Raw genomic sequence first — 71,148 nt, forward strand, 5'->3', positions numbered from 1 at the left:
AAAGATGAGAAAAGTTTAAAAACTAAAACCAAAAACCCAGGATTAAACTAATTTCCATGATATGAGTTAAATGTGCCTTTATGTTCAGTTAGAGTTGTTTCATGTTGTTGAACATTTTTCTATGTGGATATTTCTGTTGCAGGTCATCACTTAAAAATCTGAGTTTTAACTTCTTTCTAAACTGAAGCTGAAAGAGAAAATCAGCAGATTAAGATCTTATTTTACACAGTGACACTACAGATCATCATCATTCTGATACTGAATGACATGAAATCTGTCTTTAAACATTTGTTTGACATTAAGGGAAGTTGTGTCCTGAAGGATGGAAGACATTTGGATCAAGTTGTTACTTTATGTCCACTGAGAAGAAAAGTTGGACTGAGAGCAAAAAAGGCTGTGTGAACAGAGGATCAGATCTGGTGATTATCAACAGCCAAGAGGAACAGGTGAGTGTGTGTGTGTGTGTGTGTGTGTGTGTGTGTGTGTGTGTGTGTGTGTGTGTGTGTGTGTGTGTGTGTGTGTGTGTGTGTGTGTGATCTTTGATGAATCTGTTCCTTGTGTTTCTGACCTGCTGTCAGTTTTTATAGACAATGAAAAGTCACATGAATATGGGAGAATTTTGATTAACTATAACCAGGAGCCCTGATCTCAGTTAAATGAACGAAAGAAAAAGATGTGAATGATTCAAAAAGTTACTAGAACAGAAAAACTGAATGATGAAAGAAGAACTGATTACTGACTTTCTGTTAGGACTTTGTCACCGAGCTGAATCAGCATGAAGAGTCCTGGATTGGTCTGTGGACACAATGGTCACAGACACAGCAAGAATATCAATGGGAATTGTTGGATGGATCACAGCCGACAGAAACGTGAGACAGATTTTCTTTCTAATACAGTGACATCAGAGTCATTTTTAAGAGCTAATAGGATCATGTGTTAAAATGTAGGACAGTGACAAAATGATCCAAATCTCTTTGGAAAAATCTTTCTATGAACTCTCTTCATCTCCAGTCTGTGATGAGCTGCAGTAACAATGAGTCAGGATTGAAACATGGTTCAAAGCTCTGGTCACAGTTCAGAGGATTGAATGTGAGTGCTGCTCTCTGTATCCTCACACAGAGCAAACATGGTGGAAGAAAAACTAGCTTCAACATTTAGAGTCAAACTTTCTTGAACTTGATCTCAGCATGAAGGAGCAGCTGCCTCTTCTCTGCTCTTTAGAAAGTGAAGAACAGATGAAGGAAAAAGCTGAATATGATCATTAATCCCAGGGATGGATTCAGAGAGCAGCTTTCCAACCACTTTTTCCTCAGAGACAAAGCTGAAAGTGATGTGAGGAAACCTGTTGACAAAGTGAAAAGTCTAACAGACAGTGACTGGGCTCAGAGAGAGAAACACTACTGAACATGTGCAGTGGCTTTAAAAAGCAGGAATCAGAGCAGGAAGACACTAAATGCTGCTGGAGTCTGAGCAGAGTCACTAACTTTGATTGGAATGAATGGAGGGGGTCTCTGAGTCCTGGGCTGTGTCTGAAATCACCCCCTACTCCCTATATAATGGACACTAAGTAGTTTACTTAACACTGAGGAGTCAATTGACATTTCAGACACTTAACTGTCATTGTCACCTTTCGTCATCATTAACGGATGTTTAAAACTAGGAGCACTGCATGGGTTCATGCTATGTACTATACTTTGAGTTTTGCATTGTGGGATACTTTGACTGTAGTATATAGTAGACATATGTACACACTATACATTCAAGCGTAAGTACAAAATGGCAAACACATGTAGCACACTTGACAAAAGCACACAGACAGGATCTGGTGGATTATATCTTTACTAACAAAGCTGCAAAAATACAGACAAAGCAGTTCACTGCTTTTAGCATAGTTGTGTCTTGTGTCTCGTCTCAGCACTATAGGACAGTGTGTTACAGTGTGTTACACTCCCTCGTGTGGTGAACATCAGTAACAACACTTAATCAAAGCTCACTATGCCGTCTGTGTGCAGATATCTCAAAAGAATGTAACCCAGTAAATCAATTGTTCCAAAAGAACAGTGTAGAATATGAACTTAAATTACAACGAGGTTAAATAAACAATATGTGTTTGGGCCCTGAGCTGTTTTAATTTACTGCCCTCACACACACTATATACTGTAATGTTCTATATAGTGAGTAGGGAGGGAATTCAGACACAGCCCTGGATTCAGGTTTCAGTTTTGGGATTATACCCATAATCCTTTGGATTCTTTTTGTGTTTAGACTAATTTATATCTCACTTTGAATATATTAAATGCTTTCTAATAATGTAGATATAATTACTTAAGACAGCTCAGAGCACAGAGTTTCAAATGAAAATGATTTTTTATTCGTCTCAAAGGTTCTGGGCAACAAATCAGGAGAATCCTACAGGCTGGTTTGTAGCAGCGTGTTGTGATCAACAAGGAAGATGGACAACACATGAATATAATCATGGTACAAAAAACTGGATCTGTGAGAAGTAGATTTGCTGCTTCCTCTGATGACAGAGAGGTGTGTAGTGTTGGGATGAAGCTGTTTGTCAAACTCTGAAATGTTCTTCCTGATCCTCAGAGTCATCTCACATTTGTTGACTTGTTCATTCTGTGTCACATGTTCAATCCTCTTTATTCCATAGATATTGTCCCTCTGTGCTCTATGGTGCAGACAGAGTAGTGGGGTTGGAAGTCGTCCACACAACAACTACATGTGGACTTACTAACTCTGTAGTCCCACTAAACTGCTGCAGTCACAGGAAACTCTTCATGTTCATCTTCCAGTGAAAACCTTCATCAGGACGCTGAGAGGTTTAGTTTGGAAAATAAAAGTTTTTTCTTCATTGTTCTGACAAATAAATATGTTTTAATCCATGTTTCTATTGTTAATGTTTACCCGAGAAATATTACACAAAGAAATGTTGTCGACTTAGATGTGAATTAGTTTCCACAGAATCAGACTGATATTTACGACCAAATACAGTCTAATAATTAGTCCCTCTTGATTTTAATCTGCAGTCAGTAAAAACAAACATTGGCCACAGGAATAAGAAAATGAAAATACATCAACATTAGGAATTTAAGATGTTTCTAAAAGATCACATCTATATATAGATATAAATATGAGTCAGGATGTAAGAACATGAATCCACAGCACAAACAGAAACACAATGAGATGTGTTCAACCAAATGATTGTGAAAACCAGGCTGGTTTCTATGCAGAGGAGCTGATGAGGGAAGTGGGAACAGGTGTGTAGGAAGGAGGGGACACAGGTGGATCTGGGAGGAGAGTCAGGTGACTGAAGGGATGGAAGTCTGAGGACATCTGGTGGACAGATGGAGAATAGCAGGAGAAAGTAGAAGAAACAGAATGTTTTGAATTTAAATTTTCATTCATTACAAACTTCACCACCTTAACTTGAGTCAAGTATTGAAATATATACTTTTACTCATATTGCAGTATTTGTTTTAGCTTCCCTTATTTTCCATGTTGAAAATAAAAAATATACAAATAAAGAAACAATGAACAAGAACAACCCCCTTTAGTTGTTTCTCATTATTTGATTGATGGGGATGGAACAAGTTATTGGTGCGTATCTCAGGCAGCAGTTCCTGTTGACAGACCTCAACAACAAGTCATATTGCTGGGGTTCAGGCAGCATTGACCAGGACAGGAAGAGACTGAATAGGTTGCTAAGCAGGGCCAGCTCTGTCCTGGGTTGTCCACTGGACTCTGTGGAGTGGGTGGGTTTGCCAAGCTGACAATACCTGTGGATGGATGGACAATACCTCTCACCCGCTGACTCAGACGGTGGAGACTCAGCAGCAGACTGATACACCCTCAGTGTAGGAAGCAGCGTTAACGCAGGTCTTTCATTCCCACCGCTGTAAGACTGTACGACGCAACGCTTCAGCTGAACATTTCTGATCATGCTTGAATACTGCAAATTCTCTCGGCTGTGTCTTAGTTTATACGTGTTTGTGGATATGCATTTTATATTTTACTTTGCAATTATTGTAAATATTTTAAAAATGCTTTTTGCACTTTATACCATTTCCGTGAGCTGCTGAATGAGTGAATTGATGTGGGATCAGTAAAGGTTCATCTTATATTTGTCATATTGGTATTTTCATCATGAAAAGACCAAAAAGCCCTCAGGTTTGGTTTTCGTGAGGTTTCAGGTATCATCATGATACCATAGATGCATTTGCTGTTATGGTTTTAGCACTACTTCCTGCTCCGGCTTTTATTTTGACGTCAGGACTTCCCGTGTTCACCGCTCTCAATATTTTTAGTTTTACCTCAAAAATTAACATCATTGCTTTCACCTGTATGTTCCCTCTCCTATTTAAGCAGCCCTTTCTTCCTGCTACCTTGTCAGATTGTCTGACTGCTTTGCATTGACTCTCCAGCTTGCACTTGCTTTACTTATACTGAACCTGATTTGACTCCTTTTCAGCCCACCGGACCTGCCTCAGCCTCCCCCCTTTTGGAAACCGCTTTCGGATTCTCTGGATTTGGACTTGGCTTGGACCTCGGATAGGCTTTAGGATCACTGGACTTGTCTTCCCTTCACCCACCCTGGCACCAGACACCCCTTCTTGGTAGACTTCCGTTACTTTGCACCAGCGGGTTCTGCAGTTTTCTCCTACCTCACAGTATGTCCTTACTCTAGTATGCATATACCCACTGCGCCTGTCTGCCACTAACTTTCTTCTCCTGTCTTCCCAGAGAACCCTGTTGAGCGTTAACGACGTCTGAAGCCCATCCACACTTCCTGGATCACTTCCCTTAATAAATAAATATTTTAACTTATTTCGGAGTCCTGGTTTTCTAATTGGGTCCCACAATTTATTTGGTGTGTTTACGCTCACCCTCACATTTGCAGCAAGGAAGTCCAGACTTTGGATAAAACTTTAGTGCTACAGTAGTTTTATGTGTTCTTATTTGCACATCCTGCTTCTATTAAGGTCATTGTTTACAAGGCCTATTGTTACTAAATACAAGTACAAAGTCTTCACTGACCATAGCACCATTTCCATTTATGTTGTAGAAAAAAAAGTAATAAAAATTTACTGTCACTGCGACTGAGTTTGAATTAAACCCACACAGCTACTTTTGTTTTTCTGTTTTTATATTATATTGCACTGATTTGTATTGTTTGAACATATCACAGTTTTAGTGTCCATACTGTGGGAGTTCTTCAGCAAATGAAGAGTCTTAATTTGTCTTAATTCTGCTTAAGACGCCTCTTGGCAATGAAGGCAAAACCATCAGATCTGCAGAGGGTCATGGCAAAGCTGCCACAGTGTTGTACACAGGGAGGCTGTCAACAATCTGGCAGAAGAATTCAAAGTCAAATTCCCAGTAAAAATTGATATGTAAAATAACAGCTTGTAAACTACATGAAGATGAGACTGTTGATGATTATCTGCAGCACCTGCCAAAGGAGTTTGATACTCACTGTGGTATTAAACACCCAAATGACTTGGGTGATTCTCCTGGGTCATGAGAAACCCACCTCCTAAATCACTTTGAGAGAACTTTCACCTGATATGAAGGAGTCAGATTGGAAGACATCAGAAGACGTGTCACACATGCTCAGACTCAGTCTCACAAGAATAAGAAATGCAGAGGGAGAAGAGTCAAAGAGAACTCAACCTGGCAGCCGCTAGTGTTAGTGAGCAAAGACTATGGTGAAACATCATGGGAGCTGGAGAAGCAGAGGGCGAGGAGCTAAGGATGAGTGACATAATTGTGGACAGAGAGGACATTTAGCCAGACAGTGTCCATTTGGGAATGTGGAGTGTCCTTATTGCCATTCAAGAGGACACAGATCCAGAGATTGTCCTGAGAAGCCAACGCAAGCGGCAAACTGACAGGAGGAGGAAAAGCTGGTTTTCCAGGGACAGTTGCAGGGTTCAGTCAAAAGGAGGGAGGTGAAGCACACACACACACACACACACACACACAGATTTGTCGCTAACTGCAATGAAGAAATGCTTGTGCAGACATAAAGCTCACACATGCTGAAGTAGATATAGAATTGATTGAGAAATGTGTCCAACATCTGGAAGCTAAATTTAAATCCCATGTGAAAAACTTTTTTCAGTTTGCTGAGGGAAAGTGTAAATTAAATTATAAGTAAATGGTCAAGAGGTGACATTTGTGGTGGACAGTGGAACAAGTAGGTCAGTAATAAAAGCACCTGAACTTCAAACACCTCCAAAGACGAGTGGTAACTATGTGTATAGTGTAGGTGTTTGTGGAAAACCACAGAAACAGCATTTGACTCAGCCAATGTCTTGTGCTGATTCTCAAGATCAATCTTTCAAAATTGTGCCCCGTCAATTTATTAGGACGTGATTAAGGATGAAACTTGGGATTTGTTTGATGTCGACATCAGAAGGAAAACAAGTGTGTAGTAATTTGGATTTGCAGACACACACCATGGTGAAGTACAGTCCTGATTCTTTCTTACATGTGTATGAATGGAAGCTGCAGCTGTCTGTCTGGTCTGTAGAGTTACTCTCACGTGCACGTTCTCTGGTTTCCCCACTGTGCACAGATTTGATGTCAGAAGGTGATTTACATTGTACAGAGCATGTTTCACATGGCCCTGATGTTCCTCATGAACAAAGATGGGAGTCAGTGAAGTCAGATCACAGATGTGTCTGTGTCTCTGAATGAGGAACAAACCTGTTTCTATCATGTTCCAAATGCTGTTCCACACATTTCATTAGCTAAGTCAGAATCAGATCAATGGGCAACTTTAGGCTGTTTTATTAAAAAGTGTTCTTCTGTGCCTGATGGAAACAACTTGAAACGGACTCAGCTGTGATGTTTTCACCGTCTCTGATCACAGAGTCTTTCATTTCTGTCCTGCTGCATCTGAGCAAAACACACTCACACACATCCTCCTTCTTATCAGGAACAGAGGCAGCAACTATACCAGCATTGAGAAGTGAGCCTGACTCCTTGAGGGCAAAACACAAATATGATGTAGGTTTAATAAAAAATTGGGAACCAGTTTTGATAACAACAACAAAAAGACAATGTCTTTTTTGTCAGTTTTGTAGCCAGGTTGTTCTACTTTAAATAGTTTCATAACATCACAGTTTCCTGATTGGAGTAATTTACACAACAAACTGCAGCTACAAGTTATTTTTTATCAAACATTCAAATGAATAAAAAGGTGTGAACACATTTGTTTTACTTCCTCAATTTTCTGTGAAGCAGACAGAAGGTTGAACCCTGACAGCAGCATCAGTAAAGTAGATCATGTTACTGCATTTCTCTCTGCCACAGCTAGTAGTTTATACTACAGTAGAAAACAGTCAGTGAAGTTCAGCTACTGTCCGTCTGTCTCAGTCGTCTCAAGATGTCTTCAGATATTTACACCAAACCAGATTTTTCCAAGAAGGTGAGATGCAACAGAAAGGTGGAGGAAGATGGAGGAGAGTGGGAGGAAAGAGAGGTGGATATCTACGAGAACACGTATGATATCAGAGATGATGGCTCTGATATTCAGTCACAGGAAGAAGGTAAGTGATTGGACACAGGTGTAAATCTGCTTTGTTGCTCTGTTCTGTCCACACAGCATCTACTGCACATCTGTTCATCTTGTTGCTCTTCCTGAACTTTCTTTCTTTTATTCTCCATTAAAGGTTTTTTAATGGGCAGTAACTTATTTTCTTATATGATTTGAGCATCTAAGGTTAAAGGATGTTGATGCAAATTATCTCTTTAAATTTTTGATTGAAATAAAACTTTATTCAAGCTGAGGTGAAAAAAGAAACATCATGTTCTGCTGACAAACTGCTGACTACATGTAAACTAACACAGGTTTCTGTAGAAAACTCATATTCAGGGGTTTTGTTGCTGAATGTGTTCAGTTTTTGGCTTCAGTCCTACTGGTCACAGTTTAACAGTGAATCAGTTGTCAGATCTGTAGAAGCATCAGCTCTGGTACAGAGTTTTACCACAGAGTGCAACAAACACACAACAGGAAGAAGTGGGAGGTGTAAAGTGACTGTGAGTCAGTTGGACACTTCTGTGGACATTTTGAACAGATGCCAACACAACCACAGACCTGAACCACGATGCTTGTGGTTAAACCACCATGATTAAAGCTGATGATCAGTAACAACCAGCTGCCATGTTGTTCTGTCTCTGTAGGACCACAGACTCAGAATCATCCTCCAGTCCACAGAAAGTCTTTCAGAGGAGCTGCTCTGTGTCTAGCAGTGCTGTGTCTTCTGATGGCGGCTGGGATCATCGTCCTGTCCACATATCGTAAGATAAACTGCTCTGATTGGTTATATGACATATGGACACATCAGTCCCACATTATTTAAAGCCACTGCTCACTGTCATTATTCCACCTCTTCACACTGTCTGTTAACTGAAGCCTTTCTAACAAAACTCCACCGTCAGAAAACAACTGTGTGCAAATGCATCATGAAGCTCAGCTGATGACATGAGATGACTTCACTTTTCTGTGATTTCATCTCAGTCACTATGAGATTGACTTTGATGTGGACTGAAATATTCTCTGAGCAAAGAATAAACTTAAATTTGTTGATAAATAACATGTAAACATAGAAATGTGATATTTGCTGTTTATTTCATAATTTCCCACATTTTGTTCATCAGCTGTTTCACTTCCTTTTTTAACAGAAGTCACAGTTTTGACCTCAGACAAACGAGGAAACTGTATGAAAATATTCCTGTAGCGTGAAGCAAGATCCTGTTCTATTTGCCTGTATCATGAAAGAACCTGCAGAGACAAACTAAGAGCAGAGTCCATGCAGACAGACAGAGGAAGTCAGTGATTTAAAGAAAAGACAAAAAGGTTCATGAATGATGGAGGTAGAAGCTTCTTACAGTTAAAATACACTGAATATCATTTTTATTAAGCATTGCTGAGGGATGATTCTGAACTGTGGAGCCTCTTTTCACCTAATTATCTTCATCTGCTTGGTGAGAACAAAGACTTTCAAACTCCAGTGGAACCAAATGACATCAAGCGATAACGAGTCAGACAAGTTCATCGTGTCACAGGAAGTGGAATAGACCATGATGTCATTTGTTTTTTGAGGTAAAAGTTGTTCAAATTCCCACATATTAACACCAAACATCAGCTCATTGTGATCCAGCATCATCTCCATCCTCTAACATCTCCACCTCTCTCTCTTCTTCGGTATTTTTCACCTTCAGAGTTTCAGCTTTAGCAGTTAAATTGGTTAAACATCACAAAATCAGAAGCTGTTGAAGTAACGATATTTCCTCTATAAGAGAAATCATAAACACATTCTGTGACAGATTCCTCTGTTTCTGACATCAACTAAAATACCAAGCAGTAGCTGGGTCACGTGACCAATCAGGTCAGTGCACATGTTTAACAACAGAAATTGTTGAATGTGTGACAGGACAGTGAACTAACCACGTAGAAAAAGGCTCCGACCAGAGCAGGAAGCATTTAGTTTGTAAAAATGTGTGATGCTGAGCAGACAGACGAGTGATGAGATAATGAAGCCTCATTCAGCTGTTGAGGCTTCACAGCCAGTAGTTTCATGTCATGAAGCCTCATTGAAGAGCTCATTATATCCTAGTGACATCTAGTGGTTGATTTATTGCAGCAAACAGATCCTGACGTCACAAACTCCACAAAGCACAGCACAGTTATTCTGATGCTGTAGCAGCAGGTGGTGATGCTGACATCACTGAGTTACAATGAACTTACACGCAGGTGTGATAGTGTGGGGGAAGAAAGTAAATTTAGTCATATGGTTAGATAATTAGCAAACAATCAACCAAGATGAGCTATTGAAGAGGTCACAAAGAGGACAAGAGATCATAGGCTGGGTCGTGTTTGGAGGAATGTTTGAGATTACAGCAGGCACTTTGTTGTTACAAGGCCCAAAGCAATGTAGCAGATAGTGAGTCCTGGGGTCGCAAGATCTAAAAGAGGGTAATAAAAGGGTTTTATTGACTTTGTTACTGATATCTTCAGATAATCTAGAAAAGGACAAGAGTGATGACTGTCAACTGCATGCACCTGGTTTCTTCATTTATGTTTTGTGAGTGTGGTTCCTTTCTTGGGTTTAAGTATAAATAGAAGGGGTTTGAGAGATACAAGTCAGAAACAACACTCAACATCCATGTGTTCTTCTCCATGCCGGCATGTATTAAAGTGAGATGGTTCATCACGCTGATTTCTGTCTACAATTCTTCCAAGAGGAAAAATTTCTATTACAATAGACACACACAGTTCTGCTAGTGAAGCTTATATCGTAGCATGAAGACGTGATGCTCTCTGCTAAAAGCTGCCTGACTCAGTGAAGACTGCTCACAAAGAAGTTCACTTAGTTTGAATTTGTTTCGACGTGTTGATGGACTAAAGAGCTAAAAACTGAGTCTGATCTGAGGGTGAAATATATCAGAGGAGAGAGAGAGAACATGGAGGTGGAGATGATGGAGGATGGAGATCAGCGTGATGATGTTGGATCACAAGAAGCTGGTGAGTTTTAGTGATAAGTATTACAACAAATGACATTAGCATCCACCACAGTTTGTAACTGCACAGCAAACATGCTGATCTCGTCTGAGTCATCATGACGTCACTTTTTGGTGAAGAGGTGAAAAGCAGATGAAAATAATCAGGGGAAATCGTCCCGAATGAAAAGGTTTCTCTCTCTGTAGAACCACACAGTGAGAAGAAGCTTCCAGCTGTCACAAACAGCAGCTTCAGATCATTTACAGTGTCTCTGTCTGTGAGGAGCTTTATTCTAAACCTTTGGACGTCCTGTTATCTTAATTAAAGCCTCTTTAAACCACAAAATCTGTTAGAAATCACGGAAACTGCAACAGCAAACACATTTTAACACTGTTGTTAACCTGATTCCTGATTCACTCCAGGAATCACCTGACTGGGAAACACTGGACCTGGCTGGTGCTGCTGCTCTCCAAGCACCAACCATGTGTTCAGTAGCTTTATTCTGGGGCTCTATTGATATAGTTAGATGTTCAATGCCAAAGCTGTTTTTTCCTGATACTGGCCTTTATGCAGTCTCTCTTCTTCAGTGTGAAATGGTTCGTTTGTCTCTGTAGGCTCCACACTTCACCATGAATTCAGTCAGTTAGTCAAATAAACTGTTGCTTTCAGGGATTTGAATCATGGGATTATTTTGGCTGCACTTTCATTTTTGTCTTCATTTGGCACAAAATGTCTTGTTAAAGCAAAAACTTCTTGTTACCTGCTAGTTGAGCTACTATGACTCCATGTGAGAGGTCATCACCCAGCAGGTTAAAGGACAACAGCATTCATTTAAATTCCATTGATTCATATTTGAACATGCTTAAATCATAATCACGATGCTGTTTTGTTATTAAGAAGAGTGTTTTGATCTGTTTGTGGTTTGGTTGTTTCCCACCAGATGTTATAGTCACTTCAGAAAAGAAGCAACTGGAGAAGAAACTCAACAACCTGAACAACACGTGTGGCAAGTTACAGAATAAAGTGAAAAAGCTCCAGGACAAACTTTGACGTATGAAATGTTTTATAAAATGTTTGAAAATCACCAAGCAAAAGATTCAGCTTCACCTGCACTTTAACACATGACACGTTTGATATAGTTGGTTTTCTCCAGACTCATAGTCAGTGAGTTACAGGGTGAAATAAAGCAGCTGAAAAAGTTGATAAATGTAAAAAACAGACACTAAACACCAGAAATGTTCTAATGTGTTATGACATAAACATGTCTTTACTTTTTCATATAGTTGTTTCATTTTGTTGCTGACTTTACTTCTAATTATTACAGCATTAAAAACCTCAGAGGGACAATGTTAACAAGGAAATGTATCATTTTGCTAATGATGATGCTTTTTTTGAACAATTGTTTCACATTAAGACAAACTGTGTTCTCAAGAATGGACACGATTTGGAAGCAGTTGTTACTTTAAATCATCTGAGAAGAAAACTTGGTCTAACAGCCAAACAGACTGTGAGAAGAGAGAATCAAATCTGGTGATTATCAACAGCAAAGAGGAACAGGTGAGTGTGTGTGTGTGTGTGTGTGTGTGTGTTTGTGTGTGTGTGTGACCTGCTTCCTGTCTGGACACTGGTGGTTTATCTTCCTGGTTTAACAGTTTTCAGGCTGTAGAATTTGAAACCTGTTCATTGATCATTGATTCTAGTAAAGTGACTGTAACTCAACCTGATCTGTGTGTGTGGACTGGATCAGTGTTCAGATCCACTGCTGCTCATGTACATTCATCATGTTCGGGGGTTTGAACAGGTGGAGATAATGTTCTTTTTCTCTTTTTCTTTTTAAGACTCTGTAGTTTATTTCATCGTTTTATTACTGACATTTACAGCAGAACAGAAAAGTCGTTTATACAAATGTAGTAAAATGTGTTTTAGTGATAAAGAAGAATTTCAAATTAGTTTGATTAACAGAGGAAGAAATGACCAAGTTGCACATTTAAAAAAAGAGCTGTTTATATTCTCTTGATTAGAAATTTAGTTAAATAAAAGGTAAAATTGGGTGATAGAAACCATCATAACCAGGACGAAAACACATTTTTTTACTGAAACTGAAAATAAAATTGAGAAATCAAATCAACCTTTCATTGATTCAAATACTACTCAGTGGATAAAAAGCCAAAAGCTTCAGAATTTAGAGGAAAACAATAAATTCTGATCAGTCAAAATATTGAAAAGGAGCTGATTTTCATCTGTTTTTGGACTTTGTGTGATTTACACCCTGTGTTGACACAGATTCAGTGCAGAAATGATTATTGCCTTTTCTCAACTATTAGGACTTTGTCACCAAGCTGAACATGAATGAAGAGTCCTGGATCGGTTTAAAGACCAAATGGTCATCAGGAAAATATCAGTGGAATTGGGTTGATGGATCCACACAGACAAAAACGTGAGACCAGTTTGGTTTTTATTACATTTTCATCACAGAATTGAACCATGTGTTATGAGGCAGGACAGTGAACATGTTAAAAATCATTTTATGCTTGTTAGTTGTTGTATTGAATCAAAGTTTGGAAAAAATTTACAGCAAAAGTCTTTAATCAGATAAACGGGTTTAGCTGGATTCTCTTCAGCCCCTTTCAGGATGTGTGAACGCAAACACACAGTTCTTCACCTTCAGTTATTTGTATTTGGCCGGTTTTGCGACAGTCGCAGGAAGTGGACGTCATCAACACGCCCACTCACTCACGGTGAATCCTCTGGAGTTTTACCTCCTCTATTCACAAATGAGCTCGGGTGGAGATAATCGGGACTTTGCATCAGGGAGCTGGCTGGTAAAATGTGGGTAATGTCAGGGCCAACAGACTTGGGTGTTTGCGTTCACACAGACACACAGATAAAGTCTGAGAAATGTCTGAATTCCAGTGCATGTCTGAAAGGGGCTCAGGGTTTGTTGGGTTTTCTCTACATATCTGTACAGTCTTGATTTCTGTAAAGAGCCTTGAGACGACCATGTTGTGAATTGGTGACATATAAATAAAGTTGAGATGAAAATTCAATTGAATTTACAGACTGTGTAGTATAACAACACACTACGTGGTGAGTAGGGGATGATTTCATTACACATCTGGGATCAGACCTTTACCCATAATCCTTTGTGTTTTCAGGTTTCTAAAAATTCCCATAGATTGAATTACTAAAAATGTTGGACATATTCAAAGTGAGAGTTAAGTTTATTTAAAGGTGAAAATAATCAGGAGTCTCACAGAAAACCAAATGTTGTCCCACAGGTTCTGGGCAACGAGTCCAGTGGACAATCCCACAGTCTGGACTGCTGCAGTTGGCTGTGATCAACAGGGACAATGGACAACACAGGGATATAATCATGTTAGAAAGTGGATCTGTGAGAAGTAGATTTGCTGCTTCCTCTGATGACAGAGACGTGTGTAGTGTTGGGATGAAGCTGTTTGTCAAACTCTGAAATGTTCTTCCTGATCCTCAGAGTCATCTCACATTTGTTGACTTGTTCATTCTGTGTCACATGTTCATGTTACTTGGTCTAGTTCACCTCAGAATGATGCTCACTGGATCAGTTCTGCAGTAACAAAGTCTAATTCAGTTTGAATGCAGACGTGTGTCTACACATCATGCTGCTTTCTTTAAATGGGAAAATCTTCTCTCTCCTGTTGTTCTCTAATTAGCCATAAACTGTCTACTAGGGACAAACAGTGACGTTGATGCACTTTGTCCTGAATAGTTAAAACAAATGCTAAACCACCTTTTCCTTCAGGCGTCCACCTGTCTGTCCAACACACAGCGTCAGATAATGAGGCTTCTTTACATCCGTTTGCGTTTCGTATTGACACCACAGGTACAATGTGACGTCTCTGTTGGAGGCTCCACGACCTGGAACAACTTTATGTTCACACTAAACTGTGTTAAGTACAAAAGTTCAGGGTAGATCAAGTTATAAGAATAATTAGATGAAAACAAAACGTTACACACAGTGACATCATCACACACAGTGACATCATCACACGCAGTGACATCATCACACACATACTTTCTTACTATAGGAACCACTTGCATCACGCTGTGTAACGATTATTACAGAGCACAACATCACTCACTAGAGTCAAACTCTGGTCTCCTGTGATCAAGTTCTTCTTGTACCATCTTTCAAATTATTAGTGTCTGGGTTTGTATTGTACTTACTGAAAACCTGGACTGGACTAAGCAGCACTTTGATGCCATAGGAGTCAGAACAGGCTGCTCTGTCATTTGACACACAACCACCACTTTGACTGGATAACAAAGCAAACATCTTAGCAGCCTTTGGATCAGACACTGTTGTCAGGACAAAACACTGTTCACACACTGGCTACATTTTCATGGATTTGTGAAGAACCAGACCAACTCACAGAAGGCCCACAGTGCACCTCTCACCTCTCACCTCTTACCTCTCATCTGTGATCCCAGACGTCAATACTTCAATACCCCAATGCTGTACCACTCAAATACTAAACACACTTTATAAAATTACGAACAACCTCATGCAGACAACACAGTGAACTGCATGAGAATGTGTTGGTTTCCTCTACATATCTGCATAGTCTTGACCTTGAGATGACTATGATGAGAATTGATGCTATATAGAGCTGAATTTAAATATTGAAGAGACCATCTGATCAAATACTGTTTAAAATACAGTGGAGTCCTGTACTACTGTACTTTCAGTACATTTCAGAGCATGTACTTGGTTCTTTAGCTGGAGTAAATGATTTGAAGCTAAACTTGGAGTGAAGTACTTTTTTTTTTATAAAGGAAATATTTGCGTTTTTACTTGTAAATTACTATTTTGTACTTCTACCACCTCTGGAAATAAAACACACTGTGTTGGAGTATTTGTGCTGTTCTTAGAGTCTGAACAGTAATGAAACTTAAAACAGTTTGTCAAACATGAAAAGTTCAGGAAGCTACTTTGTGAGTATTATACAGTTTATGTATATTTGGCCTGATGGTTGCAGTAGTGGAAACATCACACTCTGACCACAGTCGTCATGGTGACCTGTCTAACAGCAGTAAAACTATGTTGCAAGAGATGAAGTTTCAGTTCTTTAACAAGAAAGAAGTATTTCCTGTTTAATTCTGTCTTGTTAATCCTGTGTGTGAACATCTGCACACATTGATATTTCTGACAAAAACCTTCATGTTTTTAAACTTGTGATCAAAATGACGTTGTCTTCAGTCTTGCTGCCACAGTTTTGTATCAGGTTCAAATCTAAAAACTGGACAACACAGTCTCTTAGTTGAAGTAAAGAAAACCACAAACTGCAGCTACAAGTTATTTTTATCCCACAGTCTCATGAATAAAAAAAAATGTGTCTGTGGTTTTTTTGTTACTTCCTTGATTTTCTCTAAAGACAAATGGTTGGACATAAAACCCTTACAGCAAGAGAAAAGTAGATTTTATTATTGTATTTACAGCTTCAATAGCAGCGTATGTGAAGTTCAGCCACTGTTCTGTCTCAGTCTCAAGATGTCGTCAGCTATTTACGCCAATCCAGATTTTTCCAAGAAGGTGAGATACAACAGTAAGGTGGAGGAAGGTGGAACAGCTTGGGTGGAAAATGAGGTGGATATTTATGATAATCCAGACAGTATTGAAGAGGAGCAGACTGATTTTCAGCCACAGGAAGGAGGTAAGTGGGAAATCATCACTAATAAATAGAATAAACAGCCACTGTCTCTGGAAAACGTTTTTATGATAATACAACATCTCAGTACTTGTTAGAACACAACAGTGTAATCAGTGTAATATTTCTTAAACTGCTTTTTAAATCAGTATTAGTTATTAAATGTTCCGTATCTGACGACAAACCACTGCTCGTTTTCATTTCCTTGTTGTCTTGCTTTAGTTTCTGAAGTTTGCTTCAGTCGTTGGCAGCTGTCAAGGACGTGTTCAAAGAGTAAATGATACAGACAATGTAACAATGTCAATTACAATGTGTTCAGTTTGAGTAGGACTGTGTCCAGTGTGTACAGTAGAGTGTGGATAGCAGCAATGTAGAAAGAGATGAGGTCAGATGTAAATGGATGTGATGGCCTGAGGAAAGAAACTGTTCTGGTGTCTGGTGGTTTTAGCAGACAGGGCTCAATATGTGCTTTGTATTACATTTATTTCCATAATTACTATGTTATGATGCTACAGAACATTTGGTTTTAGTAAATGACATGTTTCTTAGGAGACAATCCAGGAAAAACACATCCTGTCCTTTACCAGTGCACAACCTGAAGCTTTGTGTGTTCTGATAATGTCACTTCTTCTCTTACCATTTAACTGTATCCTGGACTAATTGTACTTTTTGAAAATATTTGAAAACGTCACCAAACTCCTGCACAGTCATCATAATAGGTCTCTCATGACCATAACACTTTGTTCTGTCTGCTTCAGCCACTTCTCTCTGTGGTCGTTTGGTTTCTTCTACCTGGTCAATAGACGCTGTCTCTGCCCAGACAATTAACTGTGACTTTAAATCCAAATTATAAATTATTCTTGGATGGATGGATTTTTTGGATTCAGTGTCTTGTCCAGGGAAACTTCAACAGGTGCAAACCTCCGACCCTATGGTTGGTAGGTGGCCACTCTACTGACTGAGCTACTGCCGCCACTTTTTGCTAAAATAGATTATTACTACAACTAAAACTAATGAAAAAAGGCAGGTGTTGGTTCATCTTTCATCATCTTTAGAAAGTCAAACGTCAGTGGTAAAGTCTATACGACCATATCCAAGCATTTTGATGTTCCTGTGGTTGAGCTGCAAATATCACACTCCTCTTCAAACCTAAGACAGCTGGACAAAACAGGGTCACGCTACCTGTTGGCAGGTGCAGAGGGATTATATCATTAAACTGTTGGAAGAAAAATCTTAATATTTGAAGAAATCAGTCATCTTTGTCAGTTCCTGTTCCACATAATACAATTACAAATCAAGTTTATCCAAAATGACGTACAAGTGAGGTAGAAGTCGAGGTGAAAACATCAGAGCAAAGTTCTATGAGAAGAAGTGTTTGTGTTTCATAAGATGCAAGTGCAAGGAAGAACAGACAGGAAGTATTTTTAAATATTTCACTGCTTGTTGGAGAAGAGTTCTGTGTTCAGCATTTTTTGAATATTGGGAATGAGGCTGCTGAGCGAGTGTGTGTGTGTGTGTCTGTGTGTCGGTGGAGAGTCTTTCTTCATACACCCCAACCATATCCAACCATATTGTCACACTAGATGGCATAAGTCTGGCCTCCAGTACTACTGCAAGGAACCTTGGAGTTATTTTTGATCAGGATCTATCCTTTACCTCACATATAAAACAAATCTCTAGAACAGCCTTCTTCCACCTACGGAACATTGCCAAAATTAGGAGCATCCTGTCTCAAAGTGATGCCGAAAAACTGGTCCATGCATTTGTTACCTCTAGGTTGGACTACTGTAATTCCCTACTTTCAGGATGCCCCAGTAACTAAAGAGCCTGCAATTAATCCAAAATGCTGCAGCAAGAGTGCTGACTGGAACTAGCAAGAGAGATCATATTTCACCTTCACTAGCTTCTCTCCATTGGCTTCCCATTAAATGTAGAATAGAATTTAAAACCCTGCTTCTTACATATAAAGCTCTGAATGGTCAGACTCCATCATATATAGAAGACCTCATAGCACCATATCATCCCAGTAGACCACTTCGCTCTCAGAATGCAGGCCTACTTGTGGTTCCCAGAATTTCCAAAAGTAGAATGGGAGGTAGAGCCTTTAGCTATCAAGCTCCTCTCCTGTGGAACCAGCTCCCAGTTCAGATTCGGGAAGCAGACACCCTCTCTACTTTTAAGTCCAGGCTTAAAACCTTCCTCTTTAATAAAACATATAGTTAGTTATAGTTATGCTGCCATAGGCTTAGACTGCTGGGGGACCCACCCCCCCGATGCACTGAGCTCCTTTCCTCCTCTTGACCATCTCTCCTCTCCTCTCATCCCGCAATTGTCACCACTGTATGTCATTAACTCTGTGTGTTCTCTCCCGTAGTTGACTTTGTCCTTCTCTGTACCCCTCTCTCTGTCCCTTTCTGCAGGTGTTGAAGCTGTGTGTCTTCCAGCGTGAAGCTACTGGTCCTACCAATCTGCCCGATGTTTTGTTGTTGCTTTTTGTTGCTCTGTTCTTTTCTCTCTCCCCTTTCCACTCACCCCAACCGGTCGAGGCAGATGGCCGTCCACCCTGAGCCTGGTTCTGCTGGAGGTTTCTTCCGTTAAAGGGAGTTTTTCCTCTCCACTGTTGCCTATGGCTTGTTCAAGGGGGAATTGTTGGGTTCTCTCTATACATCTTTATTATCTTGACTTTATTCTGTAAAGTGCCCTGAGATGACTTTGTTGTGAATTGGCGCTATATAAATAAAGTTGAATTGAGTTGAATATAACCCCAGGTGTCAGCAGCCATTTGGATTTGGAGTTTAAGTTATACATCCTGGTATTTATTTTTGAATGTGTTCGGTTTGATTAAGTAACGTTGGGTTTGTGCTACAATTCTTGTTTGGTGTTTCGGACACTGCTCACATCCGAGGCAAAGAAAATTGCTACCACTTGGTTTTGGAACACTTGGTCTGGTTTATGCTTGGGAATGGAAAGAGTGGTGGAGCACATCGTGTTATGTCTAGATTCCCCTAAACCAAGGACATAACACCAGACACTGTCCCCTGGCAGACTGCAGTGGATGGGAGGGATTTTTCCCCCATGAATGAGGGAGTTCAGGTAGGCAGTAGACCACTTTGTAGGCAAGAGACAAAGATTTGAACCTAATGCAGGCAGCTACAGGAAGCCAGTGCAGCGATCTGAAGAGTGGTGTGACATTAGTCCTTTTTGGCTGATTATTAATGAGGCGAGCTGCTGTAGTTTTGGATCATCAGTGCATTACAGTAATTGATTTCATCTTGGTTTCCCTTTGGGGACCTTTGCTTTTCTAATAACAGGTTTTGTGATCATTTACAGGAGCATTTATCAAAGTCTGGTCTATGCAGAGATGGGAGAAATACCCAAACTCAGCACTTAGTACCACTTCAAATCCTTTACTCAGGGTGAAGTATTAAGTACTGTACAGACTGTAGATCACAGCAGGGGGTTGGTCAGAGTCTCCTGAGGACCATGGCTGTAGGGAAAACACCCATTTGAAGAGAGTCATTGACTACAGTTCAAACTTTGTCCGACATGAATTAAAAATCTTTTAACAAAGGAGGTGGGAATTGGGTCGAGGGCACAGGTGAAAGACTTCAGTTTTGATACCACCTTCCTGAGTGTTTCAGCATCAACCACAACCAAACAGTAAAATGATGACAGCTGAGACTGATGGTTTTCTTGTCTTCTGTAGGACCACACAGTCTGAATCGTCCTCCAGTCCAAAACAAGTCTTTCAGATCTGCTGCTCTGTGTCTGGCAGTGCTGTGTCTTCTGCTGATGGTCGGGATCATCACTCTGTCCACACGATGTAAGAATGAACAGCTCTGAATATTTTTCACAATGTGACAGTAACATGATGCATTTTATGACAAACTGGATCAACTCCTGTGTGTCTATAGGACAATGTTACACTCTTACACCAAATCTGAAGTCATTGGTCAGTTTATTTATTCGTCCTCTCTGCACATTAAATAAATACTTTCCACTAAACTCCACTGTGAGAAACAGGGAACAGTGTTTACAGTTCTCATGCATTAGAAACCACAACTAAGGTCAGTGTGAAACTTCAGCAGACTGAGAGACACATGAACGTTGGTTCATTTCTTGAGTTGTGATGCAGCAGCAAACCAACATGTGACTTACAGGATGTACAAATGTCAGAAACTGTTCTTATACCAACAAGCACAGGAGTAGATGATCAACTGAACTGCAGCAGTGAAACTCACCAAATGTCTCAGACAGCAGGGACTAGTTCATCACAGACAATCTGAGTCTATGATCTGTGGTTCATCAACAGATCTTTCTTCTTTTCCTTTGGACTGTTTCCTTCCCGTGGTCTCCACAGTGAATCATGTGCCTCCATCTAACCCTGTCCTCTGCATCCTCTTCTCTCACACCAACTAACTTCATGTCCTCTCTCACTACATCCATAAATCTCCTCTTTGGTCTTCCTCTAGACCTCCTGCCTGGCAGCTCCAAGCTCAGCATCCTTCTACCGATATAGTCACAGTTTCTCCTCTGAACATGTCCAAACCACCTCAATCTGTCCTCTCTGACTTTATCTCCAAAACATCTAACATGAGCTGTCCCTCTGATGTACTCATTCCTGATCCTGTCCATCCTCGTCACTCCCAAAGAGAACCTCAACATCTTAAGCTCTGCTACCTCCAGCTCTGCCTCCTGTCTTTTCTTCAGTGCAACAGTCTCTAAGCCAAACAACATTTCTGGTCTCACCACCGTCTTGAACATCTTTCCTTTCATTCTCGCTGATACTCTTTTATCACACAACACACCTGACACTTTTCTCCACCTGTTCCAACCTGCTTGCACTCACCTCTTCACCTCTTTTCCACACTCTCCGTTGCTCTGAACAGTTGACCCTAAGTACTTAACTTACTTACTTACTCTCTCACCTCTGGAGATGCTCTGAATCACTTCATCTAACTCACTCCAGAATTTCTCCTTCTCTTCTAACTCACATCCTACCTGTGGGACATAACCACTAACAACATTGAACATCACATCTTCAACTTCCAGCTTCATCAACCTGTCTGATACTCTTTTCACCTCCAGAACATTCCTCACAAACTCCTCTTTCAGTATAACTCCTACTCCATTTCTCTTCCTATCTGATCCATGATAGAACAACTTGAACCCTGTTCCTAAGCTTCTAGCCTTGCTACCTTTCCACCTGGTCTTCTGGACACACAGTATGTCCACCTTCCTTCTCTGCATCATGTCAACCAACTCTCTTCCCTGTCATAGTCCCAACATTTAAAGTCGCTATTGTCAGTCCTACATTCTTAGCTTCCCTCTTCTCTCTCTACCTGTGAACACACCTTCCTCCTCTTCTTCTTCGACCAACGGTAGTCCCTTCCTGATATCATGGCAAAAACTGTAAGGCAAGTTAGGAGGCAAAAGGCAACAAGTGAATGATAATGGTGAATTTAATCAGCAAAACACAGAAACATGCAGAGAACAGAACTAGACTCTAGAGTGAGTCAAATCAGATTTGACCCAGATGTGTAGGTTGTTCAGCCTTTTATACATTTAACTCAACAGCTGGGTTCACACAAAGAACAAAGGGATGAGTCAATGCAAATCAACCTTCATACAATGTCTTCAGGAGTCTAATTAGGAAGTTCATGTTGTCCTTTTGTCTTCTATGTCTTTTAAGTCCTTGAGACTGATCATCTGTACTGGTTTCCTTCTAGGAAGTAAATGTTCAGATATAGGAAGTCTTATGGTTGATATCTAGCTAACACACTTCTTTGTGTGGCCAGAGACAGAGTCTTGCTGGGGAGCAAAAGGTGAGGAAGCACTGGTGTAACCAGGTTTGATACTGGGTCTGTGAGAAGTGTGAAAACAGTGAAACATGTTACAGAGACTATGAAATTTCTCTTACACCTGACACAACCCTCTGCATTTAACCAGACTTGGGACTGACACAAGAAGACACTGGCTTGTGTCCCCTTGCGGTTGCATTCGGAATAAATAAAGTTGTGTTTTATTGTGTTTGTTAGAGAGTAGGTACATTTCTCAGATTCTTGACCGTTGTGAGTCGTTGCACCACTTGCTCTGTCCATGTTTTAAGCTGTAATTTTTACATTTATTTAAAACGTAATTCTGTTCAAAGTCCACAAACCTAAAGGTCAAACTGTGACAGCAGCTCACTCATCACATTTCCTGTCAGAAACACTTAGTTTGATCTGAGACAGGAAGTCAGCTTTTTACACATATAATTATATGCTAATGATATGCAGGCACACACACTTCTGCTAATGAACCTTCTAGCTTAGCACGATGACCAGGAAACATTTAAAAATAAGTTAGCATGAGCTGTGTTTCTCAATATTATTACAAGTTTTCCAGATATAATGCAGAAATAGTCATTCAATTACATTCACTACACAAACATAAAAATATTTTTCAGAGAAACACAAATGTATTTAAAGTGTCTGTGGTTGTGGTTTGTTCTGCTGCTACTTCCTTGATACTCTCTGTTTAAACCTGCCTGACTCAGACAGAAACAGACAGTGAAGACTGGTCAAAAAGAAGTTCACTTAGTTTTTAGCTCTTTAGTTCATCAACATGTCGACAGAAATTCAAACTGAGTCTGATCTGAGGGTGAAATATATCAGAGGAGAGGGAGAGAACATGGAGGTGGAGATGATGGAGGATGGAGATCAGTATGATGATGTTGGTAAGTATAAAAATAATGAATAGTAGAAAAGAGTGTGAGGAAGTTTTAGGTTCAAACAACCTCTTCACTTTTCCTGCTGTTAAAAACAAAGATGGTGATTAGTGTAGTAAAAGTAGATTATTAGGTCACTTGGTGTCATTTGGTTCCATTGGAGTTTAAATCTCTTTGTTTTCCACAAGAAGCTCAACTTAAAGGAAAAACAGCTTTGAAACAGCTTCAACAGCCATTTTGTTCACCTTCACACATGGCAGCAGGCCAGTAGGTCCCTTTCAGGAGATATTAGATGTCACTGTGTCCTTCACTTTAGCTACAAAAACTACACGCTTATGGTTAGAAACACAAATGAGAAGGATGTGGACTGAGAAAAAGAGTTTGGGCTAAAATTATTAGCGGAGCAGGGGGGGCGGCTTCTGGAGCTTAAGCCTCGAATCATTTCTCTAAATTACTTCAGCTCTGTGTCTCATTTCCCTCAGTCCTTCTGAGCAAGCTGATAAAAAAACCTGTGGCCGCGATCATCCATGATCCATTTTGTGTCCAAAGGGATTTAGGTTAGTAGCCTAAGTCCATCACAGACAGAACATTTGTTTAGTTGTAGAAAATGTGCAGCGCTCAATTTGGATCATATTGATCCTGCTGAATGACAAGTACAGAGACTTGTTCCAGTCAAAGAAAAGGACCCACAGTCTCCTGTATGTTGGCTTGGTCAGGGTGAGACAGGGTCTGAAAGCTGATGTTCAAGACAGTGTCACAGGAAACAGGACACAAACTGCTGTCTCTGGTTTCAAAGCCCTGTGTTTTGTTGCCTTCATATCCACCCCGACCTTCTCTACAAAGACTGACTACGGCCACTAGATGTCAGCATTTCCCCTCACATCTTGATCATAACAACTGTGCCATTAGGTAGTAGGTGACCTACTAAAGCATAACTGTGGCTGTGACAATGACTGATAACCATGCATTCAATAGCATGAGAACACTGGAACACTGCTGTCAAGAAAGGGCCAACAATTCTGAAATAAATGTGTCTGTGGATTTTGTCTCTGTAGAACCACAAAGTGAGAAGAAGCTTCCAGCTGGGAGAAACAGCGGTTTCAGAGTTTTTACAGTGTCTCTGGGAGTTCTGTATCTTCTGATTCTGGCTGGGATCATCACACGCTGTGAGGACTTTTATTCCCTAGTTGTGGATCTTATTTTCACAGCCCTGTTTTTGTTTTGGTCCTTTTCATTTCTCGATTTTCCAGCCACTGTAGACAATATGTGATATCATATGTGTGACATTTGTTGTCCTGGTTAAAATGAACAAGTAGCAAAAACTGGATTAGAGTTAAACACAAAAATGACGATATGAAGAGACAGAGTTTAGACCTGCACACAGACATTGTCAGACTCCTCCACAACCAACATGGACTTGAACAGTGACAATAAAGCACAGAATAGCAGCCATGATGATGCAGAAAACATGTACTGTCCATAAGACACAATAATGACAGTTGACGGGCAAAATCAGTTAAATTAGCCTGAAAAGGCATCGTGATATTCAACCATTCACAGGAGGTAAATTAAAAATGAATATTGATTAAAAGATTTTGCCCCTTTCTTGCTTTTTGGCTTCTCACCAGATATTTTTGACACTTCTGAAAAATACAACCTGCAGAACAGAGTCAACAACCTCAGCATCATCAACAATCAGTCAAAGAATTTAATCCAGCAGCTCCAGGATCAGATTGCAGGTAAATGCTTATAACTGATGAATTCCAGTCAGTTACAGGTCAGTTAGAAAACACTGAGTAAAAACCACAGGATGAAATAAAGCAGCTAAGAGAGAAAAACTGAAGGTGAGAAGATTTGAGACAGTAACAACAAACAGCTTTGATGATGTGATTTAGCTGTGTCTTTGAATTCTAATGACACTGGGAGCGATATAGTTTTTACTGTGTGAAGAAGCTGAAAGAAACATCGAAACCTGCACAATGACATTACAAGTCTTATGAATCTAATACTGAATCTGCAGCTTTATAAAAATCTAGAACCATTTAACGACCTGAGAACATCAGACAAACAGTGACAGTGACACTTATTATTGCACAGCAAGTGAATTCATTCAGCATTTTTAAAGCAGAATTATGTTGATTATGTTGTTTCTTACCAGATGTTTTACTGACATTTGAAAAACACAAGCTCCAAGACCAAATTGCAGCTAAGAAATACTTATGAACAACCAAGCAAATACTTTAATAATTCACACTGTCTACGTTATAGTTTTAGTTTGAATCTTTAGGTTTTATTTACAATCACAGCCAGTTACAGGATGAAGTAAAACAGCTGAAAGTTTGAGAACTTTTAAATTTGTAATGTATTTTTTATCAAATAAAAACAAATCAATAACTTAACTGTCTTTACGTCAAGTTATAATTATTTAATGATGATGTTTTGCTATGTATCACTTAAAAATCAGTGCCATAAAGTTTAGTTTAAAGATCTTGACTTATACAGTGAAACACTGAATAACATCCAATGTGTGTTTAAAAACTGGACATTAAGGGAAGTTGTGTCCTGAAGAATGGATGAGGTTTGGATGCAGCTGTTACTTTATGTCCACTGAGAAGAAAAGTTGGTCTGAGAGCAGAACAGACTGTGTGAACAGAGGATCAGATCTGGTGATTATCAACAGCAAAGAGGAACAGGTGAGTGTGTGTGTAGGTGTGTGTGTGTGTGTGTGTGTGTGTGCGTGCATGCGCGTGTCTAAATGTCTTTACAACTGAAACACAATTAAATGTTTGTCTCTTGTCATTTATTAGAAAATGGTCAGTGAGCTCACTAAGAATGGAGCATCCTGGATTTTTCTGCGGACAGAACAGCAACACTCAGGGGGAACATATCAAGGGAAATGGGTGGACGGATCAACACTGACACAAGAGTGAGACAGGTTTTGTTTCTACTACACTTTCATTGATGTCATTGGTAGAAACTAACATCTGTGTTAAAAGATAATAACATGTTCACATATCTAATGTCAGTTTTAGTTGTTTGAATGAACAACTGCTGTACAAACCTCTGTAACACATCAACCTCTAGTTCCCTGAAACAAGGTGCAGCCTGAATGCAGGCCACAGCTCACAGGGTGAAGGAGTTATGGACATATCCAACAATCTTTTCTGCAATTTCAGTGATAGTTGGAGCATGAAGGGTGCAGCCAGGCCCTACGTGGTGACAGGTGGAATACATCAGTGTTAGCAGGAATGCAGTATGAGCATGATGCTAATAGAAATCTCCATAAATATGCTTACAGAGATCAACACCCATGATGCAGCTCGAGACTCACTGTGAGGACAGTTGTATTACTCCATAGAATTATAGCTTCAGAATCTGGGAATAGAATCTTTCCTGTTGCAGTTACTGCACCTGGATACAGGGTGATTCTGTGACTGTCTACACACCAATTATACTGCATCTAGCTACAACAGGGGGTCTGAGTAGGTTTGAGCTCAAATGCTGAGTTAGTCCAAAATTGTTGTGCAGCATCTAATCAGCATAAACACGTGAAGCTGCACCTGTTCTCCCTCAACAACAGAATGAAGTTCTGCCTGCAGAAAAACTGCATAACAGCTGCATTTGAATGAACGCTGGCATTGTACCTGCAGGAAAAGAGACCAAATCATTTTCCTTATAGACAAAGCTGAAAGTGATGTGAGGAAACCTGTTGACAAAGTGAAAAGTCTAACAGACAGTGACTGGGCTCAGAGAGAGAAACACTACTGAACATGTGCAGTGGCTTTAAAAAGCAGGAATCAGAGCAGGAAGACACTAAATGCTGCTGGAGTCTGAGCAGAGTCACTAACTTTGATTGGAATGAATGGAGGAGATCTCAGAGTCCTGGATCCAGGTTTCAGTTCACATCTGGGATCAGACTTATCCCCATGATTCTTGTGGTGTCAGCAAATCCCCTACATAGTTACTAAAATTACACTATTTCAAATCATTAAAATGAGATTTAACTTTATTTGAAAGTGAAAATAATCATGATAAATTCATGAGTCAAAAACAAGGTTTGATTTTTTTCCACAGGTTCTGGGCGACAGGAGAACCACAATACACTTGGTCTTCATATGCAGCATACTGTGATCAACAAGGAAGATGGAGAAGTGAACAATATTATGATTATCATTCTAAAAACTGGATCTGTGAGAAGTAGATTTGCTGCTTCCTCTGATGACAGAGAGGTGTGTAGTGTTGGGATGAAGCTGTTTGTCAAACTCTGAAATGTTCTTCCTGATCCTCAGAGTCATATCACATTTGTTGACTTGTTCATTCTGTGTCACATGTTCAATCCTCTTTATTCTGTAGATATTGTCCCTCTGTGCTCTATGGAAGTCTGAGGACATCTGGTGGACAGATGGAGAACAGCAGGAGACAGGCAGGAAGCAAGAAAAACACAAACAGGACTTGAGAGACATTTTGTGTCAGATGACTTTGTTTTTAATCTGTGCACATTTAACTCTTCTCTTATCTGTAATACTCTGGGCTCAAAACTCAGGCTGAAGCCACTGATCAAAAAGTAAAGTAACTAGTAAGAAAAGTGTTGGATTGCTTTGGTTTTAACCTGCACTTTTGAGTAACTGTCCTGCTGATCGGACTGTTGGCCTCCAACTAAAAAATTGTATTGAAGCCGTTATCATCTTTAAATACTGTCTACTGGTCCTGGACTGTGCCAAGTTCCCCATTTGATGCAGGGAGGGGAAATAATGGGACAATGTTTCTTTATAGGTTATTAATTATTACAGGTTATTAGTACCTTTGTATTTATAAAAAATTGTATCATGTTACTAACTGTTTGTCTAGTGTGTGGATATAATCTGCTTAGTTACAGTAATGTCCCTTGTGTGTCATATTGGTTTGTGTCACTCAGGTTAGGTCAGTTTTGTGTCCGTTTGTGGTTTGAACTTGTGTTGTTGTTTCAGTTTTTACCTCTTTTAAGGCCCAATTTTGTTAGTCTTTCAAATTTCTTTGTATATGTTACATATGAGTAAATAAATAATAATTGCTGGAACAAATTAAGAAATGCTTTGGTGTAAAAATGAAACTTATCCCTAAATAAGTGCCAGACGTCTACTCGTGACCAACAGTTTGTTCTGTCTAATTTGGCTCTTATACCTGTTCAATACACACTTTTAAACACACCGTTAACTGTGGCGTGAGTTTAAATCTACGGTTTAATCAGAATCGAAATGTTTTGTTAAACTGTAACTGACAAATGACAGAATAAAGAAAACTCTGACTTGAGCGTTGTGATGTTCCTGTGGTTACAGCTGCAAATATTATTGAGACATTTAAGGTCCATGGGACTGGAGCAAATCTCCCCTTCAAACATGAGACAGTCGGAGCATTTTGCTCAACAAAATAGCATCAAACTCCCTGTTGGTAAGTGCAGAAGTCTCACAGAGACAGAAATAACTGGCCTGCAGTGATTCGCTCTGAAGCTTGTTCAACAGAATATTAGGTTAAGGACACTGTCAGTTTTCTATTTTTTCATAACTTGTATTATGTAACATTCAAAAGCAAATATTCTTTCTTCATCTCTTTATTCTCTTACTACTTTTGTCAGTTTCAAGTGGTTTCAGAGGAAATTCTTTCTAATAAAAGGGATTTTTTTCTTCCTTCTTTTCCTTTCAGCTGTTTCCTTTGTTTCGGCCTCTTTCAGATGTCACCACAGTGAATCATGTGCCTCCATCTAACTCTGTCCTCTGCATCCTCTTCTATCACACCAACTAACTTCATGTCCTCTTTCTCTACATCCAGAAATCTCCTCTTTGGTCTTTGCTTCTAAAAGATTAAAAGCAGTCAGGTTCTATCCCAGCTCACATTGGATCAGAGACCAACAACCTTTACAGGGGACAAGTCTATCACAGGGCAGAGACACAGATAATTACTCATACTCACTAATTAGCAATATGTAGATTCCATCCATCTGTCCTGCAGATCTTTGCATCTCCAAGCACCTGGAGACCAACACAGACATTGGTAGAACATGCAAACTCATAAGTCACCTTTGTAAATTGCTGTCTGACTTTTTTACTGTGGTCTGGTAATGTGTGTATTGTCCTTTAGCTCCTTTTGTCTGACATATAGGATCTAAACTTCTTTTTAACAAAACTAAAGATATGCAGGTCATTTATTTTAACTTCTGCAGCAGGCGATGGGAAACAGACCACACTGACCACAAGATGGCGCTGTGTCCCCAACAGTTAACTTGGTGTGATGTCATTTCACATTCACTGTATTCAGGTAGGAAGTGAGGTGACAGAGAGGTGTGATCTAAAACAAAGGTCACCAGGTGGAGTCAGCACAAAAACACTGCAGCTCACCTCTTCAGTCTCTAACCACTGGGTTTGTCCACCAACGCATAAACTCAGTCATCTTAGTTTCTACTGGCTGGACTCCATCAACAGTTTGTTTAGATGTGATGTATATATGAAGGGGCTGATGAGGGAAGTAGGAACAGGTGTGTAAGTGGGTGGAGTCAGTGAATGTAAAACCTGTGGACAGGCCCACAGTATCTATTGGTCCACAGATTTTGGGAAATAGACGCAGATCAACAGTGGATGTTACTGACCTGCTGGAATCAGATCTGTTTAAAGACACTGAACTTACAGCTGCTCTTGATGAACAGACCAGCATCTTGTATGATCATCAATTGTAAGATGTTTTGGATGAAAGCTTCTGCTGAATGTAGATGAATGTAAATGAATCCTTTCAGTGATGTTGCTGCACAACCTTCCTCCCTCTCCTTCCTCATAGTTCATGTCGGCCTCCATTAACTGTACAATAAATATTCTTAGTTATTTAGACAAACATGAAACTGTACTACTGGTCAACATAGTCATGACTTCGGAAAAAAAAATACAAAAATACGTAGTCATCTACAAAAGTACAGATTATATCAGAGATGACGTCACTGATATTTAGTCACAGGAAGAAGGTAAGTGATTGGACACAAGTGTAAATCTGCTTTGTTGCTCTGTTCTTTCCACACAGCATCTTGTTGCTCTTCCTGATGTTTCTTTCTCTATTAAAAGTTTTTGGGGCTGGGACTTATTTTCTTGTACTGTTTTTATATATGAGAGCCTGAGGCAAAAAGCTGCTGTTCATGCAGAACGTAAAGCCCCTTTAGTCAATTTACTTATTTTGGACATTATAAAGCAAAACATGTTTTGCTGACAAACTGATTAATACATGTACAGCACCAGTAAGTTTTCTGAAAAAAACTAATTTTAGGTGTTTTGTAAACACATTATCATCCCAGCAGAACTGTGCTGTGTGTCCCCATGTGGTATCTTTACAGGGACCATGCCCAAAGTCACATATAGGTGACCCTCTCATTCCCTGGACAGAACTCCAACACAGCAGCACTCAGCCGGGGACTTTTAAGTATCCCCTCATCCGCTCGATGCCTCTCATCTTGGGAAACTCCAGAAAAGAAAAGAGTCCAACTCCTCTATGAGTTTAGTTCCAGAGCCAGTGCTTTGTGTAGAGGTAAACCAAATTTTATATAGTTTGTATCGCTCAACCTCCCACACCAGCTCCTGGGATCTGTTTCACAGATCCCATGCTCATCCTTTCATTCACATGACAAATTATGGCATTCAGTGGTCTTCGTCCCCAAGTACACATCTGAGTGACCACTCAATGTGGGTGTAGTTTGTCCACGGGAACTGAGAGGGAGAGAGAGAGAGTCTGGATGCAAAGTGTTCCTGTCCTCCTCATGGAGGGATTTTCAGTTGTTTACCCTTTGTTAATAAAACCCCTTTTCACATTTCAAACCTCCCTTTGGCGTCTGCTATTTTCACATTTGCACATGTCAGTCATAACAGAAGACAATGTCTCAGGATTGAGAATATTTCTGCGCATACATCAAACCCTCTCTGATAAACCATTGTTGCTGTGTTAAATGGTTTAACCTGTGTGTCACCTTCATAAGTGTTTAAGAAGACTGGGATCCAAACATCATATCAAGCTATGCAGCAACATTATTATGTTAAAGAATATGATCGTTATCAGTTTCCTTGAACTCTCTGTTTGTCCAGAGTGTGTATCGTATCTCAGCCATCTCACTGTAGAAAGGTGATGAATCTCTGCTCCTAGAAGATGAGAGACTGCGTAAGGAGCCAAAAGAGTTAGATCAGCCTAACCAGCACTTGGTCTGGATGTCATGACAGCTTTCTCTGCACTGTCACAGCTTGCAGGTATCAGGGTAATGCAGCATCTACAGGGTCCAGCTGAAAAGTAAGCAATAGGTTGTTATCTGCCAACATGGTCCTGTAACAAAACACATGTCATACAGCCAAGTCCCTGTTTAACAAACTTAACATGGGGACTGGGTAACACCAATGTGAGTCTGCTGATGGTGCTCAAATTATTTTATCATAAGATGAGAGTTATTTTCCATGGAATAATAAAGAAAAATGTTTAAATTTGAAGCTTTTCTGTCTTCATAATTTTGAATCCATTGTTTTCAGTTTGAAGTCAGACTGAAGAAACTCATCATTTGTTTCTTGGTTAGAGGTTAGAATGGATTGTTTGGTTATCAGCTGTGATCACATGACCTAAATAAGTTACTTTAGGTACATTATAATGTAAACAGACTGATTTTATGTCTGTTTTCTGCTAAATGTTTGAGTAGGTTCCACCTTATCTAACATGGAGGCTTTCTCAGACCGGCTGCACATCATAAAATCATCAAAGTTCTGCAGCAGAGCTGATCCTGCTGCTTAATGTCTCAAATTTCAGCTGATGGAAACATCTAGACTTCCCAAAGAGTCAACTAAAAAGCCAATTGTCATCCAGATATTCATCATTATTTTATTATAATCATCAAACAAGTAATGTCTGTGCATAAGAATGAGAGAAATACATTTTCCAGATCAGCAACCAAGAAATTAGTGGAATGTGATGGTATATGTGACACTTCCAGAGCTCTCAGGTGGATTTGTGTGTTTACTGCTTACAATCCTGTACAAATTTCCCCTATGTGGTTGGTAATTATCACTTAAATGTTCAACAAATTTAAGACACAATTTCTTCTGCTTTTCTTAACAATTCAAAAACTGCTGTAATTCCATCATTTCATTTTGTAAATCTTTTGTAAATTAAAATAAACTTCAGATGATATAACATGGTTGACGTTCAAAGACTTAGTACATAAATATCAGTGTTTCACATTAACATCTGTGCAGATTTAGGCCCATTATATTGTTATAAATGCAAAGCTGTTGTGAGCCACTGTGACTCTTAAACCAGCTGTTGAATGGCTGTTATAATTTGCACTTAGCAACAATATTTCAGGATATTTTACAGCATCTGAATCCTTTTGCTTCAACATATTAAAAAATGCAACATGAAGTCAGTTAACTATTGATCATACACTATATGAAAACAAACAGGAACCAGATGTTTAAACCTCTTCTTTCTGCTCGCACCTCTATCACTGTGTGTTGTGCCTCACAAGGATTCAGGCAAACAATGCAAGAGACACTGTGCGTCCAGCATGCAGGACAGAAATGAAAGACTGTAAGCACATGTCACACTGACTGAGTTTATACTATTTAAGTGAACCCAGAGAGAGACGGAACCGAGCAACAGAGGTACTGGATGAAGCAGGGCGGCTGGAGGTTCTATAGAGGGGGAGGAACAGTGAGCAAAACAAGGACAGTTCTGTGAGTTCAGGAAAAAGACCAGAGGTCACTGAGACGATCTGGTGACTATATGAACAGCTGTCATCAAGGTGAGTGACTGAGTGCAGGTGTAGGTGCTGCTGCAGTTCCAAGTGCACTAAAAAGATAAAGACACACACACACACACACACACAAACAGATGAGGAGGGGGGAAAGGAGGGGAGAGGAAGATGGAGGAGCAGGTGCTGATCCAACCACAAGATGCTTCCAATCACACACAGAAGAACACTTTGATAAAAGAGCTAAACTTTTCCCACTTATCTTATTCTGATTTAGCTAATGAAATATATGTGGAGCAGCATTTGAAACATCATAGAAACAATTCTGTTCCTCATTCAGAGACACAGACACATCTGTAATCAGACCAATACAAAAACACTGCAGTCAGTTTGTCAGACTTCACTGACTCCCATCTTTGTTCATGAGGAGCATCAGCTTCCATTCATACACATATAACAGAGAATCAGGGCTGTAATTCACCATGATGTGTTTGTACATTTACACACAACAAATCCCAAGTTTAATCATTAAATCACGTCCTAATAATTTAACAGGGCACAATTTTGACAACATGAATTAATGTTTGAAAGACACTGACTGAGTCAAATGCTCTTTGTGCACATAGTACACAAAGCTACTGCTCATGTTTGGAGGTGTTTGAAGTTCAGGTGCTTTTATTAATGACCTAGTTGTTCCACTGTCGACCACAAATGTCACCTCTTGACCACTTTCAATGTGTTTTTCTTTTTCTTTTTTTTTTTTTTACATTCACATAATTTAAATTCTTTATGCAAGTCACACATCTGTATGTCTCTGTCTCTTTTTAACCTTCAGTTTCTTTTGTCTCAAGAATTTTTCTTCTAATTTTAAGAATTGCTTTAATAAAGGAACCTTTACTAAAAAAACCAAAAGCCTCAGTCCAATCTTTCAAACATTTAAGACTTTTGTCACCATACTTTTTCATAATCTTAACATTTGGAGTAATCTACTATTTTCTCTTTTGTTTGTTTGCCCTGTTTTTCATCCATTCTCTCACTGTCACTCAGTTCTTAAGTCTTAGTCCTAGTGTGGACACTTCCTGTCACACTTCCAGTAAACCAATGCCAAAACTCTTAATTTTACTTTTGTACCTGTCCTGTTCAAATGAACAGTGACTCTTCTCTGCGAACTGCTCTGTCCTGTAATAACCTGTGACCAGGTCTTGAGAATTACAAACTTAGAAGGCAAAGAGAGACAAAGAATGCACTTCCCCTAATAATAGTCACTGTACTTGGTTTTCATAATCTCAACAATGGGACCTTGAGGGTCCCATCCCCCTTTACTTCCCACATTCCCCATAGGAAGCCCGTGCACAGCTCTTCAACACAGACGTCTCTGTGTGGGTGAAGATTCCTAAGCTCCCTTTCACTAACTTTGTTTGTTGGCCCCTTTCATCCAACTTGGATGTTGCCCTTATTCTCCCCAACTAACTAGGAGTTGTCAGGTAATGACACCTAACCATCAATGGCCTCATCCTCCTCATTGATTAGGAGTCGCTCAATTCGATCAGATTAATTCAAACAAGAACAAAAACCTGAGCTCAAAAGGACTCATTTAGAAACTTCTTACCATTAACCATTTTTACCTCTGTCCTGTACCTCTGGGGACTTTTTTGGTTTTCCTCCATTTCCATTTTTCATTTCCTGATGAGGTTACTGTCCTGGAGTTTCTCTGGTCAGTCAGCACCATCTAGTGGACAGGTAGTAGAACTCCATCATCTGACACTGGGTTTCTGAAACAGGTTCCACTGGTTTTGACGTCACCCGGATGTTTTTTTGGACTTGGACTCTGAGCATTTGATCTGAGGACGCCGTCACATCCTCATAACTTCACAGACACAAGGACAGAGGAGGGACAACGAGCAGCTTCTTCTCTACACATGAAGGTGGAAAGTTTCTGGAAGTAGACCTGAAGTGAGTTCAGCAGGTGAGAATCCTACCAGAGAAATGTGTAAATGTGTGATGAACAGGATCACTGGGATCACATTGTGTTGTATCACTGTTTGACTGGACAGTAGAAATGTTTCTGGATGATGATGATCTGTTTCCTAACATCTGTTGAATCCTTCACATTTTGATTCTTCAGAGTTTCTCTCTGAGTTAAAGGAGAGTGGATCAAGAAGGATTTGCAGGTTTTACTGTCAGTGGTTCTCAGGTAGAACCAACAGCAGTTTGATTGTAATCTGAGATCAGAGTGTCAGAACTGGTCGGACAGGTTGGATCAAACTGGCTGAGCTGCATTTTATCCAAAACACAACCATCTTCCAACACTGAGACAGACGTGGTTTGACTGAAAGCTCTTTAGCACAGTCCATGTGTGGACTGTCCCAGAGGCTGAAATGTTATGGGGAGGAGGGGAAAAGACTGTCCACATCCAACATTACTGAGGGTTTTTCATTCATGGAGCTGATTCCTGGTCAGTATTATCAAATCATGTGTCACCAGACTAACTTTTTTCCAGGAATCACATTAATCTTCCATCAATGAGACAATATTGTCACAATAAAAGTCCTTCAGCCTTCTGCTAATAATCAGAGGATGGATTAGAGGCAGTTTGGTCTTCAAACAGTCACTAATTTTAAATATCTTCTTATTAAAACAGACACATCTCTAAAATAGGTTTTATTTGGATCTGTGTCAGTGGCTGCAACTGAATATTTTTTCATTAAATAGACACATTCAAATGTTTAAACCTTCACCACTGATAACAGACTGTGAGGTTCCAGAGGTCAGAAATAGAAAACACTGTTTTATCTGTTTATTAGCCTTTAGTCCTCATCAGATGACAGCTGAGGAAATGAGCAGATTCCAGCTCATTTACTAAGATAATGTAGGTCTGCTACATGATCAATGAGTGAAGTTTGTTCTATTAATGTACATGATTCAACTCTACTTTATTTATACAGCTTCAACTCACAACCACAATCATCTCAAGGCCCTTTACACAGTAAAGTCAAGACCTTAGAGAAGAAACCTCTGACACAACCAGGATCAGGTTGGTGGCTGTCTGCTTCATCCAGCTGGGGAGACAGAGACAAGAAGCAACAAATAAAACACTGGACAGGTTGGTAGAACCAGAAACCGAACATTGGAAACTCACAGCAGCTTCAAGGGAACATTGTCAGTGTTGTTGCTGTAAAGACTGAGCTCAGCTCCCAGCAGGTGTGGACTCTGCTATGAATCAGTGTGAGGACAGAGAGGAGGGAGTCCCTCCCTCTAAAACCACTCTGTGTGGGGGACATGAGAGCCAGACCAAAGACCAGAGGTGAGATGAGGATCTCTAACTGTCCATGACTAATCAGTGGTTGGCTCTTTGTTAACTAAGACAGTTAGTAGTTGATGATTAGTTCTTCTAAGCTGTTATTGAGGAGCTGAGTGGCAGATGTGACAGTGAGTGGGAATAATGATGGTGGACTGATTTGACATGGACAAGAGTCAACTAAGCAACTAAGATGAGACAGCATCTTTCATCAGATTCCATGTTGATGAACAGGAGAACGTTCCTCATCCACTGTCTTGTTACTGACTTTCGATCTGCTTCTAACATTTCAGCTGCTGACAGTCTGCTCACAATTCATCTGCTTTCAGCTTCTTCAACTACTTTTCATTTGTCTCTTATTTGTTTGGATCAGGATGAAGAAGAGAAGAGACTCTGCTGAACCCAGCCGTGTCTCTTTGAAGAGTGACCGGTCTAAGTTTGAACCTGTTAACTTTAAAGATGAACAACCTGCTGATAAAAGGTAAGAATTTAAAACAGTATCTTGATGCTCAGAAGTCCAAGCAACTGACCTGTACGACAAACTATTAAGCTATTTTGTCCTTCAATTCCCACCTCCAGCAGAGAGTTAATAAAGAAAATCACTTGTTATGTGAAGGGTAATTAATCTACAATCTGCCCACATTCAGCCACTGTACTGCAACTTTTACTCAGTGTTTCCCATTTGTTCACATGGGAAATTTCCATTTTACTTGTTTACTAATCCATCCAGTCATTTCATTTCTATTTTCTCCCCAGAGTTGAGCAGCAGAGCTCAGAGGTTCACAGTGATCAGTTTGCCCAGCAGCATCAACCAGACCTGGACTCCATATTTATGGTCTGTACATGTCCAATCACACTTTGACTATGAACTACATAAAACCCAGACTGAATGTTCAACAACCATTCAGGTCCTAACAGAGTCCATGCTGCTGTGTTCAGACCAGCAGGTCTTCAGACTGACAGATGAATCACATGTTGTCTTCTACCAGTTTCAATGAAATGTTCACTTCTCATTCTGTTCCAGCTGCTGGAGGACAACATTGTCACTTTTGTGAAGAACCAGCTGAAGGAGATCCAGAGGGTCCTGAGACCAGATTACCCAGAATGCTCAGAGAGTCAGAGGGAGGATGAGGAGGATGAAGAACAGAGGAGGAGCAGCAGAGAGTCATTTGTGAAGATCACAGTGAACTTCCTGAGGAGAATGAAGCAGGAGGAGCTGGCTGACTGTCTGCAGAGCAGTAAGAGGATTTGAACAGATTTAACATGATGGAAAGAGGAAATGGAAACAGCAGGAGAGAGGTTTCCATTTCCAAACTCTGCTGTAAATATGCTGCACACATCTGTATCAGATCAGAGGCTGTTTGTCCTCCACTGATTATAAAACTGATGGAGGAAGAAAAACTCTACAGACACTTAAATGTTTAGATTCTCTGATTTTCTGAAGGATCCACTCACTGATTTCATTTCTTCTTTGTTCATTCAGGATTTCCTGCTGCAGTGTGTGGACGTAAACTCAAGTCTAACCTGAAGAAGAAGTTCCAGTGTGTGTTTGAGGGGATCGCTAAAGCAGGAAACCCAACCCTTCTGAATCAGATCTACACAGAGCTCTACATCACAGAGGGAGGGACTGGAGAGGTCAATGATGAACATGAGGTCAGACAGATTGAAACAGGATCCAGGAAACCAGACAGACCAGAAACAACCATCAGACAAGAAGACATCTTTAAAGCCTCACCTGGAAGAGATGAACCAACCAGAACATTGATGACTAAGGGAGTGGCCGGCACTGGGAAAACAGTCTTAACACAGAAGTTCACTCTGGACTGGGCTGAAGACAAAGCCAACCAGGACATACAGTTCACATTTCCATTGACTTTCAGAGAGCTGAATGTGCTGAAAGAGAAAAAGTTCAGCTTGGTGGAACTTGTTAATCACTTCTTTCCTGAAACCAAAGAAGCAGGAATCAGCAGGTTTGAAGAGTTCCAGGTTGTGTTCATCTTTGATGGTCTGGATGAGTGTCGACTTCCTCTGGACTTCCACAACAATGAGATCCTGACTGATGTTACAGAGTCCACCTCAGTGGATGTGCTGCTGACAAACCTCATCAGGGGGAACCTGCTTCCCTCTGCTCGCCTCTGGATAACCACACGACCTGCAGCAGCCAATCAGATCCCTCCTGAGTGTGTTGACATGGTGACAGAGGTCAGAGGGTTCACTGACCCACAGAAGGAGGAGTACTTCAGGAAGAGATTCAGAGATGAGGAGCAGGCCAGCAGAATCATCTCCCACATCAAGACATCACGAAGCCTCCACATCATGTGCCACATCCCAGTCTTCTGCTGGATCACTGCTACAGTTCTGGAAGATGTGTTGGAAACCAGAGAGGGAGGAGAGCTGCCCAAGACCCTGACTGAGATGTACATCCACTTCCTGGTGGTTCAGTCCAAACTGAAGAACATCAAGTATGATGGAGGAGCTGAGACAGATCCACACTGGAGTCCAGAGAGCAGGAAGATGATTGAGTCTCTGGGAAAACTGGCTTTTGAGCAGCTGCAGAAAGGAAACCTGATCTTCTATGAATCAGACCTGACAGAGTGTGGCATCGATATCAGAGCAGCCTCAGTGTACTCAGGAGTGTTCACACAGATCTTTAAAGAGGAGAGAGGACTGTACCAGGACAAGGTGTTCTGCTTCGTCCATCTGAGTGTTCAGGAGTTTCTGGCTGCATTTTATGTACATTGTATTTTCAGTTTTGGAATTGATCTGCTGTCTAAACCACAATCAGTTTATACACCCACAGCTTTCTACCAGAGTGCTGTGGACAATGCCTTACAGAGTCCAAATGGACACCTGGATTTATTCCTCCGCTTCCTCCTTGGTCTTTCACTGCAGACCAATCAGACTCTCCTACGAGGCCTGCTGACCCAGACAGGAAGTAGATCAAAGAACAATCAGGAAACAGTCCAGTACATCAAGAAGAAGATCAGTGAGAATCTGTCTGCAGAGAAAAGCATCAACCTGTTCCACTCTCTGAATGAACTGAATGATGGTTCTCTAGTGGAGGAGATCCAACAGTCCCTGAGATCAGGACGTCTCTCCACAGATAAACTGTCTCCTGCTCAGTGGTCAGCTCTGGTCTTCATTTTACTGTCATCAGAAAAAGATTTGGACGTGTTTGACCTGAAGAAATACTCTCCTTCAGAGGAGGCTCTTCTGAGGCTGCTGCCAGTGGTCAAAGCCTCCAACAAAGCTCTGTATGTGCACATAGACTATTTCAGATTAAGTGGATTGTTGTTGGCATGACAGAAAACTAATGTTTGTAACTGGTTTCTTTTGTTTTACTGGATTATTTTTAGACTGAGTGACTGTAACCTCTCAGAGAGAAGCTGTGAAGCTCTGTCCTCAGTTCTCAGCTCCCAGTCCTCTAGTCTGAGAGACCTGGATGTGAGTAACAATGACCTGCAGGATTCAGGAGTGAAGCTGTTGTCTGCTGGACTGAAGCAACATCACTGCAGACTGGAAACTCTCAGGTCAGTTTACAGCAATTTTTTAAAGTTTCCCCATTAAATTGTTTTAGTGTTTCTATATCTGAACTTTCTTTTAATTGCTAAAAATCTACTTCAGACTGAGTGGCGGTAACCTCTCAGAGAGAAGCTGTGAAGCTGTGTCCTCAGTTCTCAGCTCCCAGTCCTCTAGTCTGAGAGAACTGGACCTGAGTAACAATGACCTGCAGGATTCAGGAGTGAAGCTGTTGTCTGCTGGACTGAAGCAACATCACTGCAGACTGGAAACTATCAGGTCAGGATTCAGATTTTTGTAAACAGTCATTTGACAAGCTATCGTGATGAAGAGGTTTGCTGACTCAGCAGATTGTCAGCTGGGTAATGTTTTTGTTCTAACCACAGAAACTTGACTTGTTTGTAAAGTAAAGTTTCTCAACTATATTCAGCTGGACTCCACGAGTTTGGTCTGAAGAGAATAATCCCCACAACCAATAAAATATCAATAATTGAAGTGGACACAGATGAACTAATGGAGAGCGTTTACTTCGGACTAACTACAAGGCTCCAATGTCATTGTATTATTGCCAGAAATGAAAGGAACAAATGATGGACATTAGTTACTATAACACACATGAGATTCTGCAGATCATAAGCAGGAAAATATGTTTTCACTTGTGTAGCAAACTCCTCTGACCTCTCCAGTATCCTTGCAAAGGCAAAGAGCAGGTCCACAACCTGACTTGGTTCCATGACCCACCTTAATTCTAGTTTCTACAGTTGGCTGTTTAGTTGGTAAAAAGGTGGAGCATGAATTTGAATGATGACATTTTATAGCCTAGATTTAGTTTATGGTTTATGGTCTCCAGCAAATGAATAAAGTCAATGTGTGTGTGTGTGTGTGTGTGTGTGTGTGTGTGTGTGTGTGTGTGTGTGTGCGTGTGTGCGTGTGTGTGTGTAGTCTGTCAGGTTGTCTGATCACAGAGGAAGGCTGTGCTTCTCTGGCCTCAGCTCTGAGCTCCAACCCCTCCCATCTGAGAGAACTGGATCTGAGCTACAATCATCCAGGAGACTCAGGAGTGAAGCTGCTGTCTGCTGGACTGGAGGATCCTCACTGGAGACTGGACACTCTCAGGTATGGACAGATGGACAGACAACAGCAGCTCTCACACTGTTTCTTTGTGTCTCTGACTAACTGAGGAACTCTGGTTCATGTTTAATGGTGGAGATGAGTGAAGGTGGATGAAGCTGATTCTGACTTTGTCTCTTCCTCCAGGGTGGACCACTGTGGACCACAGAGACTGAAACCTGGTCTGAGGAAGTGTGAGTGTGTTTTAAGTTTGATTCCTGAGAACACAGCTGCACATGTTCCACTAGATTTGAAGCTTTTCTTGACTGAAGAATAAAGATGAATTTCTCCGAAGTTTCATTCAGGATTTAGCTTCTGTTTTTTGTCAGTGGCTGGAAAGATGTTAGAATTCAATCAATCAATTTCAAATCCACCAACACAACAAAGTGAACACAGTGATCCAACAAAACTAAGAAATACATTTTATTAACAGCCAACAGAAAGTGAACTTTTGCTTGAGGCTTGGTCCTTTCCAGTTCCAGAAAGCTGGTTTCCAAATCGGGGTCTGGGATTAGGGAAACCTGGTTTCCCCAGGTAGATTTCTGTTAGAGAAGGCAGATTTGGCTGCAGAACATGTAACACAGTGTCTCATAGAGGTCAAGTTGCTTCCCACCACAGATTAGTTTTATTCAGACAGTGAAAGAGAGGGGGCAGGGCTGTCAGAGAGAGGAGGGGGAGTGTTAAATATTCAGTATAGACATGTATTGATAAATCAATACTATTGACAACACTAATACAGACACCAGGAAAAAGTTTGCAACAGCTTTAAAACACATTGAAACACCTGTGTTTAAAGATGAAGCTTCACTAAACACCAGGAGGAGAAAAATAGACTTCAAGTGGAAAAAAACACAGGTGTTCCAGAGTTGACCTGTGTCTAATGTGTGTATGATGTGGATTTCATTGATCCATTTCATAAAATGCTCAAGTGGATTGTTGTTCTAACTGGATTGTTGAATTTCACTTGAAATGGAGTCAAACATTCTTCACAGTTGAAGATGAAATAGAAGTTGGAATGATTTACTTTCAGTCATTGTCAGTAAAGTTGCTGATAAATCAAAACAGATGATAAACTGCAGCTGTTTGTGTCTTGTTCTCTCCATCAGATGCCTGTGAACTGGAACTGGACCCAAACACGGTAAACAGAAACCTACAACTGTCTGACAACAACAGGAAGGTGACACATGTGTGGGAGGATCAGTCATATCCTGATCATCCAGACAGATTTGACTTCTGGCCTCAGCTGCTGTGTAGAAATGTTCTGACTGGTCGCTGTTACTGGGAGGTCGAGTGGAGAGAAAGAGTTGATATATCAGTGAGTTACAGAAGAATCAGAAGGAAAGGAAACCGTGAAGACTGTGTGTTTGGATGGAACAATCAGTCCTGGAGTCTGTTCTGCTCTGATAAAGGTTTCTCTGTCAGCCACAATAAAAGAAAAACATCCATCTCCTCATCCTCTGTCTCTCACAGAGTAGCAGTGTATGTGGACTGTCCTGCTGGCTCTCTGTCCTTCTACAGTGTCTCCTCTGACAAACTGATCCACCTCCACACCTTCAACACCACATTCACTGAATCTCTGTATCCTGGGTTCTGGATCTGGCCTGGTTCCTCATTGTCTCTGTGCAGTGTGTAGGTGTGAGAGTGTCTCCTGTGGACAGAAACTCTGCTGACTGAAAATCAGCTGCTGAAATCAAAGTTCCCTCTGTTCACCATCACACACACTCTGCACCATTGATACTTGGACTTAAGAGAAACATTTGGATGGTTCTTTCATTACTGCCAATCATTTAGGTTGGTGTCAGGTTTGTGTTGATGATGAGGAAAATGTGTTCACTCTTGCACCAAGTCATCACTGTCCACCCTGAGTGTTTGTGTTTTCCTAATTAGAACATGACAAATGTCATTGTTTTAAGGCCTTAGAATATTTGCATGTATCACATTTCCACAGAACTTCAGCACTAACAGCAAAGAAAGAGAAAAAGAATGGGCAGGATGCACAGACTGTGATCCTGCCTCCGGTAGAAGTAGGAGAATAATGACCACTCTGATGTGGACGCTCGACTTGTGTGGTTAGTGTGGAGCAGAGTTGTGTTGTTGCTCCTAACTCCATGAATATATGATGTGGGACATCACAGCCTTTGACCTGCTTCAAACAGGAAAGAAGCATTTGGTCAGAAAGCAGCTGCCAAGGGTTCAAAGATGAAACATGGAGATGAGTTGACTTGAGAGAAAATCTACAACACAAAAATTTACAGCAGTGTCTTCATCTAAAAGTTGTTTCCACTTTCAGCAATTGCTGTGTCCAGATAGTTCAGAAGAGCAAAACCTAAGCCAGAAAAGCAACAGATATTTGCTGCTGTCAACTGAATTTCGAAAATACAATGTTAGGAAAATAGTTTCTGCACCAAAATGCATTTTGGGAACATTTCTAGTGAGAAATACACAATTTGTTTTTATAATGTTTCTTCGGTGAATTAATAGGATCAAGTTTATTCATTATTAAGAAATTTTGCTAAAAAATTGTGATGGTTCTTCTGCCATCTTTGACAGCTATGTATGACACCACCATAGTAGAAATGTCCTGCACCCACATTACGACACTGTTGCATTGAATATTGCAAGACATATGCATATTATTAATATAATCTTTCTTCAGTGAAAGTAAAGGATCTTTAGTTTATTAGTTATTACACATTTAGCAGAGCATTGTATGAAGGTAACAGTTAATCTCTGTTTGCCTTTACTGAATACATCAATAATCCACTAAGAGAGAAATAAAACATGAATCTCTTTAATAAAATGACTATGAAATGGGTTTATGACATATCCAGCAGTTTGATAATTTCATCTTCATTTCTTAGTGTGGCCTTCCACTGCTTCAGCTCCTCTCTGGAGGGGGGCAGCACTGCCCTTTTATCCAAGAGAAATTTCTCCCACACAGAAAAATAAAGAAACCAAACCTAAATTTAAAAATATATTGTTCAAGTTGTCTTATTAAAATATTATTATGTGATTGTACATATTTAGGTCATGAGGTATATTTAATTTTTCAGTAAATCAGTGAATTTGTGATTCAGTACCACTAATTCAATCCTTTATTTCCTAATTTGCCTTTGTGATCACAGCTGAACATTTTCAATGTTAAAATTGCTAATAATTTGGATTTTACATCCCTCTATGCTGATTGCAGAGCATCCCCAGAGGTGAGAGAGTTGTCATTGGTGCAGATTTCAATGGGCATGTAGGTGAAGGGAACAGAGGTGATGAGACAGTTATGGGCAGATTTGGTGTTCAGGACAGGAACGCAGAAGGTCAGATGGTGGTTGACTTTGCAAAGAGGATGGAAATGGCTGTAGTAAACACTTTCTTTCAGAAGAGGCAGGAACATAGGGTGACGTACAAGAGCGGAGGGAGAAGCACTCAGGTAGACTACATCTTATGTAGACGTTGTAATCTGAAAGAGATCAGTGACTGTAAAGCATTGGTAGGGGAGAGTGTAGCCAGACAACACAGGATGGTGGTGTGTAAAATGATGCTGGTGGTGAGGAAGATAAGGAGGACTAAGGCAGAGCAGAGGACAAAGTGGTGGAAGTTGAAAAAGGAAGAATGTCGTTTAGTTTTCAGGGAGGAGCTGAGACAGAATCTGGGTGGTTTGGAGGTGCTTCCAGATGACTGGACTACTACAGCTAATTTGATCAGGGAGACAGGTAGGAGGGTACTCGGTGTGTCATCTGGAAAGAGGAAAGCGGACAAGGAGACTTGGTGGTGGAACGAGGAAGTTCAGGAGTGTATACAGAGAAAGAGGTTAGCTAAGAAGAAGTGGGACACTGAGAGGACTGAAGAGAGTAGACAGGAGTACAGGGAGATACAGCGTAAGGTGAAGATAGAGGTGGCAAAGGCCAAACAAAGAGCATATGAGGACTTGTATGTTAGGTTGGACACTAAAGAGGGAGAGGTGGATTTGTACAGGTTGGCCAGACAAAGAGATAGAGATGGAAAGGATGTGCAGCAGGTTAGGGTGATTAAAGATGAGGATGGAAATGTATTGACAGGTGCCAGGAGTGTGATGGGAAGATGGAAGGAGAACTTTGAAGAGTGGATGAACGAGGAAAATGAAAGGGAACGAAGAGTAGAAGAGGTGACTGGTGTGGAGCAGGAAGTAGCAAAGATTAGTAAGAGTGAAGTGAGGAGGACATTGAAGAGGATGAAGAGCGGAAAGGCAGTTGGTCCTGATGACAAACCTGTGGAGGTATGGAAGTGTCTAGGAGAGGTGGCAGTAGAGTTTTTGACTAGTTTGTTTAACAAGATCTTGGAGAGTGAGAGGATGCTGAGGACTGGAGGAAAAGTGTACTGGTACCAATTTTTAAGAACAAGGGAGATGTGCAGAGCTGTGGCAACTACAGAGGAATAAAGCTGATGAGTCACACAATGAAGTTGTGGGAAAGAGTAGTGGAAGCTCTGCTAAGGGCAGAGGTGAACATTTGTGAGCAGCAATATGGTTTCATGCCTAGAAAGAGTCCAACAGATGCAGTATTTGCTTTGAGGACGCTGATGGAGAAGTACAGAGAAGGTCATAGGGAGTTGCATTGTGTCTTCGTAGATTTAGAAAAAGCGTATGACAGGGTGCAGAGAGAGGAGCTGTGGTATTGTATGAGGACGTCTGGAGTGGCAGAGAAGTATGTTAGAGTGGTACAGGACATGTATGAGAGCTGTAAGACAGTGGTGAGGTGCTGTAGGTGTGACAGAGGAGTTCAAGGTGGAGGTGGGTCTGCATCAAGGATCAGCTCTGAGCCCCTTCTTGTTTGCTCTGGTGATGGACAGACTGACAGATGAGGTTAGACAAGAATCTCCCTGGACTATGATGTTTGCAGATGACATTGTTATTTGTAGTGAGAGCAGGGAGCAGGTGGAGGAAAATCTAGAGAGGTGGAGGTCTGCTCTGGAAAACAGAGGAATGAAGCTTAGCCGCAGCAAGACAGAATACATGTGTGTGAATGAGAGGGACCCAGGTGGAATGGTGAGGTTACAGGGAGCAGAGGTGAAGAAGGTGCAGGACTTTAAGTACTTAGGGTCAACGGTTCAGAGCAACGGTGAGTGTGGAAAAGAGGTGAAGAGGCGAGTGCAGGCAGGTTGGAACGGGTGGAGAAAAGTGTCAGGTGTGTTGTGTGATAAAAGAGTATCAGCGAGAATGAAAGGAAAGGTGTTCAAGACGGTGGTGAGACCAGCAATGTTGTTCGGCTTAGAGACAGTGGCACTGAAGAAAAGACAGGAGGCAGAGCTGGAGGTAGCAGAACTTAAGATGTTGAGGTTCTCTTTGGGAGTGACGAGGATGGACAGGATCAGGAATGAGGACATCAGAGGGACAGCTCATGTTAGATGTTTTGGAGATAAAGTCAGAGAGGCCAGATTGAGGTGGTTTGGACATGTTCAGAGGAGAAACTGTGAATATATCAGTAGAGGGATGCTGAGGTTGGAGCTGCCAGGCAGGAGGTCTAGAGGAAGACCAAAGAGGAGATTTATGGATGTAGTGAGAGAGGACATGAAGTTAGTTGGTGTGAGTGAAGAGGATGCAGAGGACAGGGTTAGATGGAGGCACATGATTCGCTGTGGCGACTCCTGAAAGGGAACAGCCGAAAGGAAAAGAAGAAGACATCCCTCTATGCTGATGATGCATTTCATTATTTTCTAGTTTGTAAAATATGTTTGATTGTATTTCAAAGCTTTTGCACATTCATTGCATGTACCTACAACAACAGTAGAGTCCTTAGACCCATCTGTTATCATTAGATTTAGTTTCATTTTACAGTTTATAATAATAATTTTAAAGTTTGTTGTAACATCAAAATCTGGGGTCAATTCAGCAAAAGGTATTAACAGTATTAACATTCACTACTATTAGTCATTAGTCTGTACATTTACTCTATGTGGTGTCAGAAGACAGACGTTCATCATTTCATTCCAACATAACTACAATATCTGTAACATACAGCCACTGTTTGTGCACATGAGTACAAACAGTATACAGCATGTACTAAGGCCTTTCACTGGACAATACAGTTACATATCTGTGGCTTTTTACCACTATTCACCTCACTGAACTGCACAGTGTAACAGTGTATTAATAGTATTCTTATTTTACTTTTTTACTTTGACTGTATTAATATCCTATTACTTTGTGTGTATACTGTATTATTATGTGACGTCTACTGAAACACAAAAAGTTCCCTTTGGGCATTAATAAAGTATCTACTACTGTTTATTACTAAACAAACAATATGATGATGATGGTATTTAAGTGAATTTTAACTTTAAACAGGATGAATTTGATGGACAGATATTTATTATCAGCAAGCACAGAAACTAAACTTTAACATAGGCTGGTAAATATTTCTATTGAAAGAAGATCAAGTCACTGCTGCAGAGAGAAGGAGCAGAGTCAACCAATAGTTAAATCCCAATTAGTAACGGTCAGAACGGGGACACTGGTCTCTCCTCAGTGTCTTTGAGACTGGAGACTGAGAGCCCTGTTTGGCCTCACAGGTCACAGAGCACAACTTCTTCCACTGGTCTGCAGGATCCTCAGGGTGCTGCTGATATGAATGGAAGTGTGTGGGTGTGAGTTTGGTTCTACAAATGAAGCACGATGCACCATAAAATGTAGCCTAACCAAGCTGTCTGATACCATTTGAAATAACAACCTTAGTTAACCAGTTCCTGAGGTCAACTTCACAAGTATTCTAACGCACAGAACAGGCTCAAGTTGCCAGTTGCTACATTTGGAATTTTATACAAGGTGAGACCTAAATGATAAATGCTGACAAAGCAAGATCTGTGCACACAGCGATACATTTGGACCAACAAAAGAGAAAACCTGGTCAGTTCAGCTAAAGAGATAATGATCTATGATGATGATGAGAGATGGACACTGCAGCCAAACACAAAATTGAAGTAAAAACAAATTGGGTGATTTACAGTTTGTACATCTTCCTGGAAAAAAGGAAAAAGGGGACAAATAAAGGTTTGATTTGAGTCTCAAACTGCTCACTTTTTAATATTAAGAAGAGGTGCAAACAGGTGGGTCTAAAAACCCTGTTTGTGGTGCAGCGTCACTCTGCTGCCACTAGTGATTTTACTAAATCCAAAGTGAATGTACAGCAATAATGGGCCAAAATGGGCTGAAGAAGTAAAGAAACGTTGATCACTACTCTGCTAGTGAACTCATTTCACTGAAAACATGTTTCCTGATGTTAAAACCTAATTCATAAGTCCTTTGTCCTCAGCTGTAAAATGATGGATTGGGAGCAAACCTAAAGGTCTCAGGAAGAAGAAAACTCCATCACTACAGACACCTGGTGCTGTGTGTTTACATCCTGGAATTTTCCCTAAAACTTCTTTTCATGAGTTTGTCTGACACCAGAGTGAATGAAACACACTTCAGTCACATCCACACATGGAGAAAACATGTCTTCTCCTCTTGGATTCTTTTGAATATACAAAGGAATTTGAGTTTTCACTTTGCTGTGAACCTGCACTTAAACATCTACATTTAGAACTTTCCAAATGTAGAAAGAATGTCACCGTTACCGGACATCAGTCACCAAACGTCACTTCCAGACCGTCTCTCACCTGTTTGAGGCGGGTCTAACTTCCGTTCAAGTCTGGACAAGCTCCACCGAGAAGCTTTTTATTTCGACCAAAACTCCTGGTTGGTGTGATTACTCGTAGAGCTCTGCATGGTCTGGGACCAGTATACATAAGAGACCCTCTGCTGGTTTCTAAAGTCCTCTGACCAAAACCATTAACACCAATAAAAAGGCATCATCAGCAAATTCTTCTAAAGCACAGTTAAGTTTTCATTGATTAAAACAATATTCAAGTGTATAAATGTCCTTTCCCCTGATGTTTGCTGATAAAAAAAATGAAAATGAAGATGTGAAGAGCAGGAAGTGGGAACTGTACGATACCTGTAGACTGAAAATCCCAGTTTTCACTCCAAAGCTGAAACAACAACAGCGATGTGAACAGTGAACAGCTTTGGTTGGTTTGCTGGATTCACACTGGTCAAGTTTATAGTCTTTTACTGTGCATACTTAGGGAATCAGGGACAGGGGCTGCAAATGAGTTTTTTGCTATATGTCCTATGTTCACGGCATCAGTGGCTTGATTCTAACTTGTCCCTGTAAAAATCCATAAATCCATCAATTTACTGGTTGTTCCTGAACCAGAACTGATGGAGACTGAAGCTGTGACTCCTAAACTCTGGAAGTTTAAGACCCCTCTGTTTGGACTTGTCTTTATATTTCTTTCTCCGTCTGATCCATTTTATTTATTTCATTTTCACATTTTCTTTTGTCTTTACTTTTCTAGTGAAGCACATTTTGATTTCTCATTTGTCTTTTTTTATGTACTTATGTTTAAAAGACTCACAGAGTGAGAATTGTGAAATAACTGATGGAATAGTTGGACAGAGGCTGTGTTCATGCCTCCGTTATTGTTATGTTGTTCAATAAAGACTGTATTTTGAAATCAGCTCTCTGATACGAGTGTGATGTAATGAAGCTTCACTTGAGTTGCTCACTTGACTTCTCGTGTGGTGAACCGAGGTTTCGAAACCAGGAAATTCCTCCTTCAAAGGGTCGATACTGCATCGAGTCGTCTGCTTTGAGTGTGACGTCACTAGTTTTGTGCATTGAGACATCATTTGTGAAGTGTTTAGTACCACTGGACTTCAAATATCGTTGTTCTCATCAAACTGGTTCAAAAAGCTCTAGAGCTCAGTAAACATATTCTGTGGATTTTCTCTGTAGAATCACACAGTGAGAAGAAGAAGAAGCTGTTTCAGAGTTTGGACAGTGACTCTGTGTGTTCTGGAGTTTTATTACATCATGTTTAATGGGACATTTTCCCTCATAATCAAGAAATCCCAGCGTTAATGTGTGTGAAAAATAATGTGCAGTAGTTGGTTTAAAGCTGAATCAGTTTCCAGATATTTTCTTCACTCTGGGAAAAGAGCAGCTGAAGATGAGTTACAACAACCTGATCTCCTGGGTGAAATTATGGGCAAACAAACGTTGAACACAGACACTATAATACACAGGATCCACCGTCAATATTTTCAGATTGTTTTATAATTTCACGGGTTGTTGTTTTTATCAGGACGTATCAGTCGACAGCAGTCACTTACAGAATGAGGTAAAGCAGCTGAAGTACAGACAGAAACAAAGTAACTGTAGTACATGTATTCACATAATATACTGAACATTTGTTGTAGGTGAAAATATAAAATAGAAGTGATTCTGATTTCGTGTTCATCTCCATCCTCTCTTCTGTTCTCTTTCACCCTCACACACAAACTCCCAAACTGTATCAGTGAAGCTGTGGAATAAGTTTCTCTAGCAAAGAAATCATCAATTAGCAGGCAGTTAATAGATGATGTTTCCTCTTCCCTCTGTCTGTTTCTTTAGAGCTTGTGAGGAGACAGTAGGGTAGAATTGGACAAATCTACTACCAGTAAAGAGTCAAAGTATTCAGCCCCTCCTGATTTCTTCTCTCTGTGTGTTTTCATCTCAGACTAAACTGGTTCAGATCTTGAAACTAAATCTGATATGAAACAAAGCCAACATGAGTGAACAGGTGTTTAAAATGATAACTGGATTTATGGAAGTGATGTAATGTACTGAGTCCAATAGAGGAAAATCCTGTATGAGACAACCCCAGTCTCCTTTTTCAAAGTTCTTTTGATAACTGGCTTTGTATTAACATTGCTTAACTCTTACAGTATTTTAAGAAGCCTTTTGCTTTTTCTCATTTTCAGTAAAGATGTTTCACTTTTTTGGACTGTTGGCACCTTTGCTAACTATCAGAATCTGAACCAGATTTACTGGACAAGCATGTTAAGGCTCAAACTCCATTTCTTGTCCAATTCCTGGGCTACATAAAAGAATCATTTAGTCAAGCCACTTTCAACATGTCCATGAAAAACTATCTGGTTAAACAGAAGTGGGTTGGCTGTGGCTCAGTTGGTAGAGTTGGTTTGCTTCCTGGATTCGCATTTCCAGTAATAAATGTTGTTCTTTGAATTGAGACATTCAAGTTAACGATTCAGATCAGTATAGAAAAACATTTTAAACTTCAAATATTGATTGAGCAATAGTACTTTTACCATGTCTGCCAAATTTTAAATTCTTTCATACGCAAGCAATTTTGAAAGTGTTAAAATGTGAAAGGCCACACCTGGGGACCTCTGAGTCCCTGAGGCATCATCAGACTGAGGTTTTCTGGTGCCACCGTTCAAAGGCTTTCAGAAATGAGGCTTGGATCTGCTTGGTGGGGGGCCCTGGTTGACTCTAAGGGCCCCAGAATCCCAGGAAACTCAAAAGCCTCAGCCCAGGGCCCCATGATGGCTGAAACTGCCACTGTTAAAAGCATCAGTGCTACATCATTAAAAATATACAGATGAATGAATAAACCTGACCAGATTATTAATTTCATAGTTTAACATTTATTGTCATCTTCTGAGCAGATTGTTCTGATATTCATTGAAATTATAACTGGGAAATCACATTTTATCGTAATGCATACTGCTACTGTAATTTAAAACAGCAATAACAATGTAGGATAATACAATAACCACAAGAAACAAGTGTTTACATGTTTTCTGCCTCATAGTATGTGAATAAAAAAGTAATGCTGCCATCTAAAGGCTGAAATGTGTAACAGCTTTCACACTGTTTTTCATTGGGATGTCATACGTGCAGGCTTTTAACCTAATGATTCCCCCCTACATAGGATGACACCCCCCCCCCAAAAAAAGTTACAGGTTTTCAAAGACTGGGGGGTCATGTCCTTCAGATTTTGCCAAGAAAGCAGTTAAATTAATTCGCAAGGTTTTGTTAATATTTTCCATCAAAATTGTACCAAGTCTAGTAGAGGTAGTAGTAGTAGTAGTATTACTGTGGTAGTTGTATTAGTAGTTGTCTTAGTATTAACTTTGAACTTCAGAAGAGGACTCATATTTTAATCACAACAGAATTGCTAGGTTTCTCTTTTAACTTCAAACCCAGTCTGCTCATGTAAAGAGAAAATGTGAATAGAGACGGCGCATGTAAAAACACGTCTCTGATTGTACTAAACGTGTGTTCAGAGGGCTACAATACAATAAAGTGTAGAGAGGATAACGCTTGTACAGCAAAACAACCTCACGTAGGGTTGAAGTTTACTTTGATTTATCGTTGTGCAGTTGTGCTTTTTTGCTTCATCTTCTAACAGTCAGTTGTTGAGTAATTGTCACTTTTTATTAGCTTTAATTTTTTACTGGTTTCTGCAGGAGCTACAAACATCTTGTTCAATACTCGAGTGTTTATATTTTAGAAAACTTTTACTCCGCTAATTTTCTGGAGTAAAATTGTACTTTAACCACAATACATTTATTTTACAGCTTCATTCACTAATTTGGTTCTGGAGATCCTTAAAAAAAAACTGAGTTATTAAATCATGATATCACTATGGTTGAACAACCTGTTGGTACATAAAGTAGTTATGAATTTAAGAAATTGTAGAAATAAGGATTAATTGAACAGTCAAGCATAAAATTATGTTTTATGACATTATCATTATCATAAATAAATGGTCATTCAGTTTTTAAATACTTTTCTAGAAACTTTCCTTTGCTGTGAGCTTAGTGTTAGCTGGTACAGCACCTTTGGTCCCAGTAGAGGAACAACACATATTTTTAATTTTGTGATTCATATTGAAAAAAAGGGTGAAAATATATATATATTTTTTTCAAAGTACATTCTGAATAAACCCACGAGGCTGCAGCAGTTTAGCAGGACAGAAGGAGGAGGAGGGCTCCTGTGTGGCCGTCGTGGCTCATTACAGGAGGATGTCCTGACTCGGTGGCTCATGTGAACGTCGACCCAGAGCAGGTTAATAACATCAGGGGACATAACTTCCATTAGTGTTCAGGCTTTTGCATGTTTCAGTTTCTAACACTTCACAGAACTGTTTAAGTCAGACATTCTAACCACTGTCATTTCAGAAAACCTGGGAATACAACACATTGTTGTTCCTATTGACCCAAAGGTAATTTATAACATTTTATCATAGTTCATATTAAGAGAATTAGGCTCACGTGTACAGCTGGAAGCACATATCTAATGTTATGAAAATAACAGTAATACTTTATCTGTTGAATCCAAACCAACCATATAATATGTTTCAGTGCTTATCCTTTAGAGGGTTGTAGAGGCTGCAGCCTATTGCAGCTCTCAATTAGCTGGGTAGGTCACAAGTCTGTCTACCAATACAGACAGACAGACAACCATCTACAATCTCAATTACACAAACAGCCACTTAGGAGTCAACTTTTAGCCAAACATACATGTTTATAGACTGTGGGAGAAACCAGAGTATCCAGAGGAAACTCTGCCAAAACTGCAAATTTCACAAAAAAAAGATGCATTTAGTTTAGGAACAGGGACATTTTAGCTGTGAGGCAGCAGCACTAAACACTCCATCATTGTTCATTTGAGACTACAAAGAAAGTATTTAAAGATTCATATCGATGTAGTCGTCTGTCTTATGTCCCAACATACGTCCCTTCAGGGGCCACAGCACGACGTTTTCCTTATGTTGATGGGTCCGGCAGGGGCCACAATGCTCTTCCAGTGAACCACCAGGCCCCCTCATTTTATTACAGAACACACGAGATGTATATTATTAGTTTTAGTATAACTTTATTCCTACAGATTGATATTTTGTTAGGATTTTGAAAAAGCCGAAGCTTACGATGTAGAATTTTTGAGAAAAATACAATATAATGTAATTGTAGTAAATAAATGTTCAAATCACTGTCATCTCAATGTTCTGTTCTTTGTAGATTGCTGTTGGTATTTTGCCAAGAGTAGCAAGTCTCACTGTATAATTGAAATCACAAATCTATGTCCCAGATACTTTTATGTATTAGGAAAGACAACGACAACGGGGTCAACAACTGAGGCGTATGAGGGAAGAAAGTAGAATTCAGGTAACTCCAGCCCGTGTGTATTAAGCAGTTGTTTCACTTCTGCATTTACTTGTTTTGGTTATAGTTTGGTTATAGAGGATAATTACAGCATGTGCATTATACGGGCTAAGATACAAAAATCATTTTTGTTATTTGTAGCTACCCACTAGTTAAGTGGGTATTAAGTGCCTCTTTGTTCAACCTATTAGACCATTTGAAATTTACGGTCTAATGATTTTTATTAGAATCTATCTTAAAAGTTGCTGTTAAAAGTAACCAATGAGGTCATGATTCCTCTGCAACACAACCTTTTCTGTTTTAGAGTCACTAAACATTTCAAGCACTTAAAGTGTTTGAAATTAGTTGTTGCTTCAGCTGATTGCCAGAAATACAAACTGTTGGAAAGTCTGTTGGTATAATTACAGAGCTCTGAAGACAGAAGAATGCGGATGGATCCAGAATCATCAAATGGAATAAAGATTCAGATTAAATACCCAAATGGTTCAATCAGGTCCAGACGATTTTTGACTCAACAAGCACTAGAGGTACTACACTATAGTGACGGTCGTCATGTGATACATTTTTCATTACCACTGTCACAGTTTCATCATGTCCATATGGAATAATGTAGACATTGTTTCCTTCTTTGGAAAAAACAAATGCTGAAGTGCTAAAGTGGGATGAAATATTCTTGTACTTATTTCTGGCAATGTTTTTATCATCAGTATTAATATTTCAGTAAATTTTCTCCAAATCTATTATTGCAGTTATGAGTTATTATTACTCTTCTGCAGAATATTGGCAGTGTACAGACCACATACATATACCCTGTCCCAGGGGTTTTCAAAGCTGGTCCTCAAGGCCCACTCGGCCTGGTCTAGCGATGAAGACTGTGAGTTGAATGAAGAAGTAATCTGATAAATGCAGAGCAGTGACCAAGATGTTATCTGTGGTTTGTCCAGGTTGATGATCAGGTCTCCCATGACGATGAGGAGTGTCGTCTTCAGGGAAGCGTCTTGTTTCTCGTTATCCCTGATTGTTTTCACCTGTGCCCCCTTGTACTTATACTCAGTTCTCCCCCCCGTTTGCTGCCGGCTCGTCTCTCCTTCCTCCTCCATGAACATTGCTGTGCTGGTTCTATGCTTTTGCACTAGGTTGCACTCGATGCACTTTACAAAGCTTGTGTTGTTTTGTAGCACCTTGGTTCTTGGAGGAACGTTATCTCGTTTCCACTGCGTATAGTAGAAATGACAATAAAAGCCACTTGACTTGACTTGGACATTTCCCTTCCATGTCCTACCTGATCCTCATGTTTGGACTCTGCCACTTACGTTTTGGTCTGAGGTTGGCTTTCGTCTTTGTCTCTGTGTCTAGGTTTTGTCTCCAGTTATCTCTGCTTGTTTGGCCCTGGTTTTATGTTTGTTCATTTGTCTCCATCAGTCTGTCAGCGTGTTATGTTCAGTTTGCTGTGTTTGCCTCCCTTAGTTCCTTCGTACTGTTATTTAGTTTCTTTCTTTTAGTGTGTTTGACTTCATGTTCTGTTTTACTTTAGTTATTACTACGTGTTATATTCCTGTCCTCCTCATGGAGGGATTTTCAGTTGTTTACCCTTTGTTAATAAAACCCCTTTTCACCCCTTTTCTGTGTTAAATGGTTTAACCTGTGTGTCACCTTCATAAGTGTTTAAGAAGACTGGGATCCAAACTTCATATCAAGCTATGCAGCAACATTATTATGTTAAAGAATATGATTGTTATCAGTTTCCTTGAACTCTCTGTTTGTCCAGAGTGTGTATCGTATCTCAGCCATCTCACTGTAGAAAGGTGATGAATCTCTGCTCCTAGAAGATGAGAGACTGCATAAGGAACCAAAAGAGTTAGATCAGCCTAACCAGCACTTTGTTTGGATGTCATGACAGCTTTCTCTGCACTGTCACAGCTTGCAGGTATCAGGGTAATGCAGCATCTACAGGGTCCAGCTGGAAAGTAAGCAATAGGTTGTTATCTGCCAACATGGTCCTGTAACAAAACACATGTCATACAGCCAAGTCCCTGGTTAACAAACTTAACATGGGGACTGGGTAACACCAATGTGAGTCTGCTGATGGTGCTCAAATTATTTTATCATAAGCTGAGACTTATTTTCCATGGAATAATAAAGACAAATGTTTAAATTTGAAGCTTTTCTTTCCTGATAATTTTGAATCCATTGTTGTCAGTTTGAAGTCACACTGAAGAAACTCATCATTTGTTTCTTGGTTAGAGGTTAGAATGGATTGTTTGGTTATCAGCTGTGATCACATGACCTAAATAAGTTACTTTAAGTAAATTATAATGTAAACAGACTGATTTTATGTCTGTTTTCTGCTAAATGTTTGAGTAGGTTCCACCTTATCTAACATGGAGGCTTTCTCAGACAGGCTGCACATCATAAAATCATCAATGTTCTGCAGCAGAGCTGAACCTGCTGCTTAATGTCTCAAATTTCAGCTGATGGAAACATCTAGACTTCCCAAAGAGTCAACTAAAAAGCCAATTGTCATCCAGATATTCATCATTATTATATTATAATCATCAAACAATTAATTAATGAATACATTTTCCAGATCAGCAACCAAGAAATTAGTGGAATGTGATGGTATATGTGACACTTCCAGAGCTCTCAGATGGATTTCTGTGTTTACTGCTTACAATCCTGTACAAATCTCCCTTGTGTGGGTTGGTAATTATCACTTAAATGTTCAACAAGAACTGGTGTAATTCCATCACTTCATTTTGTAAATCTTAATTAAAATAAACTTTACATGATATAACATGGTTGACATTCAAAGACTTTGTTTCACATTAACATCTGTGCAGATTTAGGCCCATTATATTGTCATAAATGCAAAGCTGTTGTGAGCCACTGTGACTCTTAAGTCAGCTGTTGAATGGCTGTTATAATTTGCACTTAGCAACAATATTTCAGGATATTTTACAGCATCTGAACTCAGTTTGCTTCAACATATTAAAAATGCAACATGAAGTCAGTTAACTATTGATCATACACTATATGAAAACAAACAGGAACCAGATGTTTAAACCTCTTCTTTCTGCTCGCACCTCTATCACTGTGTGTTGTGCCTCACAAGGATTCAGGCAAACAATGCAAGAGACACTGTGCGTCCAGCATGCAGGACAGAAATGAAAGACTGTAAGCACATGTCACACTGACTGAGTGTGATGAGACGATCTGGTGACTATATGAACATCTGTCATCAAGGTGAGTGACTGAGTGCAGGTGTAGGTGCTGCTGCAGTTCCAAGTGCACTAAAAAGATAAAGACACACACACACACACACAGATGAGGAGGGGGGAAAGGAGGGGAGAGGAAGATGGAGGAGCAGGTGCTGTGACAGCACAGGCAAACACTGAAAATACCACAGCTGATCCAACCACAAGATGCCTCCAATCACACACAGAAGAACACTTTGATAAAAGAGCTTAACTTTTCCCACTTATCTTATTCTGATTTAGCTAATGAAATATATGTGGAGCAGCATTTGAAACATCATAGAAACAATTCTGTTCCTCATTCAGAGACACAGACACATCTGTAATCAGACCAATACAAAAACACTGCAGTCAATTTGTCAGACTTCACTGACTCCCATCTTTGTTCATGAGGAGCATCAGCTTCCATTCATACACATATAACAGAGAATCAGGGCTGTAATTCACCATGATGTGTTTGTACATTTACACACAACAAATCCCAAGTTTAATCATGAAATCACGTCCTAATAATTTACCAGGGCATTTTGACAACATGAATTAATGTTTGAAAAACACTGAGTCAAATGCTCTTTGTGCACATAGTACACAGAGCTACTGCTCATGTTTGGAGGTGTTTGAAGTTCAGGTGCTTTAAAAACTGACTTAGTTGTTCCACTGTCGACCACAAACTTTCAATGTGTATTCAGGAAATTTCCCTCAGCATCTAAACCTCAGATGGTTTAAATTTAGCTTCCACATATTGGACACTTTCCTCAATTAATTCTGTATCTATTTCAGCATGTGTGAGCTTTGTCAAGCAGTTTTCATTATCAGTGTTTGTCTGAGCAGTTAGAGACAAATCAGTGTGTGTCAGTGTGTGTTACCTCCTCCTCCTTTATACTGAACAACAGCAACTGTCCCTGGGACACCAGCTTCCCTCTCTGTTTGCCACTGGTGATGACTTCTTGGGACAGTCTCTGGGTCTCTGTCCTCCTCAATGGCTATAAGGACACAGCTCTTACCCAGAGGGACAGTCCTTTGCCCAGTATCCCCCTTTTGTCCACATGTGTTGCAATTATCTGCAGATATTGGATGTCAGCCACCTCCACCTCCTCGTTCCTGCCTCTCCATCGTCCACACTATCCTCTTCTCCTATGACCTTTGTCACATGAAGACATCTTCATCTGTGGACGTCCTGAAGACCAATTGCGGACCCTCTGGACCAGCCACTTTGTCCATAGTTGTATTACACTCTGCTTGTTTGGACTCATCTTTTATTGACCTGGTCTGCATTCGGCCTGACGAGCCAGATGCCCCAGAAGTGTGTAAAGATGATGGTGGAGAGGTGGTTGAATCAGGTTGTGTCCCTCTGCTCCTTGAACTGGTTTTGGAACTGACAGGCAGGAGTCCAAGCCAGTGTACAGTTTCAGGGAATATATGGTGATGTTTTCTGTTTTCTACTGAAGCATTGTCTCTTCTGTGTGGTGCAGCTGTCATGAGTTTTTTTGTTTCTTTTTATTCCTTTTTTATTCTAAACTGTTTTTCTTTTATTTACATTCACATATTTTAAATTCTTTATGCAAGTCACACATCATGTCTCTGTCTTTTTTTAACCTTCAGTTTATTTTCTTGTCTCAAGAATTTTTCTTCTAATTTTAAGAATTGCTTTAATAAAGGAACCTTTACTAAAAAAGCCAAAATCCTCAGTCTAAATTTTCAAACATTTAAGACTTTTGTGACCATACTTTTTCATAATCTCAACATTTGGAGTAATCTACTATTTTCTCTTTTGTTTGTTTGCCCTGTTTTTCCTCCATTATCTCACTGTCACTCAGTTCTTAGGTCTTAGTCCTAGTGTGGACACTTCCTGCCACACTTCCAGTAAACCAATGCCAAACTCTTAATTTTACTTTTGTACCTGTCCTGTTCAAATGAACAGTGACTCTTCTCTGTGAACTGCTCTGTCCTGCAATAACCTGAGAATATCTTGAGAATGACAAACTTAGAAGGCAAAGAGAGGCAAAGAATTCACTTCCCCTAATAATAGTCACTGTACTTGGTTTTCATAATCTCAACAATCGGACCTTGAGGGTCCCATCCCCCTTTACTTCCCACATTCCCCATAGTCAAGTCAAGTCAAGTCAAGTCAAGTGGCTTTTATTGTCATTTCTACTATACACAGTGGTACACAGTACACAGTAGAAACGAGATAACGTTCCTCCAAGAACCAAGGTGCTACAAACAACACAAGCTATAATAAAGTGCATCGAGTGCAACCAAGTGCAAACAGTGCAGACGAAAAAACAGTACAGACGGACAGTGTAGACAGACAACACAAGTAACACAGGACAGGACACAAGACACAAGACCCAAGACAGTGCCGACCAGTAAACCTACTGTATACTATTTTACAGTACAGTACAGTTCAGTTAAGTGTGCTAGGGGTGTTAAAAAAAAAGAGCAGCATGTAAACGGTATAGTGCATTTAAATGTCCAGCATGTAAAAAAAAGTGCAATTGCATTGGAATGTGCAAAAAAAAAAAAAAAAAAACAGCAGGTAAACAGTGTAGTGCAGTAAATGTAGAATGATAAAAGTAAATAAATAATAAATAAGTGGTGGTGGAATGAGATGAGTAGTGAGTGATGAGAATGTGCTGAGTTCGGTTTGCAGTGCGTTTAAGTTCTATTTCAGTTCTGTGTGTTGAGGAGCCTGATGGCTTGTGGGAAAAAACTGTTGCATAGTCTGGATGTGGCGGCCCGAATGATTCGGACCCTCTTTCCTGATGGCAGGAGTGTGAAGAGTGTGTGTGATGGGTGTGTGGGGTCATCCACAATGCTGTTGGCTTTGCGGATGCAGCGTGTGGTGTAAATGTGCATGATAGAGGGCAGAGAGACTCCGATGATCTTCTCAGCTGTCCTCACTATCCTCTGTAGGGTCTTGCGATCCGCGACGGTGCAGTTCCCAAACCAGGCAGTGATGCAGCTGCTCAGGATGCTCTCAATGGTCCCTCTGTAGAACATGGTCAGGATGGGGGGAGGGAGATGGGCTTTCCTCAGCCTTCTCAGGAAGTAGAGACGCTGCTGGGCCTTCTTGGTGATGGAGCTGGTGTTGACTGACCAGGTGAGGTTGTCCGCCAGATGAACACCAAGGAATTTGGTGCTCTTGACTATCTCCACTGAGGATCCATCGATGAACAATGGAGAATGGTCGCTCTGTGCTCTCCTGAAGTCCACAACCATCTCTTTAGTTTTGTCAACGTTCAGAGACAGGTTGTTTGCTCCACACCAGGCTGTTAATCGTTGCACCTCCTCTCTGTAGGCTGACTCGTCGTTCTTGCTGATTAGACCCACCACGGTCGTGTCATCAGCAAACTTGACTATGTGGTTTGAGCTGTGCATTGCTACACAGTCGTGCGTCAGCAGAGTGAACAGCAGAGGGCTGAGCACACAGCCCTGAGGGGCTCCAGTGCTCAGTGTGGTGGTGCTGGAGATGTTGTTCCCGATCCGGACTGACTGGGGTCTCCCAGTCAGGAAGTCCAGAATCCAGTTGCAGAGGGAGGTGTTCAGGCCCAGTATGCTCAATTTCTCGGTCAGGTGCTGAGGGATGATTGTGTTGAATGCTGAGCTGAAGTCAATGAACAGCATTCGTACGTATGAGTCCTTACTGTCCAGGTGGGTGAGGGCCAGATGGAGGGTCGTGGAGATGGCATCGTCCGTGGAACGATTTGGACGATACGCAAACTGCATGGGGTCCAGGGAGGTTGGGAGTTGGGTCTTAATGTGCCTCATGACGAGCCTCTCGAAGCACTTCATCACGATGGGTGTGAGCGCGACGGGACGGTAGTCATTGAGGCAGGAGACAGTAGACTTCTTAGGCACAGGCACGATGGTCGTTGCCTTGAGGCACGTAGGAACAACGTTGCTGCTCAGGGAGATGTTGAAGATGTCTGTGAAGACATCCGCTAGCTGTTCTGCGCACTCCCTGAGCACTCTGCCAGGAATGTTGTCTGGTCCAGCAGACTTCCGTGGGTTAACTCCTCATAGAGCCTCACGGTCACAAGCAGGTGATGTTGTCTTGTAGTTCATGATCGCCTGGATGTCCTGCCACATGCGCCGGGTGTCTCCGCTGTCTTCGAAGTGGTCGTGGATTTTCTTTGAGCGCACTTTGCCTCTCTAATGGCACGGGACAGTTTGGCCCTTGCTGTTCTCAAGGCCGTCTTGTCCCCTGTTCTGAAGGCAGCGTCTCTTTGTTTCAGCAGCGCACACACATTGGCATTTATCCACGGCTTCCTGTTGGAGCGTGTAGTGATGGTCTTGGAGATGGTCACATCGTCAACGCACTTGCTGATGTAGCTGGTTACTGTTGACGTGTATTCCTCCAAGTTGATGGAATCGCCGTTGGTTGCGGCCTCCCTAAACATGTCCCAGTCAGTGCACTCAAAACAGTCTTGAAGAGCAGAAGTAGCTCCTGCTGGCCAGGTTTTCACCTGTTTCAGAACCGGTTTAGAGCGTCTGACGAGCGGTCTGTTTGCTGGAATTAGCATAACCGAGATGTGGTCTGAGTAGCCGAGATGGGGGCGGGGCTCCGCATGATACGCGCCGGGGATGTTTGTGGAAGCCCGTGCACAGCTCTTCAACATAGACGTCTCTGTGAGGGTGAGGATTCCTAAGTTCCCTTTCACAAATTTTTTTTGTTGGCCCCTTTCGTCCAACTTGGTTGTTGCCCTTATTGTCCCCAACTAACAAGGAGTTGTCAGGTAATGACACCTAACCATCAATGGCCTCATCCTCCTCATTGATTAGGAGTCGCCCGATTCCATCAGATTAATTCAACCAAGAACAACAACCTGAGCTCAATAGGAGTCATTTAGAAACCTCTTACCATTAAGCATTTTTTACCTCTGTCCTGTACGTCTGGGGACTTTTTTTTGTGTGGATCTCCATTTCCATTTTTCATTTCCTGAGAATGTTACTGTCCTGGAGTTTCTCTGGTCAGTCAGCACCATCTAGTGGACAGGTAGTAGAACTCCATCATCTGACACTGGGTTTCTGAAACAGGTTCCACTGGTTTTGACGTCACCCGGATGTTTTTTTGGACTTGGACTCTGAAGTTATGAGGATGTGACAGCGTCCTCAGATCAAATGCTCACAGACACCAGGACTGAGGAGGGACAATGAGCAGCTTCTTCTCTACACATGAAGGTGGAAAGTTTCTGGAAGTGGACCTGAAGTGAGTTCAGCAGGTGAGAATCCTACCAGAGAAATGTGTAAATGTGTGATGAACAGGATCACTGGGATCACATTGTGTTGTATCACTGTTTGACTGGACAGTAGAAATGTTTCTGGATGATGATGCTCTGTTTCCTAAGATCTGTTGAATTCTTCACATTTTGATTCTTCAGAGTTTCTCTCTGAGTTAAAGGAGAGTGGATTGAGAAGGATTTGCAGGTTTTACTGTCAGTGGTTCTCAGGTAGAACCAACAGCAGTTTGATTGTAATCTGAGCTCAGAGTGTCAGAACTGGTCGGACAGCTTGGATCAAATTGGCTGAGCTGCATTTTATCCAAAACACAACCATCTTCCAACACTGAGACAGACTTGCTTTGACTGAAAGCTCTTTAGCACAGTCCATGTGTGGACTGTCCCAGAGGCTGAAATGTTATGGGGAGGAGGGGAAAAGACTGTCCACATCCAACATTACTGAGGGTTTTTCATTCATGGAGCTGATTCCTGGTCAGTATCATCAAATCATTTGGTCACCAGACTAACTTTTTTCCAGGAATCACATTCATCTTCCATCAATGAGACAATATTGTCACAATAAAAGTCCTTCAGCCTTCTGTTAATCAGGCTTTTAATGTGAAAACAGTGCTGAGTGTGTTATTGGCTGTAGCTCTACATGGATCAGGAGAACAGCACAGATGAAATCAGTGACAATAATCAGTCTGTTAACTACTAGTTCTTGATGTAGGTTCTAAGTTTCAGCACTAGAGGGAGACATTTACAAGAGGACGTGCTGATGGGGGTTGAAGGTTTTGTCATTGTGAGGAAAAGCACACAGAGCTCAGTTAGATCTACGTTTTCCTGAGGGGATCAGAGGATGGATTAGAGGCATATGTGAAGATCTTTAAGATTAGTGACTGTTTGAAGACCAGGTTTTATTTGGATCTGTGTCAGTGGTTGCATGTGGTCTCAGCTGAATATTTTTTAGTTAAATAAACACATTCAAACGTTTAAACCTTGACCACTGATAACAGACTGTGAGTTTCCAGAGGTCAGAAATAGAAAACACTGTTTTATCTGTTTATTAGCCTTTAGTCCTCATCAGGTGACAGCTGAGGAAATGAGCAGATTCCAGCTCATTTACTAAGATAAGGAACATTGTCAGTGTTGTTGCTGTAAAGACTGAGCTCAGCTCTCCAGCAGGTGTGGACTCTGCTATGAATCAGTGTGAGGACAGAGAGGAGGGAGTCCCTCCCTCTAAAACCACTCTGTGTGGGGGACATGAGAGCCAGACCAAAGACCAGAGGTGAGATGAGGATCTCTAACTGTCCATGACTCTTGTCCATGTCAAATCAGTCCACCATCATTATTCCCACTCACTGTCACATCTGCCACTCAGCTCCTCAATAACAGCTTAGAAGAACTAATCATCAACTACTAACTGTCTTAGTTAACAAAGAGCCAACCACTGATTAGTCAACTAAGCAACTAAGATGAGACAGCATCTTTCATCAGATTCCATGTTGATGAACAGGAGAACGTTCCTCATCCACTGTCTTCTTACTGACTTTCTATCTGCTTCTAACATTTCAGCTGCTGACAGTCTGCTCACAATTCATCTGCTTTCAGCTTCAAACTACTTTTCATTTGTCTCTTGTTTGTTTGGATCAGGATGAAGAAGCAGAGACCAGACTCTGCTGAACCCAGCTGGGTCTCTATGAAGAGTGACTGGTCTATGGGTCAAGGCATTGACTTTAAAGACAAGCAACCTGCTGATTGTAGGTAAGAATTTAAAAAGGTATCTTGATGCTTAAAATCCATGCAACTGACCTGTACGACAAACATGGCCACTGTTTTGTCCTTCAATTCCCACCTCCATCAGAGAGTTAATAAGGAAAATCACTTTATATGTGAAGAGTAATGCAACCGCAAGGGGGCACAAGCCAGTGTCTTCTTGTGCCAGTCCCAAGTCTGGATAAATGCAGAGGGTTGTGGCAGGAAGGGCATCCGACGTAAAACACATGCCAAATCAAACATGCGAATCGTGACAAAGGCTTCCATACCGGATCGGTCGGGGCCCGGGTTAACAACGACCGCCACCGGTGCTGTTGACCTACAGGGTACCAAAGGAAATTGGACTACTGTTGGTCGAAGACGAAGAAGAAGAGGAGGAAGGTGTGTTCGTAGGCAGAGAGAGAAGAGGAAAGCTAAGAATGTAGGACTGACAGTAGGGACTTTGAATGTTGGTACTATGACAGGGAAGGCTAGGGAGTTGATCGACATGATGCAGAGAAGGAAGGTGGACATACTGTGTGTCCAGGAGACCAGGTGGAAAGGTAGCAAGGCTAGAAGCTTAGGAGCAGGGTTCAAGTTGTTTTACCATGGGTCAGATAGGAAGAGAAATGGAGTAGGAGTTATATTGAAAGAGGATTTTGTGAGGAATGTTCTAGAGGTGAAAAGAGTATCAGACAGGTTGATGAGCCTGAAGCTGGAAGTTGAAGGGGTGATGTTCAATGTTGTGAGTGGTTATGCCCCACAGGTAGGATGTGAGTTAGAAGAGAAGGAGAAATTCTGGAGTGAGTTAGATGAAGTGATGCAGAGCATCCCCAGAGGTGAGAGAGTTGTCATTGGTGCAGATTTCAATGGGCATGTAGGTGAAGGGAACAGAGGTGATGAGACTGTTATGGGCAGGTTTGGTGTTCAGGACAGGAATGCAGAAGGTCAGATGGTGGTTGACTTTGCAAAGAGAATGGAAATGGCTGTAGTAAACACTTTCTTTCAGAAGAGGCAGGAACATAGGGTGACGTACAAGAGCGGAGGGAGAAGCACTCAGGTAGACTACATCTTATGTAGACGTTGTAATCTGAAAGAGATCAGTGACTGTAAAGCATTGGTAGGGGAGAGTGTAGCCAGACAACACAGGATGGTGGTGTGCAAAATGATGCTGGTGGTGAGGAAGATAAGGAGGACTAAGGCAGAGCAGAGGACGAAGTGGTGGAAGTTGAAAAAGGAAGAATGTCGTTTAGTTTTCAGGGAGGAGCTGAGACAGACTCTGGGTGGATTGGAGGTGCTTCCAGATGACTGGACTACTACAGCTAATTTGATCAGGGAGACAGGTAGGAGGGTACTCGGTGTGTCATCTGGAAAGAGGAAAGCGGACAAGGAGACTTGGTGGTGGAACGAGGCAGTTCAGGAGTGTATACAGAGAAAGAGGTTAGCTAAGAAGAAGTGGGACACTGAGAGGACTGAAGAGAGTAGACAGGAGTACAGGGAGATACAGCGTAAGGTGAAGATAGAGGTGGCAAAGGCCAAACAAAGAGCATATGAGGACTTGTATGCTAGGTTGGACACTAAAGAGGGAGAGGTGGATTTGTACAGGTTGGCCAGACAAAGAGATAGAGATGGAAAGTATGTGCAGCAGGTTAGGGTGATTAAAGATAAGGATGGAAATGTATTGACAGGTGCCAGTAGTGTGATGGGAAGATGGAAGGAGTACTTTGAAGAGTTGATGAACGAGGAAAATGAAAGGGAACGAAGAGTAGAAGAGGTGACTGTTGTGAAGCAGGAAGTAGCAAAGATTAGTAAGAGTGAAGTGAGGAGGACATTGAAGAGGATGAAGAGTGGAAAGGCAGTTGGTCCTGATGACATACCTGTGGAGGTATGGAAGTGTCTAGGAGAGGTGGCAGTAGAGTTTTTGACTAGTTTGTTTAACAAGATCTTGGGGAGTGAGAGGATGCCAGAGGACTGGAGGAAAAGTGTACTGGTACCAATTTTTAAGAACAAGGGAGATGCGCAGAGCTGTGGCAACTACAGAGGAATAAAGCTGATGAGTCACACAATGAAGTTGTGGGAAAGAGTAGTGGAAGCTCGGCTAAGGGCAGAGGTGAACATTTGTGAGCAGCAATATGGTTTCATGCCTAGAAAGAGTACAACAGATGCAGTATTTGCTTTGAGGACGCTGATGGAGAAGTACAGAGAGGGTCATAGGGAGTTGCATTGTGTCTTCGTAGATTTAGAAAAAGCGTATGACAGGGTGCCGAGAGAGGAGCTGTGGTATTGTATGAGGACGTCTGGAGTGGCAGAGAAGTATGTTAGAGTGGTGCAGGACATGTATGAGAGCTGTAAGACAGTGGTGAGGTGTGCTGTAGGTGTGACAGAGGAGTTCAAGGTGGAGGTGGGTCTGCATCAAGGATCGGCTTTGAGCCCCTTCTTGTTTGCTCTGGTGATGGACAGACTGACAGATGAGGTTAGACAAGAATCTCCCTGGACTATGATGTTTGCAGATGACATTGTTATTTGTAGTGAGAGCAGGGAGCAGGTGGAGGAAAATCTAGAGAAGTGGAGGTCTGCTCTGGAAAACAGAGGAATGAAGCTTAGCCGCAGCAAGACAGAATACATGTGTGTGAATGAGAGGGACCCAGGTGGAACGGTGAGGTTACAGGGAGCAGAGGTGAAGAAGGTGCAGGACTTTAAGTATTTAGGGTCAATGGTTCAGAGCAACGGTGAGTGTGGAAAAGAGGTGAAGAGGCGACTGCAGGCAGGTTGGAACGGCTGGAGAAAAGTGTCAGGTGTGTTGTGTGATAAAAGAGTATCAGCGAGAATGAAAGGAAAGGTGTTCAAGACGGTGGTGAGACCAGCAATGTTGTTCGGCTTAGAGACTGTTGCACTGAAGAAAAGACAGGAGGCAGAGCTGGAGGTTGCAGAGCTTAAGATGTTGAGGTTCTCTTTGGGAGTGACGAGGATGGACAGGATCAGGAATGAGTACATCAGAGGGACAGCTCATGTTAGATGTTTTGGAGATAAAGTCAGAGAGGCCAGATTGAGGTGGTTTGGACATGTTCAGAGGAGAAACTGTGAATATATCGGTAGAAGGATGCTGAGGTTGGAGCTGCCAGGCAGGAGGTCTAGAGGAAGACCAAAGAGGAGATTTATGGATGTAGTGAGGGAGGACATGAAGTTAGTTGGTGTGAGTGAAGAGGATGCAGAGGACAGAGTTAGATGGAGGCACATGATTCGCTGTGGCGACACCTGAAAGGGAGCAGCCGAAAGGAAAAGAAGAAGACTTTATATGTGAAGAGTAATGAATCTACAATCTGTCAACATTCAGCCACTGTACTGCAATTTTCAGTGTTTCCCATTTGGTAATTTCCATTTCACTTGTTTACTCATCCATCCAGTCATTTTTATTCTCTCTTCAGAGTTGAGCAGCAGAGCTCAGAGGTTCACAGTGATCAGTTTGCCCAGCAGCATCAACCAGACCTGGACTCCATATTTATGGTCTGTACATGTCCAATCACACTTTGACTATGAACTACATAAAACCCAGACTGAATGTTCAACAACCATTCAGGTCCTAACAGAGTCCATGCTGCTGTGTTCAGACCAGCAGGTCTTCAGACTCACAGATGAATCACATGTTGTCTTCTACCAGTTTAAATGAAATGTTCACTTCTCATTCTGTTCCAGCTGCTGGAGGACAACATTGTCACTTTTGTGAAGCACCAGCTGAAGGAGATCCAGAGGGTCCTCAGACCAAATTACTCAAAATGCTCAGACAGTCAGAGGGAGGATGAGGAGGATGAAGAGCAGAGGAGGAGCAGCAGAGAGTCATTTGTGAAGATCACAGTGAACTTCCTGAGGAGAATGAAGCAGGAGGAGCTGGCTGACTGTCTGCAGAGCAGTAAGAGGATTTGAACAGATTTAACATGATGGAAAGAGGAAATGGAAACAGCAGGAGAGAGGTTTCCATTTCCAAACTCTGCTGTAAATATGCTGCACACATCTGTATCAGATCAGAGGCTTTTTGTCCTCCACTGATGGTAAAACTGATGGAGGAAGAAAAACTCTACAGACACTTAAATGTTTAGATTCTCTGATTTTCTGAAGGATCCACTCACTGATTTCATTTCTTCTTTGTTCATTCAGGATTTGAGGCTCCTTTGTGTCGACGTAAACTCAAGTCTAACCTGAAGAAGAAGTTCCAGTGTGTGTTTGAGGGCATCGCTAAAGCAGGAAACCCAACCCTTCTGAATCAGATCTACACAGAGCTCTACATCACAGAGGGAGGGACTGGAGAGGTCAATGATGAACATGAGGTCAGACAGATTGAAACAGCATCCAGGAAACCACACAGACCAGAAACAACCATCAGACAAGAAGACATCTTTAAAGCCTCACCTGGAAGAGATGAACCAATCAGAAGAGTGATGACAAAGGGAGTGGCTGGCATTGGGAAAACAGTCTTAACACAGAAGTTCACTCTGGACTGGGCTGAAGACAAAGCCAACCAGGACATACAGTTCACATTTCCATTGACTTTCAGAGAGCTGAATATACTGAAAGAGAAAAAGTTCAGCTTGGTGGAACTTGTTCATCACTTTTTTCCTGAAACCAAAGAAGCAGGAATCAGCAGGTTTGAAGAGTTCCAGGTTGTGTTCATCTTTGATGGTCTGGATGAGTGTCGACTTCCTCTGGACTTCCACAACAATGAGATCCTGACTGATGTTACAGAGTCCACCTCAGTGGATGTGCTGCTGACAAACCTCATCAGGGGGAACCTGCTTCCCTCTGCTCGCCTCTGGATAACCACACGACCTGCAGCAGCCAATCAGATCCCTCCTGAGTGTGTTGACATGGTGACAGAGGTCAGAGGGTTCACTGACCCACAGAAGGAGGAGTACTTCAGGAAGAGATTCAGAGATGAGGAGCAGGCCAGCAGAATCATCTCCCACATCAAGACATCACGAAGCCTCCACATCATGTGCCACATCCCAGTCTTCTGCTGGATCACTGCTACAGTTCTGGAGGATGTGTTGAAAACCAGAGATGGAGGAGAGCTGCCCAAGACCCTGACTGAGATGTACATCCACTTCCTAGTGGTTCAGTCCAAACTGAAAAACATCAAGTATGATGTAGGAGCTGAGATCGACCCACACTGGAGTCCAGAGAGCAGGAAGATGATTAAGTCTCTGGGAAAACTGGCTTTTGAGCAGCTGCAGAAAGGAAACATGATCTTCTATGAATCAGACTTGACAGAGTGTGGCATCGATATCAGAGCAGCCTCAGTGTACTCAGGAGTGTTCACACAGATCTTTAAAGAGGAGAGAGGACTGTACCAGGACAAGGTGTTCTGCTTCGTCCATCTGAGTGTTCAGGAGTTTCTGGCTGCTCTTCATGTCCATCTGACATTTATCAACTCTGGAGTCAATCTGCTGTCAGAATCAACATCCAAGTCATTTAAAATATTTAGAGACAAAACAAAACTAAAGCTTCTCTACCAGAGTGCTGTGGACAAGGCCTTACAGAGTCCAAATGGACACCTGGACATGTTCCTACGCTTCCTCCTCGGTCTTTCACTGCAGACCAATCAGAATCTCCTAAGAGGCCTGGTGACCCAGACAGGAAGTGGATCACAGACCAATCAGGAAACAGTCCAGTACATCAAGAAGAAGATCAGTGAGAATCTGTCTGCAGAGAAAAGCATCAACCTGTTCCACTGTCTGAATGAACTGAATGATGGTTCTCTAGTGGAGGAGATCCAACAGTCCCTCAGATCAGGAAGTCTCTCCACAGATAAACTGTCTCCTGCTCAGTGGTCAGCTCTGGTCTTCATCTTACTGTCATCAGAAAAAGATCTGGACGTGTTTGACCTGAAGAAATACTCTGCTTCAGAGGAGGCTCTTCTGAGGCTGCTGCCAGTGGTCAAAGCCTCCAACAAAGCTCTGTATGTGCACATAGACTATTTCAGATTAAGTGGATTGTTGCTGACATGACAGAAAACTAATGTTTGTAACTGGTTTCTTTTGTTTTGCTGGATTATTTTTAGACTGAGTAGCTGTAACCTCTCAGAGAGAAGCTGTGAAGCTCTGTCCTCAGTTCTCAGCTCCCAGTCCTCTAGTCTGAGAGAACTGGACCTGAGTAACAATGACCTGCAGGATTCTGGAGTGAAGCTGTTTTGTGCTGGACTGAAGCAACATCACTGCAGACTGGAAACTCTCAGGTCAGGATTCAGATTTTTGTAAACTGTCATTTGATAAGCTATCGTGATGAAGAGGTTTGCTGACTCAGCAGATTGTCAGCTGGGTAATGTTTTTGTTCTGACCACAGAAACTTGAATTGTTTATAAAAAAACAATTGAGTAAAGTTGCTCAACTATATTCAGTTGGACTCCAACATGTTTGGTCTGAAGAGAATAATCCCCACAACCAATAAAATATCAATAATTGAAGTGGACACAGATGAACTAATGGAGAGTGTTTAATTCAATTCAATTCAATTCAATTCAACTTTATTTATATAGCGCCAATTTACAACAAAGTCATCTCAAGGCACTTTACAGAATAAAGTCCAGACTACACAAGTATGTAGAAGCAACCCAACAAATCCCCCTTGAGCAAGCCCTAGGCAACAGTGGAGAGGAAAAACTCCCTTTAATGGGAGAAACCTCCAGCGGAACCAGGCTCAGGGTGGGCGGCCATCTGCCTTGACCGGTTGGGGTGAGTGGAAAGTGGAGAAAGAAAAGAAAAGAGCAACGAAAAGCAACAACGAAAAGCAACAACAAAACAACAAAAAAGCAACAACAAAACAACAAGAAAAGCAACAACAAAACAACAAAAAAGCAACAACAAAGCATCGTGCAGGTTGTAGGATATAGAATTAATGGTATACAGTAGTGACAAGTAAATGTATAGAGAAAAGCTAGTTCAGGTTGAGTGAGCAGTTTAACTATAAGCTTTATCAAAAAGGAAGGTTTTAAGCCTAGTCTTAAAAGTAGAGAGGGTGTCTGCTCCCCGAATTTGGATTGGAAGCTGGTTCCACAGGAGAGGAGCTTGATAGCTAAAGGCTCTGCCTCCCATTCTACTTTTGCAAACTCTGGGAACCACAAGTAGGCCTGTATTTTGGGATCGAAGTGGTCTAATCGGGCGATACAGAACTATGAGATCTTTTAAATATGATGGAGCTTGACCATTAAGAGCTTTGTATGTAAGGAGGAGGGTTTTGAACTCTATTCTAGATTTTATGGGAAGCCAATGAAGAGAAGCTAGTGAAGGTGAAATATGATCTCTCTTTCCTAATCCAGTCAGCACTCTTGCTG

At 41.0% G+C, this 71,148-nt stretch overlaps 3 protein-coding genes, 1 long non-coding RNA gene and 1 pseudogene across 7 annotated transcripts; all 5 read left to right on the forward strand.

The window, feature by feature from the left end:
• Window positions 1-277: 277 nt before the first annotated feature.
• Window positions 278-2,496, forward strand: LOC137099698 (uncharacterized). The gene is made up of 3 exons (XR_010910792.1): window positions 278-446; window positions 751-869; window positions 2,384-2,496. It is a non-coding gene; the product is annotated as an uncharacterized lncRNA (long non-coding RNA).
• Window positions 2,497-7,265: 4,769 nt separating this feature from the next.
• On the forward strand, window positions 7,266-15,377 carry LOC137102152 (CD209 antigen-like protein E). Its single transcript, XM_067481360.1, has 6 exons — window positions 7,266-7,562; window positions 8,197-8,313; window positions 11,457-11,561; window positions 11,931-12,073; window positions 12,841-12,953; window positions 13,795-15,377. Exons 1-6 carry the CDS (start codon window positions 7,400-7,402, stop codon window positions 13,916-13,918), a joined length of 765 nt encoding a protein of 254 aa, XP_067337461.1. The 5' UTR covers window positions 7,266-7,399; the 3' UTR covers window positions 13,919-15,377.
• A 549-nt stretch (window positions 15,378-15,926) lies between these two features.
• Window positions 15,927-27,130, forward strand: LOC137099510 (CD209 antigen-like protein A). Of its 3 annotated transcripts, none has more exons than XM_067476471.1 (6): window positions 15,927-16,206; window positions 19,907-20,023; window positions 24,538-24,648; window positions 25,460-25,602; window positions 25,717-25,835; window positions 26,984-27,130. In XM_067476471.1, the coding sequence occupies exons 1-6, from the start codon at window positions 16,044-16,046 to the stop codon at window positions 27,108-27,110; spliced, it is 780 nt and encodes a 259-aa protein (XP_067332572.1). In that variant the 5' UTR covers window positions 15,927-16,043; the 3' UTR covers window positions 27,111-27,130. The 3 variants fall into 3 exon arrangements, with proteins under 3 accessions (XP_067332572.1, XP_067332582.1, XP_067332590.1); XM_067476481.1 differs by having other exon boundaries at window positions 25,478-25,602; XM_067476489.1 differs by lacking the exons at window positions 15,927-16,206; window positions 19,907-20,023 and adding an exon at window positions 21,618-24,075.
• Window positions 27,131-34,490: 7,360 nt separating this feature from the next.
• Window positions 34,491-42,350, forward strand: LOC137099633 (NLR family CARD domain-containing protein 3-like). 2 transcript variants are annotated; one of them, XM_067476742.1, is made up of 11 exons: window positions 34,491-34,611; window positions 35,591-35,949; window positions 36,317-36,424; window positions 36,700-36,778; window positions 36,968-37,181; window positions 37,427-39,197; window positions 39,300-39,473; window positions 39,568-39,741; window positions 40,405-40,578; window positions 40,720-40,766; window positions 41,679-42,350. In XM_067476742.1, exons 2-11 carry the CDS (start codon window positions 35,861-35,863, stop codon window positions 42,203-42,205), a joined length of 3,357 nt encoding a protein of 1,118 aa, XP_067332843.1. In that variant the 5' UTR covers window positions 34,491-34,611; window positions 35,591-35,860; the 3' UTR covers window positions 42,206-42,350. The 2 variants fall into 2 exon arrangements, with proteins under 2 accessions (XP_067332843.1, XP_067332851.1); XM_067476750.1 differs by lacking the exons at window positions 34,491-34,611; window positions 35,591-35,949; window positions 36,317-36,424; window positions 36,700-36,778; window positions 39,568-39,741 and having other exon boundaries at window positions 36,923-37,181.
• Window positions 42,351-63,007: 20,657 nt separating this feature from the next.
• Window positions 63,008-71,148, forward strand: part of LOC137102160 (NLR family CARD domain-containing protein 3-like) — a 16,105-nt pseudogene continuing 7,964 nt past the window's right edge.

Source organism: Channa argus, chromosome 1 (assembly GCF_033026475.1).
Source record: "Channa argus isolate prfri chromosome 1, Channa argus male v1.0, whole genome shotgun sequence".
NCBI lineage: Eukaryota > Metazoa > Chordata > Actinopteri > Anabantiformes > Channidae > Channa > Channa argus.

What these genes read in the sequence shown, in the direction of transcription:
- LOC137099510 (XM_067476471.1), top strand. Translation starts at nt 16,044, where the DNA reads ATGTCGTCAGCTATTTACGCCAATCCAGATTTTTCCAAGAAGGTGAGA. An exon ending in GCTCCAGGATCAGATTGCAG is followed by an intron (nt 24,649 to 25,459) that starts GTAAATGCTTAT and finishes CTGGACATTAAG; the next exon opens with GGAAGTTGTGTCCTGAAGAA. An exon ending in TCAACAGCAAAGAGGAACAG is followed by an intron (nt 25,603 to 25,716) that starts GTGAGTGTGTGT and finishes GTCATTTATTAG; the next exon opens with AAAATGGTCAGTGAGCTCAC.
- LOC137099633 (XM_067476742.1), top strand. Translation starts at nt 35,861, where the DNA reads ATGAATCAGTGTGAGGACAGAGAGGAGGGAGTCCCTCCCTCTAAAACC. An exon ending in TGCAGACTGGAAACTATCAG is followed by an intron (nt 39,742 to 40,404) that starts GTCAGGATTCAG and finishes GTGTGTGTGTAG; the next exon opens with TCTGTCAGGTTGTCTGATCA. An exon ending in GAAACCTGGTCTGAGGAAGT is followed by an intron (nt 40,767 to 41,678) that starts GTGAGTGTGTTT and finishes TCTCTCCATCAG; the next exon opens with ATGCCTGTGAACTGGAACTG.
- LOC137102152 (XM_067481360.1), top strand. Translation starts at nt 7,400, where the DNA reads ATGTCTTCAGATATTTACACCAAACCAGATTTTTCCAAGAAGGTGAGA. An exon ending in TATTCAGTCACAGGAAGAAG is followed by an intron (nt 7,563 to 8,196) that starts GTAAGTGATTGG and finishes CTGTCTCTGTAG; the next exon opens with GACCACAGACTCAGAATCAT. An exon ending in TCAACAGCAAAGAGGAACAG is followed by an intron (nt 12,074 to 12,840) that starts GTGAGTGTGTGT and finishes CTCAACTATTAG; the next exon opens with GACTTTGTCACCAAGCTGAA.